The 72,089-nt window shown below is 45.4% G+C and overlaps 2 pseudogenes; one reads left to right on the top strand and one right to left on the bottom strand.

Moving 5' to 3' along the window:
• The first annotated feature begins 34,827 nt into the window (after positions 1-34,827).
• On the top strand, positions 34,828-56,810 carry LOC140222816 (uncharacterized; annotated as a pseudogene).
• Positions 56,811-61,024: 4,214 nt separating this feature from the next.
• On the bottom strand, positions 61,025-63,321 carry LOC140222815 (uncharacterized; annotated as a pseudogene).
• Between the last annotated feature and the right edge of the window lie 8,768 nt (positions 63,322-72,089).

The raw sequence follows: 72,089 nt of genomic DNA, 5'->3' as shown, positions 1-72,089 counted from the left end.
GGCGGGCAAAATCCCGGCGATGCGCCGGCGGCCTGGGGAAGCTGAGTGCCCGAGAGGGTTCACAGGCTCACCTTGGGCCGGTTTGAAGCGGTTGGGGGCGGCGGGAAAGTTGGGTCGGGGTGGAACGGTGGAAGGGCGGGAAGCTTCGGTGGCGGCGGAGTCCAGCGGTGTTCCGGCGGCGGTGGCGCTTCTCGCGGGCAACAAGTAAGCTCTAGAGCTGCGCGAGAGGGTGGTGAAGCGGCTGGTGGTGTCAGCGAGGTGCGGGGTTGGGCGGAAGGGGGAGCTCCACGGTGAGCTCAGGCGGTGGCGCGTGAGCGCGGGGTAGAGGATCTTGCAGCGTTGGAGCTTAGGCGAGCAGAGAGGTTCTGGACGGGTTAGCTAGAGCGGAGAGAGAGGTGAAGGGGAGCGCGGTAGTGCCGGCGGGGCTTTTATAGGCGTCGGGGGCTTGCGGCTGGCCGATGGGTCGGAGAAGGGTGGGCGCGTTTTGTCGTGGCCATTAATGGTGACGGTGCCATTGGCGGACAGAGGAGAGGGAAGGGGCGCAGCAGGCGAGGGCGCTGCAAGCAAGGTGCGCAGGCGCGGGCAGAGTGAGCGTGCGCGGGAGTGACAGCTTTGTTGGGGCGTCGGGTTGGCGAGGCTAGGCCCGAAGCGTCACGGCCGGGGTGGCAGTTGGCGGAGGCGGGGGTGCACTGGTAGGTGGGCGCGGGGGCGCGCGACTGTCGGTTTTGACGAGAGGGCCGGGAGGCGTTGGGCGCGCGGCTGGAGATCCAGGTGTGACAGATTGCATGCGGGAGGCGAGGCAGCACCGGCGCGGCAGAAGCCGGTTTTGGCCACGGAGTGGCCAGGACGGTGGTGGAGCTGCGGGCAGCGCGCCTAGCACGGCCGGCAATGCCTCGGGTAAGCGAGACGAGACAGAGCGGAGGGGCTGCAAGGCATTGTCGCATGCGACCGGGAAGCAAGGCGCGTCGACACATCCTATCGCGGCCGGAGACTGGGTGAGGCGGCTTCGCCAGTGAGGCTGCACCACGTGGCGGTGGCGCTCTGGAGTGCGACGCACACGCGCTCCGGCGCGCTCTGGCCGAGGGATCCGTGGATCATTTCGCTAGGCCAGTCTTCAAGCGCCTAGATCTCCCGATTTTCAAACCGCACCACATTGACTCCCTATACAAAAGTTGTAGTACACAAACTCAAGTCCAACTTTTGTCATTTGACCGAGTTCAAAATCATGCTGGATTTGGAGATTTAAAACTTCAAAGTTTGGAGGAACGCCAGTTTTGGGGATTTTGGCGGAAACGGCGGTTTTGAGCTATTTTCAAGGTTTTTGGCCGGCTTGAACTGCAGATTCTAAAAGCCTTGGGGATGAATTAGACCAAGGTCCAATTAACATAGTTGTTATCGAAACTTAGCTCTCAAACTCTTATAAAGAGATTTTCTGATGTTCTGTTCAACTTTTAAGAGATAAACCCACCCTAAAGTGCCACGTCGGGCTAATTTCCAGACTTAGCTGGGATTTCTGAGAGGCTGGGTTGACCAAACTAACTGATTTTGACCATGATTTTGAAAGCTTTTCGGACAGATTTCAAACTTACTCATTAAAGTAAAGTCGTTAAGGTCCCAAAGATCTAAAACTTTGGTATAGGGCTCAGCTCGAGTTGACATTAGAAATTTCGAAATAGAGAGGCCCAAAGTTTGAACTTTGCCTGTTTTTAAAATAATAACACAGATTTGTATTTCAGGTTTTTGAAGGGCTTCTGCTCAGATCCAAGCAAAACACCAAAACTAAAAGTTGTTAAGAAAGTTGAGTTCTACAACTCTTAGTTGGACAGATTTTTATGTTCTTAAGCAAAAAAATTAAGTTACTATTTGGGTAGCGTTTTAACCTTGTGAGGGGCAAAAGCGTACTTTCACTTGCCTTATTATTGAAAAGTTCTTCTTGAAGCACTAATGCCTCTGTTCAAGATTTAAACATGGCTTAAATAATCTGGGTTGTTACATCTATAATGTACAATGTACTCATATAATTGTATGTATTGGTAACTTGCAGGTCTATACGATGAATATAGGGATGATACAATAAAAAGCATACTCTAAATGGTTAAGGCACAAAGGCCTTCTAAGAGATATTTGTAAATCCTTTTGCCGCTGAACTAATTCTTATTTTTGATGAAAATTGTACAATCCATTAAGTGCACATGTTTTTCATTTGTTCAGTGGCTTATAATAGAGGTCAACCAAAGCCTACAGAAGTACGTGAGGAAAGCAATGGTAGTAGCAACACGCCGCCACAACAATGGCCAACTAATGCTAGGAAACCAAAGAAGACAAAAGGTTGTAAATGCTTCACACCTTCTGCAGTTTTTTATGCTCTTATTGTGCACGACTTAATGTATATATGTTTCTATTTTTGGATTGTAAGTAGGTGGCAAGAAAGTTGGTCGACGATGCTTGAAAGGGCTAGCTGCGGTGGCCAAGAGATTGAAGAGTGGCTTGGAGAATAAACTGAAAATCAAATTTTCCGAAAAATTGGGTGGTCCCTGTGGAGATAATAGACGTACCTTTGTGGATGATGTTGTTCTGTATACAAAGCAGAAGGCTCCAATAATTGGAGTTAGAAATTGGAAAGATGTGTGTTCGTCTGTCAAGGAGGATATTACAGAATCTGTAATGGTATGTCTGTTGGAGGTATGCCCTAGAGGCAATCATAGAGATGATGATATTCCATTTGTATCCATGATTTGTATGTTGTGTTCATTGAATATCCATTGAAGGCTACTTGAATTGATTTGCAATTATGTGAATTGTATGTGAAACTCTTTACCTGTATGGTTATTCTAAAGTTGTCCCTAGTCGGAGTTCATGTGAGGACACACATGAATATTAGACTAGCACATGTATTAGTTGATGACTATGTTTCACAAGTCATGGACATGGAGATGTTGAACTAATAATGTGGACACATGTGGAGACATGTGCTAGGACTGACCCAACACGAGAAGTAGTTCTCTCTTTAAACAACATATACGCTTTGTCCTTAGACCTGAGATTGTCGAATGTATTCTAGATGTGGATCGACCTACTTAGGGGCTATCAAACGCTACGCCGTAACAGGGTAGTTATAAAGGTAGCTTTCGGGTTTGTCAAGAAGCATGCTATGAGACATGGTCAATCAAGATGGGATTTGCCCCTCTCTGATTGAGAGTGATATCTCTGGGCCCCTCGAGTGATCGGATCCGAAAATGCATGGCCATGCTACGTACGGTTAAGAGTTAACCTACAAAGGGATTCCGAATCACAGGATCGAGAAAGAGCGGTCGGCTTGAAGCTAGACCAAATATCGTGAGGCAAAGGGAATAGCATGTATATTATGTTGTGATGGTTCGTCTGATATGATCTTCGTGTGCGTATAGGAGTTGGCACGTCTTGCTAGAGGCCGCTACCGACTATTGGGCCGAGTAGGAGTACTCAGGCCATGTCTATACATATCCGAACCCATAGGGTCACACACTTAAGGGGCTGGAAGCCCAATTCGGATCTGATCCGAGTTGGATTAGATTTAGAAGTACTAATGGGCCTCGGATCTAGAGGCCCGTCAGGAACCTCTATAAATAGAGGGGTGGGGGCGCCCTAAGGTTCACACCTTTTGGCGAAACACACCTGCCGCGCCTCCCACGCCCTCGCCTGTTGTAACTCGCGGATCTAGCAGTCCGGCTTGTGACGCTTCCTCTCTGCACGTGTGGATACCTTGGAGGTGTTGCACCTGCAACACTTGGACGAGCCGCCGACGAGCCAACGACGAGCCGCAGTACCGGAGGCGATCTTGCTGCACGTGGACGAGCTGCTGAGGAGCTGCTGGACGTGATCGACTACATATGACTACGTTGATCGACTACGTACGACTACGTGATCGTCTTCACTGCATCGACGCATATCTACATCTTCCGCACCAGTAGTGCGTCGAGTGGTAATCCCGTGATCCTTATACGGCAGTTCTTCCTGGTTATACGCGGTAGATTTTTTTGAATTGCACTAGTGTAGCCTACCTCGTATCCCAAAAGTGTTATCAGAGCCATAGCTGCTTAGTTTTGGATTCGGGATGTGTGCATATGGAGATATGCGAGTTTTCCGTTTGATCTATGTCCTGTTTTCGTGCCCTTGCTGCAATGGTAATGTAACGACATACTCCTACCGGTCGGTTTCCGCCATCGGAGTTAAGTGATACACGTAAATCCAGTTGCAGTGAGTGAAGATCAATATGATTGGTCGAATCGAAATCCAGGGTCATACGCCAGGCGCATTAGATGTGCAATAGTAGATGGGATCTACTGCTGGGGTCGGGATTTTTGCCGTATGCGTATGCTTCGGTAAATCAGCCGTAACTTTTCGGTACGATCTCGGATCAGGGCGAATTTTATATGAAAATTGATCTACAGAAAAAGTTACACATGAAATTCAATGGCTTTACCGTATTCGGCGAAATTAGATTTCCCAAATTTGGCTTGGAAGATGGAGTTTCGGGCATCCGAAGTTTGGAACGTTAGGACGCCTAACTCTGTTTTGCAGGATGAATGTATGTATCTTGTGATCAGTATGACCCCCTTGTGTATGTGATGCATGTGTGTAACTCATTCGTGACCTGCGTGTCGCGCGTACGGCAACACGGCAGGAGCCATATGTGTTATCACTTTATTGTATTTAATGGTTTGCGTACCAATCTGTGATGATCCAAGCAACTATGTAATCTTCATTACTAGATTCTTTACTAGCTATTAGGTGTAATAGCATGTTCTAGTTCTTGGAGGACTCATCACCAGGAGGATGGCGCACATGGAACATGGAGATGGAGATCACCATGGTGAACAAGTTCTATGGAGATGGAGATCACCATATGAAAACGGGCCATACTGTGTCACAGCTGTGTGAATGCTATTCTGTTTATGTTTTACTTTCTGCATGTTGTGATGTTAGAAGTAGAACGATCCCTCACAAAGTTTAAGTTAGTATGCCCTCCCAACTAAAACTTGCACCATCCCATGTTTTGTACAATTAGTGGTGGGTTTATGAAATTAGGGTGCCACTAGTTTTCCTTGACTAGACGGGTTTGTGTCGGACACTTACACGCATAAGGGTTGGTTTGCTTAACAAGGTTATCTTAACGGTTAAGGACCTTGGGGCATAAAGGTTGGGCGCCGAGACATAGAGATGTCACCCAACAATAGGAGTCATATGTGATATGATTAGCAAAAGTTGCTTACCGATCTACCTCGTTTGCTAGCGGTGATGCTAAAGCTCACTAGTGGACTTGTTAGTTGTGGATCTTGAATCACTAAGTTTCAATAGAAGGATATTGATTTTAGTGGGAGTAGATTCTGTTAAAATAGTTTAATATAATTTGCTCTATCATGGATACGTTTGTCTTAGTGTATTTTGCATTACTTTTGTTGTAGATTAAATGGCACCTAGCAACACCACCACATCGTTTGCTTTGCGTTCGGTCCTTGAGAAGGACAAGTTGAATGGAACAAACTACTCGGATTGGATCCGTAACCTGAGAATTGTTCTCAGGGCCGATAAAAAGGAAGATGTTCTAGACACCCCACTACCAGCAGTACCTGCTGATGATGCATCTGCTGCCGTTAAGGCTGCTTACAAGAAGGCATTTGATGCTAATCTTGAGGTAAGCTGCCTTATGCTTGCTTGCATGGAACCCGAGCTGCAGATGCAGTTCGAAACAAATCATGAGGCACACGATATGATCGTGGCACTCAAGGACATGTTCCAGACACAGGCTAGGACCGAAAGGTTCAATGTGTCCAAAGCCTTTCTGGAGTGCAAGTTAGCAGAAGGCGCAGCAGTATGACCACATGTAATCAAGATGGTTGGTTACACTCAGCGATTGGAGAAGCTGGGCTTCCCAATGGGCAAAGAGTTGGCCACTGACTTCATTCTTTCATCTCTTCCGCCTAGCTATGGGAACTTCATCTCGAACTACCATATGCATGGGACGGAGAAGGGTTTGAATGAACTGTGTGGTATGCTCAAGATAGCAGAGGTAGACATAAAGAAAAGCGCTAGTACCAGCCATGTGATGGCTATACAGAACAAGCCTAGCTTTAAGAAGAAGGGCAATTCTTGGAAGAAGAAGGGCAAGGCTGGAACGTCCAAGCCAAACCCAGCGCCCAAGGTTAAAGCTGGACCTGGACCTGCTCCAGACAAAGAGTGCTTTTACTGTCATGAACTTGGTCACTGGAAGAGAAACTGCAAGCAGTACCTAGCTTCCTTGAAGAATGGTGGAAGTAAGAGTACTTCTACCTCAGGTACGCTTGTTGTTAATATTATAGACAACATATTTCTCGCTGATACAATTATTAATTCTTGGGTATTTGATATCGGATCGGTTGCTCATATTTGCAATTCGATGCAGGGAATGATAAGAAGTAGAAGCATGGAAAGAGGAGAAGTTGATTTCCGCGTGGGCAATAATGCAAGAGTTGCTACGTTGACCGTCGGGATGATGCAACTCCACCTCCCGTCAGGATTTATTATGGAGTTGAATAATTGTTATTTTGTTCCTAGTTTAAGTCGAAACATTTTATCTCCTTCATGCTTGATTAAGGATGGTTATTCATTTGCAAGTGAAAACAATGGTTGTGTGATCTCTAAGAATAATATGTTTATGGCTTTTGCACCCATTGTGAATGGATTATTTGTTTTAAATCTTGATGGTTCACCTGTCTGTAATGTAAGTGCTAAAAGGCCTCGGCCTAATGATTTGAGTCCTACCTACTTGTGGCATTGTCGTTTGGGTCATATAAGTGAGAAACGCATGAAGAAGCTCCATTCTGATGGACTTCTAACTTCGTTTGATTTTGAATCATATGAGACATGTGAGGCTTGCTTGCTAGGCAAGATGACCAAGACGCCTTTCACAGGATTTCCTGAGAGAGCAGTAGACTTGTTGGAACTCGTACATAGTGATGTATGCGGACCAATGAGCATGACGGCTAGAGGAGGATTCCAATACTTCATAACTTTCACTGATGATTTTAGTAGATATGGCTATGTCTACTTGATGAGGCACAAGTCTGAAACCTTTGAAAAGTTCAAGGGATTTCAGAATGAAGTTGAAAATCAACGTGGCAAGAAAATTAAGGCCTTACGATCTGATCGTGGAGGCGAGTATTTGAGCCACGAGTTTAGCAATCATCTAAAGAGTTGTGGAATTGTTCCACAACTAACGCCGCCTGGAACACCTCAGAGAAACGGTGTGTCCGAGCGACGTAATCGAACTTTGTTAGACATGGTTCGATCAATGATGAGCCAGTCGGACCTTCCGTTGTCATTTTGGGGATACGCTCTAGAAATAGCAGCTTTCACACTTAATAGGGTACCATCTAAATCCGTAGTTAAGACACCATATGAGATATGGACTGGAAAGGTTCCTAGTTTGTCTTTTCTAAAGATTTGGGGATGTGAAGTGTTTGTCAAGCGACTTCAGTCGGACAAGATCACACCCAAGTCAGATAAGTGCATTTTCGTGGGATATCCAAAGGAAACTTTGGGATATTATTTCTACAACCGATCAGAAGGCAAAGTGTTTGTCGCTCGGAACGGGGTTTTCCTAGAGAAAGAGTTTCTCAAAGGAGAAAAGAGTGGAAAGACAGTGCATCTTGAAGAAGTTCAAGATGAGCCGATCGGGCAAGAATCAATGAGTGATGCTAACGTAGCAGAACAAGTTGAAATACCCATGGCAAGAGAAGCACCGCCACAACCACGAAGGTCGGCAAGGCTCCGCGAAATGCAGGAAATATTATTGTTGGACAATGATGAGCCTGCGACATATGCAGAAGAAATGATGGACCCAGACTCCGAAAAATGGCAGAATGCCATGCAATCCGAAATAGAGTCCATGGGAGACAATCAAGTTTGGAACTTGGTTGACCCGCCTGATGGTGTTAAAGCCATAGAGTGCAAGTGGATCTATAAGAAGAAAAAGGACATGGATGGAAATGTTCACATCTATAAAGCATGACTTGTCGCAAAAGGTTTTCGACAAGTTCAAGGAGTTGACTACGACGAGACCTTCTCGCCCGTAGTGATGCTTAAGTCCATTCGGATTATTCTAGCTATAGCTGCATATTTTAATTATGAGATATGGCAGATGGATGTCAAGACAGCTTTCTTGAATGGAAACCTAACTGAGGACGTGTATATGATACAGCCCGAGGGTTTTGTCGATCCGAAAAATGCTGGAAAGGTATGCAAGCTTCTGAGATCCATTTATGGATTGAAGCAAGCATCTAGGAGTTGGAACATTCGTTTTGATGAAGTGGTCAAAGGGTTTGACTTCACCAAGAACGAAGAAGAGTCTTGTGTTTACAAGAAGGTTAGTGGGAGCTCTGTAGTATTTCTAATCTTATATGTGGATGACATATTACTGATTGGAAATAACATTCCTATGCTTGAGTCCGTAAAGACTTCACTGAAAAATAGTTTTTCGATGAAGGACTTAGGGGAAGCGGCATATATTCTGGGCATTAAGATCTATAGAGATAGATCGAGAAGGCTTATAGGTTTAAGCCAAGATACTTACATTGACAAAGTGTTGAAGCGGTTCAGCATGGAAGAGGCAAAGAAAGGGTTCTTGCCTATGTCACATGGCATACATCTCAGCAAGACTTAGTGTCCTTCGACTGCTGATGAGCGGGATCGCATGAGTAGAGTGCCATATGCCTCGGCTATTGGATCTATCATGTATGCAATGATAAGTACTCGCCCAGATGTTTCATATGCGCTAAGTATGACAAGCAGACACCAATCTGATCCAGGTGAGAGTCACTGGACAGCGGTGAAAAACATTCTTAAGTACTTGAGAAGGACTAAAGATATGTTCCTCGTCTATGGAGGTGAGGAGGAGCTCGTTGTAATAGGTTACACCGATGCTAGTTTCCAAACCGACAGAGATGATTCAAAGTCACAATCAGGATTTGTGTTCACGCTAAATGGTGGTGCTGTTAGTTGGAAGAGTTCCAAGCAGGAGACGGTGGCCGATTCTACGACAGAAGCCGAGTACATCGCGGCTTCGGAAGCCGCGAAGGAAGGTGTTTGGATAAGGAATTTCCTCATTGAGCTTGGTGTGTTCCCGAATGTGTCCAGCCCATTGAATCTCTACTGTGATAACAATGGGGTAATTGCGCAAGCAAAGGAGCCAAGGAACCACCAGAAGAACAAACACGTAATGCGGCGATTTCATCTCATTCGAGACTTCGTTAACCGGGGTGAGATCAAGATATGCAAAATACACATGGATCTGAACATTTCTGATCCGTTGACAAAACCACTCCCGCAGGCTAAGCATGATGCGCATGTAAGAGCTATGGGTATTAGGTACCTTCTAGATTGACTCTAGTGCAAGTGGGAGACTGTTGGAGGTATGCCCTAGAGGCAATCATAGCGATGATGATATTCCATTTGTATCCATGATTTGTATGTTGTGTTCATTGAATATCCATTGAAGGCTACTTGAATTGATTTGCAATTATGTGAATTGCATGTGAAACTCTTTACCTGTATGGTTATTCTAAAGTTGTCCCTAGTCGGAGTTCATGTGAGGACACACATGAATATTAGACTAGCACATGTATTAGTTGATGACTATGTTTCACAAGTCATGGACATGGAGATGTTGAACTAATAATGTGGACACATGTGGAGACATGTGCTAGGACTGACCCAACACGAGAAGTAGTTCTCTCTTTAAACAACATATACGCTTTGTCCTTAGACCTGAGATTGTCGCATGTATTCTAGATGTGGATCGACCTACTTAGGGACTATCAAACGCTACGCCGTAACAGGGTAGTTATAAAGGTAGCTTTCGGGTTTGTCAAGAAGCATGCTATGAAACACGGTCAATCAAGATGGGATTTGCCCCTCCCTGATTGAGAGTGATATCTCTGGGCCCCTCGAGTGATCGGATCCGAAAATGCATGGCCATGCTACGTACGGTTAAGAGTTAACCTACAAAGGGATTCCGAATCACAGGATCGAGAAAGAGCGGTCGGCTTGAAGCTAGACCAAATATCGTGAGGCAAAGGGAATAGCATGTATATTATGTTGTGATGGTTCGTCTGATATGATCTTCGTGTGCGTATAGGAGTTGGCACATCTTGCTAGAGGCCGCTACCGACTATTGGGCCGAGTAGGAGTACTCGGGCCATGTCTATACGTATCCGAACCCATAGGGTCACACACTTAAGGGGCTGGAAGCCCAATTCGGATCTGATCCAAGTTGGATTAGGTTTAGAAGTACTAATGGGCCTCGGATCCAGAGGCCCGTTAGGAACCTCTATAAATAGAGGGGTGGGGGTGCCCTAGGGTTGACACCTTTTGGCGAAACACACCTGCCGCGCCTCCCACGCCCTCGCCTGTTGCAACTCGCGGATCTAGCAGTCCGGCTTGCGACGCTTCCTCCCTGCACGTGTGGATACCTTGGAGGTGTTGCGCCTGCAGCACTTGGACGAGCCGCCGACGAGCCACGACGAGCCAACGACGAGCCGCGGTACCGGAGGCGATCTTGCTGCACGTGGACGAGCTGCTGAGGAGCTGCTGGACGTGATCGACTACGTACGACTACGTTGATCGACTACGTATGACTACGTGATCGTCTTCACTGCATCGATGCATATCTACATCTTCCGCACCAGTAGTGCGTCGAGTGGTAATCCCGTGATCCTTATACGGCAGTTCTTCCTGGTTATACGCGGTAGATTTTTTTGAATTGCGCTAGTGTAGCCTACCTCGTATCCCAAAAATGTCAATGGCTACCTCATGCTACATTATAATGGTTTATATATATTAGTCTTGTTCCCTCTATTTTCTTGGAAACATATATTATGAATGTAGCATCCATAACAAATTTTCTTTTGAACTAGGATAATTGGGACCTTGAGACCACTGGGAATCCGAAAAAAAGATATGGAAGGTTGCCAATGCACGCTACAAAAGTTGGCGATCCGTTTTGCATTCTACATACAAGGCATACAACAATTATGATGAGAGAATGAAACATAAGCCTGAAGACATAGACATTGTGGAGTGGCACTATTTGAACATTTACTATGCAACTAAGGACTTCAAGGTACGCCTTCTTTTGTAAGTAAAACAACACAATCATGAGTTCAACTTCTCATCGCTAACCATTAGTTTACAGGATGATTGTGTAGAATAAGAGCAGCATGAACTCTTCAAATCGCGGCATGCTTACTTTACGGGATGATTGTGTAGAATAAGAGCAGCATGAACTCTTCGAATCGCAGCATGCTAAGAACATGAACATCAATTACAGGAAAAAATGCAGAAGCATGAAGCTGAAAAGGAAGCAGAGAGAGAACAACTTAAAGCCACGCTTAGACAAGAATTGATGGGGGAAGTTGAAACAATGATCGTGCCTTATCGTCCGGCTTTACTGGGAGAGGTAACCACAACATGATTTGTGCATGTTTATTTCTGTTGTGTTATAAATTTGCATAATGTTGCTTATATCTAGCCTCCCCTCTTTTAAAATCCGCAGCGTACCCCGGCAAACAACAATAATACAACTAAAGTTGATGCTAGTGTGGCGGAACCGCCCAAATTAACTTGACTAAAATGCATTGAAGTCGCTTGACACGCGATTATGCACTTTAAGCAAGTCAACTTGGTCGACCGTCGGATTTCATCCGATTAACCAAATAAACAGGATCGAGAAGCATCGCTCACGCGAAGGTGAGTAGCACAGAGGTTACAACATTCCATCACGACAGCCAGTTCAACATTTTATTACATCAGAGTTTTCGAAATTCAGATCGAAATTGCAAGGTTCGAAAGTCAAATAAAACTAGCGGAAGCTAAACGTCGATACATGACATCACGACGAAGCCGATCATGACATCAAAAATTCCTTCCTTCGCCGTCCGAGGAGGGATCCCACTCGACTGTCCAGCCTCAAGGAAGCTGGGTCGGCCAAGTGGTACCAGCAACCAAACTATTGACATTACCTGAAAAAGATTAGCCACAACAAGGCTGAGCAACTAGTACTCAGCAAGACTGACCCATCGGGGGAAGACACGACCAATACCTAGACATGCAAGGCCTTCTGGCTCTGGGGTTTTCTTTGCCAAAAGCATCTAAAGTCAGTCCTTACTTTCAACATTTTAGCTCATGTTCTACGTTCTTTATCCAGTCTAGATTAGCAACTTATACTAAACAAGCATGATGTCCAAGCAATTAAAGAACAAGCATCAAGATTAATATCATCATCATGTTCCATCTTTACTCAGTGCAGAATAGCGATCAAGTAGTCCCAAACTGTGAGAGGCAGACGAATCGATTCAAATTTATTAACCATGCATGGCGAACCTAATCTCACGATATCCGCGCACCACGAAGGGTCGCTTCATTCGTTAGCCGTCCCCATCGATCCCTTAGGCACGTGTCAGGGCCAACTGCCTTTGGCGTGCAATGCTCCACAGTCCCGGCCTATTACTGCACTATGACCGCACTTGCACCCACATGATGCACCATGGGAACGACGTTCCAAGGACAGCCGGAGGGTATGCCACGCCCCAGTTCAATCAGGTACTAGGCTTCCCCATCCCATACTAGGTATGAGATTAGTACTTTCAAACACTTGATCACGAACGGCAACACGTTTCGACCTTAATCCATTTTCATTTAGACAGACGGGGCAATCCACCAAGTATCAAACATAAGCCTGACCCCGTCCGTCATCCTTATAGTTGCGACACAACGGAAACATTCAACTCCTATAACTCACGAGTGACAGGAAATCACTCGACTTTTATCGGGACCTATTAAGCATTGCAACTACTCGACTTTAGCAACTAGTATTCAAATCAAGGTACTAAGTTCATGCATCTACGGTTCCAATCAACTCCTACCAACGTAAATGCACAATCATAAGCATCAATAAGTGGCATAAAAGTAAAACAGGGAATTCATGCATCGGGGCTTGCCTTCAGGAAAACTTAGTAGGTCCTCGGGGTCTTGCTCCGGTTCGGGCTCGCCTTCGAAGGGGTGAAGCTCCTCAGCAGGGTCTTCTTCCGGTGCCGGGTGGAGCTCGTAAGTTCCGTCGGCGAGATTCAACTCTACACGGAAATGCAATGCAGGGGTTAAACATTTTAGATGGTTATTTCAACACACTTGCACGTTTTAACTCAGACACTTGTAGCAAAGCTATAGGAAAGGTGGGGGAGTCCAACTTCAGTTGGTGGAGAACAGGATAAAAGGGTCGGATTTGGAGAAACTTATGGTCTGACCCTCAGATTTAAGGAAAAACTGTACCGAGGTCCTTAGACTCAACATAGAGAAATCCCCGAAAAATTTCACCGATACCCTCGGGTCAAAGGAAAAGATGCAGCCGAGCCCTTGGGCGAGGCGGAGAAAGGGTCAGCGAACTGACACGGTCGGGCGAGACGAAAGGATAAAGGGGTCGGGCGAGACGAACAGAAAGAGGTTGGGAGAACCGAACGAAAAGGGGTCAGGCGAACCGAACAGAGAGGGGTCGGGCGAACCGAACGAAAAGGGGTCGGTCGAACCGAACAGAGAGGGGTCGGGCGAACCGAACGAAAAGGGGTCGGTCGAACCAAACAGAGAGGGGTCGGGCGAACCAAAACAAAAGGGGTCAGGCGAGACGAAACAAAAGGGATCGGTCGAGACGAAACAAAAGGGGTCGGGCAAGATGAAACAAAAGGGGTGGGTCGAGACGAAACAAAAGGGGTCGGTGGCTTACCTCCAGGTCTACCGATGAAGCCTTGGGGTCGAGCAGAAATAGACTTGGGAGGAAGGTCGTACGCACTAAGGCTCCGACGGCGGCGAGACTTCGACGGTGCTCCGGCGGCGGCGGTGCTTCGACGGTGCTTAGGCGGCGGCAGTACTTCTTGTGGACACAAGCAAGCTGTAGTACCGCGCGAAGGTACAGGCGGCTGGTGGGTTGGGAGAAGCGGCTTGAGCGAAGAGGGGAACTTCCTCAAGTGTGTGGCGGCGAAGTCGCCGGAGGGTGGGGTGGCGCAAAGGGGTGAGCTCCACGGAAGCTCAGCGGCGGCGCAGAGGGGAAAACGGTGGCACGGGTGCGGGCGAGCGAGTGCGTGGGCAAGGCGGCCATTGGCCAGCGGCGCCATTGGGTAGAGGAGGTGGAGCTCCGGGTGGTCGGCGGCGGTGATTGGCCTTGGGCAGCGTGCGTCTGGGGCTTCCGGTCTGTCGGGCGGGTGAGGTGGAGGGCTACCGTGGGGGTTGGGCGAGCAGGCGGAGGCGCGGGACGTCGTGGGCGTGGCAGCTTTCCCGACGGACGGGCGGGATGGGGTTGGCGGAGCAGAGCCGTGGCAGGCGGAAGGCGACATACGTGCGGCCGGCGGTTGGCTAGCCCGGCGTTCGCTCCGTCCTGTCGCGGGCGCGGGTTGGGCGCCGTGGCTCTCGTCCTGTCGCTGTCGCGCTGGTGATAGGACGCCGGCGCGGTACCGGTGGCCGGTGGCGCACGGCGCGCGGCGCACGAGTGAACATGCTCTGGCGCGTGGGCGTCGAGGCTCCCTTCGGGCAGCCAGCCCGACCAGCTTTGGGGAGATCTTTCTCCGGATTTTCCAACACAACTTCCAAAACTCTTTTAAACAAACTTGCCCAACTCTGGATGTTCTTCAAACTTTGGTTGAGGTGTCGGTTTAGATTGTGAAAGGATTTGAAGATATTCCATGCCAAAGTTAGCCAAAAATCTGGAATTCCAGACTTAGGATTTTAAGGCATCAGGGGTGAGTTGACTGTTTTACCTCACTTTGACCGGGGTTTTGAACAGGTTCGGGCCCGATTTGGATCTGGGTAAGTGTAACAAAGTTGGAACACACTCGAGGTACTTCAACTTTCATTCAGGCCCTCACTTGAGTTTAGATAGGAATTGTGAGATAAAAGCTTGCAAAGATGAAGGAAAAACTCAAATTCCAGGACTTAAGAGATTTTTAGGGTCCTTTAGTAAACAGGTTTTGGATTGCTGTTTTTGACTTCTTTCCACTCCGAATTAGTCAAAGTGTCTTTAACAAAAGTTGTTTGAATTAAAAAGTTTTACAACTCTTATATGGGCAGAACCTCAAGTTTGCATATAAAATTTCAAGCTTTATTCAAAACTCCAAAAAGAGCTTCTTAGGGTTATAAAGGTCATTTCACTTTTTTAATTAGGGATTTGTCACTGGTTTATAGTTAAAAGCACTTAATTTAGGTAGAGTTGTTACAGCCTACCCCCCTTAAGGGTATCTCGCCCCGAGATTCAAGTGCAGAAGGAACTAGTGTGGTTGGTGCAACGTACCTCCCTGATCGAAAAGAAAACCGCGGAAGTTAGCGTTGAGATACTCTTCCGTCTCCCATGTCGCTTCGTCTTCCGTATGGTTACTCCACTGAATTTTGTACATCTTGACCATTTGCCGATGAGTATGTCTTTCCTTCCGATCGAGGATCTTAACTGGATACTCGTTATACGATAAATCGGGTTCGATCTCCAATTCTTCCGGGGCAATGATTTCAGTTGGAATCCCGATGCACTTCTTGAGTTGCGAGACATGGAAAACATCGTGTATCGCTGCAATCTTCTCTGGAAGTTTAACTCGGTACGCTACGGGTCCACACTCCTCCACGATCTCATAGGGACCAATATAGCACGGAGCTAACATTCCCTTTACTCCAAAATGTTGTACGCCTTTGGTCGGTGAAACCCGTAGGTATACAAAATCCCCAACCTTAAATTGGATGGGTCTTCTTCTTTGATCGGAATAGCTCTTCTGTCGAGATTGGGCGGCCTTGAGATTTTCGTGGATAACTCTCACTTTTTCTTCGGCCTCCATGACCAGGTCAGGTCCATACACCGTTTGCTCTCCGAGTTGCGACCAGCTCAGCGGGGTTCGGCATCTACGTCCATACAAGGCCTCGAAAGGTGCCATTTTCAGGCTAGCTTGGTAACTATTGTTGTAGGAGAATTCTGCTAATGGCAAACACTTGTCCCAGTTCTTGTCATAATGAATAGCACAGGCGCGTAACATATCTTCCAAAATCTGATTAACCCTTTCAGTTTGCCCATCGTTCTGAGAATGATATGTGGAACTACGGATCAATTTAGTGCCAAGTGAAAACTGCAACTACTCCTAAAAGCATGCTACAAACTGACTACCTCGATCAGAGATGATCGTTTTAGGTACACCATGCAAGGAAACAATGTAATCAAGGTACAGTTCTGCATATTTCTGTATGGTGTGAGTGGTGTGTACTGGAAGGAAATGTGCCATTTTGGTTAGTCGGTCTACTATAACCCATATGGAGTCATGCTTGCGGGAGGTATTGGGTAGTCCGACTATAAAGTCCATGCTTATGTCTTCCCATTTCCACGAGGGAATAGGCAGCGGTTGCAAGGGGCCAGCTACCCTCAAGTGGCTTGCCTTAACTCGCTGACAGGTATCACACTCTGAAACATATCGTGCAATGTCGGGTTTCATCCCACTCCACCAGAAATTTTGTCGGAGGTCGTGATACATCTTGGTACTACCGGGGTGAATCGAGAACTTGGAAAGGTGTGCTTCGTCCAGAATTTGTTTCTTAAGCTCGGGATCATTTGGAACTACAAGTCGAGCTTCATAATGTACCACTCCTTTCCAATCCTGTTGGAAACATTTATATCCCTTATCCTCCTGTGCAACTTTCCCTTTGATAAGGTTTATCTCTTTGTCCTCTAGCTGTGCTAGAATTATTTGATCAAGCAGGGTGGGCTCCAGAGAAATATGACTTAAGGTGCCGTGTGGAACAATTTCCAAGTTGAGCTTAGCCATTTCGTGACACAGGGTCTCGGCATAATTAACCGCTGATAAGCAGTTACAATGAATCTTGCGACTGAGGGCATCTGCAACTACGTTGGCTTTACCTGGGTGATAAAGCACTTCTAGGTCATAATCCTTGATTAATTCTAGCCATCTCCTTTGACGCATGTTGAGGTCTGCTTGAGTGAATATATACTTAAGACTCTTGTGATCTGTATAGATGTTGCATTGGGTTCCCATGAGATAATGCCTCCATATTTTCAGAGCATGAACGACTGCTGCCAACTCGAGATCATGAGTAGGGTAATTCAACTCATGTGGCCGTAACACTCGCGAGGCATAGGCAATGACTCGGTTGTCTTGCATAAGAACACAACCAAGTCCAGTGCTAGAGGCATCGCAATACACGTCAAATGGCCTAGTGGTGTCGAGCTGAGCTAAAACTGGTGCAGAAGTCAATAATTGTCTCAAGGTGTGGAAAGCTTCTTCGCATCACACAAACTTACTTCCTTTCTTCAGCAGTTCCGTCATTGGCTTAGCTATTTTTGAGAAGTCAGGGATGAAGCGACGGTAGTAACCGGCTAAACCAAGAAAACTTCGAATCTTATGGACTGACGTGGGCGGCTTCCAGTCCATTACTTCTTGCACTTTGCTTGGGTCTACTGCTATACCGTCTCTGGATATGGTGTGTCCCAAAAATTTAACACTGTCCAGCCAAAAGTCACACTTAGAGAATTTGGCATAGAGTTGGTGGTCTCTTAAGCGTTGGAGTACAGTATGTAGGTGCTCTGCATGTTCTTCCTCATTCTTCGAGTACACCAAGATATCGTCAATGAATACCACAACGAATTTGTCGAGTTCGGGCATAAACACCGAATTCATGAGATACATGAAATAAGCCGGTGCATTAGTAAGCCCAAATGACATGACTAAGTACTCGTAGAGTCCATATCGTGTAGAAAAGGCAGTCTTTGGAATGTCGCACGGGCGGATCTTGATTTGGTGGTAGCCAGAACGGAGGTCAATTTTGGAAAACACTCTAGCTCCAGCTAATTGATCGAACAGAACATCAATGCGGGGTAGTGGGTACTTGTTCTTTATCGTCACCGCATTGAGAGGTCGGTAGTCCACACACATACGCAGACTATCGTCCTTCTTTTTCACAAACAAGGCGGGGCAACCCCAAGGTGATGTACTTGGGCGAATAAAACCCTTTTCCAACAAATCATGCAACTGAGTTTTGATTTCTGCCAGTTCGGCTGGTGGCATCCGGTATAGTCTCTTTGAAATTGTGGCAGTCCCTGGTTGCAACTCAATGGCAAACTCGATATCTCTCTCAGGCGGCATACCCGGCAAATCATCTGGAAACATATCCGGATACTCGCACACTACTGGGATATCTTCCAACCGGGCTTTAGACACGGGATAGGCACAAGAAGTTTGGCACTCTCGGGGAGGTAAGTGTATAGTTGAGCTACCATACTTGGGTGAATTTATATGGATTGCCCTGGCAGGGACATCTAGGGTCACTTGGTGTCGGGTCATCCAATCCATACCCAAGATAACATCTATTCCTTCTATCCCAAGGGTAAGCAGGTCTTCCTTAAGAAGGGTTCTCCCTAACTGGATAGGTACTCTGCGGCTCATTTGGTGTGAAGCTACCTTTCCACCTGGGGTAGAGATTATGTAGGTACCTTTGGTGTGACAGAAATCTAACCCACACTTAGCACTGATTCTAGTCCCAATGAAACTATGAGATGCTCCTGAATCAAACAGAATAAGGATGGGTTGGTCACAGATAGAAAAGGTACCCGTCATCACTGGTGCGCCCTGTGGAAGTTCAGCAAGGGTGGTGAAGTTCAGCCGGCCTTGTCGGACCTAAACCTTCGGCTTCTTCCCCTTGTTGCTCAGTGCGTTGCCCTGACCGGGTCGTTGAGTCTTGTTGCGGGGGCAGTCCTTGGTGAAGTGTCCTGGGTTCCCGCAGGGGAAACAGTGGTTTCCAGTGACTAGGTGCAGCGGCATCGGGAGAGCAGGTCGAGGCCCTTGCGGCTGGAATCCGGGAAAACGAGGTGCTGCCTGCAGTGGAGGTCGAGCAACCCATCTCCCAGGCTGTGCGGGCCTGCGAGGCGCTTGTGGGGGAACCATTTTGTACTTCTGGACAGGCGGGCCGGGTGCCGGCATCGGGGCCTTCCTCTTCATGTTGGCCTTGGGGGCCCTCATGCAATCTTTGTGGGAAATTGCCAGGTTCACCAGTTCGTTGTAGAAATCCACCTTGATGGGATTCAGCCTTTCCTTGAGCTCCAAACTCAAGCCTCTACGGAAGCGGTTCCTCTTCTTCTCATCGGAGTCCGCATGATAGCCTGCATAGCTACACAGGTCATTGAAAGCCTACGCATAGTGCAGGACATCGCGGCCTCCCTGGGTGAGAGCTAGGAACTCGTTGAGCTTGCACTCCAGAAGACCCTCAGGGATGTGATGGCCCCTGAACGCTGTCTTGAATTCCTCCCAGCCGACGACGTGGTCGGCCAGCTGCATGGCGTGGTAGTGTTCCCACCACAGGAGAGCAGAACCACGCAACTGTTGCGCGGCGAACCGAACCTTGTTCTCATCCGGGCAATAGGCGGTGAGAAGGGAGAACTTGGACTCGATAGCGCGGATCCAAGCATCGGCATCAAGCGGGTCCTCCGTCTTGTGAAACAGAGGAGGCTGGGTCCCCAGAAAATCTTCGTAGCGAGCAACATGTGGCTGTTGATGGGCCCTTCCTCCCTGGGGCTGCTGCTGCTGCCCCTGAGCGATATGCCTCAGCAGCTCGGTCTGGGCTGCCAAGATCGACTCGAGGGTGGTCGGAGGCGGAGGTGGGGGAGGCACATCGCTGCCACTGGGAATGGAGCCAAAGCGTGTGTGATGCGCCATCTGCAAGATTCACCTTTCCATTAGTCACATAGCCCCAGAATCTTGCTTAACCATAAGAAAACATTATGTGCTGAAAGGATAAATGCTAGTCTTGCCGATGGTGCAAAAGCAACAATCAACTTGTATATCTCTTCCTTGAAGGGCACATGGTTCTCATCCTTAAGCGAGGGTTAGCATGTGTTGTTCACAACCACTTTCATGTTACGCTTGTTGACCGAAAAGGAAGGGAAAGAGGTCGTTTAGATGTTCTAGTAAGTTGCTGTCCAGCTGATTTTCAGCAAGCTGAGCCGTGGAATTTTGGCTCTAGCGGGCGTTTGACAGATCCGAAGGAGCTGAAAATTTACGAGTAGCTACGATGGAAGTTTTCGCACAACTTTGGTATACGAACTTTGGCTCAAAAACGAGTGGAGACAAGGGTAAAACTGAGGAGAAACAGTCACTGTAATTCTGCCATAATTTTCAGACATTACACCAGAGGTAGCAATGACAATCCTACATAGAATCAGTTTTTCTAATACTCAAATACTCAACTCAAGCTAACCTATTACATCACTGACCAAAATATAGGTCGCCAAGGAGTAAAAACAAAAGAGAACCGCTCAACCCAGGTCGACATAACTAGAAGTCGTCAAGGTTGCCCATGGAGGCAAAGCTAAGGACCGGAGAGTGAGCATCACCAACTGGAGGCTGCGGAGAGGCATCCTCATAGTCCATGCTCGAAAAGCCTTCAATCTCCTCGGGCTCCTCCTCCTGGGCCATCAGCTCATCCTGCTGCAGCTCTAAGGCGTGGATGGCATTAAGCTCATCGTGATGCTCCTGCAGGTGCTCATTGGCGTTCGCCAGCTCCATGTTCACATCATAGAACTGGTCAGCGAAGATCTCCATACCGTGCTCCATATCCACAATCTCCTCCTCCAAACGAGTAATCTTGTCCTGCATCTCAGCAATCTGGACATCCTTCTATACCAGCTCGAGCAACTGGTCCACCATGCCACTCTGCACGGTAGACAAGGCAACCTGGTTGGCCACTGCCATCCCGATCACCGTAGCCATCGCTCGGCTCTGCAGCTCAACCATCCTGTAGAACACGTTCAGGCAACGAGTTGAAACAAAAATCATGCGCTATGGATCCATAAGCTCGAGCAAGTCCATATGCTCCATACGATCCAACCAGTCCGGGTCCCTCGTATCCCGGGCAGGGAACAACCCAATCAGGTCTAGCACGATCTCAAGAGGATGTGCCCGGCAGAACTGTGTCAAGGTCTGCAAGGCTGCAAACTCCCAGGTGTCGTGGAGTGTGTGTCCCTCGGCCACCACCTCCAACAGCGGCCACTGTGGCTGATCCGGAGGCGGGGGTACCCGCACGTGCATGCGGCTCCACGGAATCCCGTGGTCCTGGTACGCACGTCCCGCATAGACTGGCGGCGACTAGTACCTGAAAGAGCGTAGGGTGTCCCACAACACAGCTGGAAAACCCTCGTAGTGAAGGCACCATGAGTAGGTGGTGCCATCCGTACCGACTGCAACGTGCACGGGCTGCGCCATCTGTAACCAAAGGTCAAGTGAGAAACGGAGTTAACACTTAGAAATCAAAAAGATTTCTGGCAGTTAGAGAAAAGCTCATAACTCAGCAAGTATTCCTCCAAAACTTCTCAAATTTTACCAGCATGTTCTTTAGATAGTGTGTAGAAAGTTTGGTATTCAAAGGTAAGGCTAGAACAGAACCTAACAAGGTGATAATCTCAGATTCCCATTAAGTGTACCTGCTGGAATTTTTCAGACCGAGTCAAGATAAACTGAACATAACTTCCAAACCAGAGATTTAACAAAGCTGAAACTCTACCAGTAAGTCCTTTAATAAGTTCTGAAAAACTTTGCTTAAAGGACTCCTTGCAGAAAAGGTCCTTAAGGTGGTCGAAACAGCAGAAACTCCGCTGGTGTGCACTTAGGGCTAACAGCCAACAGGGGGTCACAAAACTGATCACAACTCTCAACCCAAATGGTAGTACCTTGTGAAAAATTTTCAGCGGTTTACTTGGGAGATTTAACACAACTTTCTTATATAAAGTTTCTGGAGTTATCATGCGGATCCACCTAAAAGATTCATTTTACCGTGCATGGCGGAAAAAAGGACAGCTAGACAATCCTTAACGCGGTGCATTTCTTTTACGACGCACTCGAGTTTAGTTTTTATTTCCTTAGGTTGCGATTTTTATTTCTTAATGCATGCACGTCCTAGTCATCCTCTGAACCAAAAATAATTGCTAAAAATCTTTGGACTTACGTGGTTAGTGCCGGTGGCAAGGTAACAATACGGCTCTCACTATAAAACTAGTCGAGTTACTAGGCATCGCTTCGAACGCAACGTTGTTAGTGTACCTGCAGAAAAACACAACACAGCTTGAACCTTCTGTGCCAGCACTCATGAAAGCGTCCACAATCATTACCGTTCACTATAGAAACGGCACCCATGCGTTTAACGCTGCATGGACAGCGCAACAACCGTGGAAATAGGTTCCTTCGAATGGAGTCCTATAACCCTTCGCATTCTCGTGATGTGGAATCATGCACACGTATAATAAACGTGGGCGAACAACCGTGATGATAGGCTCGTTGGAATCGAACCATACCATCCTTCGCATGCATTAACATACGGAACCTGCGCACGTATAATAGACGTGGGCGAAACAACCGTGATGATAGGCTCGTTGGAATCGAATTCCCATCACCCTTCGCATACTCGCGATGCGGATTCAGCACAAGTATGATAGACGTGGCAACAAGTGCTGGAAGTTAGAAGATAATCAATAACTATTAACCACCTTAAAACAACCCCAAAATCCCCTAGGGCTCCTCGAACTAAACTCATCCTTAACGAACTTACGAATTTCTCGATTTACTTCTTGCAAATTTTAATCAGAAAAAGTGTTTTAAGGTTTGTTGTTCTCCGTACCGTGCTTCGAGCTCTGATGCCAGCTCTGGCAGAACCGCCTAAATTAACCTGACTAAAATACATTGAAGTCGCTTGACACGCGATTATGCACTTTAAGCAAGTCAACTTGGTCGACCGTCGGATTTCATCCGATTAACCACATAAACAGGATCGAGAAGCATAGCTCACGCGAAGGTGAGTAGCACAGAGGTTACAACATTCCATCACGACAACCAGTTCAACATTTTATTACATCAGAGTTTTCAAAATTCAGATCGAAATTGCAAGGTTCGAAAGTCAAATAAAACCAGCGGAAGCTAAACGTCGATACATGACATCACGACGGAGCCGATCATGACATCAAAAATTCCTTCCTTCGCCATCCGAGGAGGGATCCCACTCGACTGTCCAGCCTGGAGGAAGCTGGGTCGGCCAAGTGGTACCAGCAACCAAACTATTGACATTACCTGAAAAAGATTAGCCAAAACAAGGCTGAGGAACTAGTACTCAGCAAGACTGACCCGTCGGGGGAAGACACGACCAAAACCTAGACATGCAAGGCCTTCTGACTCTGGGGTTTTCTTTGCCAAAAGCATCTAAAGTCAGTCCTTACTTTCAACATTTTAGCTCATGTTCTACGTTCTTTATCAAGTCTAGATTAGCAACTTATACTAAACAAGCATGATGTCCAAGCAATTAAAGAACAGGCATCAAGATTAATATCATCATCATGTTCCATCTTTACTCAGTGCAGAATAGCGATCAAGTAGTCCCAAACTATGAGAGGCAGACGAATCGATTCGAATTTATTAACCATGCATGGCGAACCTAATCTCACGACATCCGCGCACCACGAAGGGTCGCTTCATTTGTCAGCCGTCCCCATCGATCCCTTAGGCACGTGTCAGGGCCAACTGCCTTTGGCGTGCAATGCTCCACAGTCTCGGCCTATTGCTGCATTGTGACCGCACTTGCACCCACATGATGCACCATGGGAACGACGTTCCAAGGACAGCCGGAGGGTATGCCACACCCCAGTTCAATCAGGTACTAGGCTTCCCCATCCCATACTAGGTATGAGATTAGTACTTTCAAACACTTGATCACGAACGCTGACAAGTTTCGACCTTAGTGCATTTTCATTTAAACAGACGGGGCAATCCACCAAGTATCGAACATAAGCCTGACCCTGTCCGTCATCCTTATAGTTGTGACACAACAGAAACATTCAACTCCTATAACTCGCGAGTGACAGGAAATCACTCGACTTTTAACGGGACCTATTAAGCATTGCAACTACTCGACTTTAGCAACTAGTATTCAAATCAAGGTACTAAGTTCATGCATCTACGGTTCCAATCAACTCCTACCAACGTAAATGCACAATCATAAGCATCAATAAGTGGCATAAAAGTAAAATAGGGAATTCATGCACCAGGGCTTGCCTTCAGGAAAAGTTAGTAGGTCCTCGGGGTCTTGCTACGGTTCAGGCTCGCCTTCAAAGGGGTGAAGCTCCTCAGCGGAGTCTTCCTCCGGTGCCGGGTGGAGCTCGTAAGTTCCGTCAGCGAGATTCAATTCTACACGGAAATGCAATGCAGGGGTTAAACATTTTAGATGGTTATTTCAACACACTCGCACGTTTTAACTCAGACACTTGTAGCAAAGCTACAGGAAAGGTGGGGGAGTCCAACTTCAGTTGATGGAGAACAGGATAAAAGGGTCAGATTTGGAGAAACTGATGGTCTGACCCTCAGATTTAAGGAAAAACTGTACCGAGGTCCTCAGACTCAACATAGAGAAATTCCCGAAAAATTTCACCGATACCCTCGGGTCAAAGAAAAAGATGCAGCCGAGCCCTCGGGCGAGGCGGAGAAAGGGTCGACGATCTGACAGGGTCGGGCGAGATGAAAGGAAAAAGGGGTCGGGCAAGACGAACAGAAAGAGGTCGAGCGAACCGAATGAAAAGGGGTCGGGCGAACCGAACAGAGAGGGGTCGGGCGAACCGAACAAAAAGGGGTCGGTTGAACCGAACAGAGAGGGGTCAGGCGAACCGAACGAAAAGGGGTCGGTCGAACCGAACAGAGAGGGGTCAGGCGAACCGAAACAAAAGGGGTCGGGCGAGACGAAACAAAACGGGTCGGTCGAGATGAAACAAAAGGGGTCGGGCGAGACGAAACAAAAGGGGTCGGTCGAGACGAAACAAAAGGGGTCGGCGGCTTACCTCCAGGTCTACCGGTGAAGCCTTGGGGTCGAGCAGAAGTAGATTTGGGTGGAAGGTCGTACGCACTAAAGCTTGGGCGGCGGCATGACTTTGACAGTGCTCCGGCGGCGGCGGTGCTTCGACGGTGCTCCGGCGGCGGCGGTACTTCTTGTGGACACAAGCAAGCTGTAGTACCGCGCGGAGGAACAGGCACTGGTGGGTTGGGAGAAGCGGCTTGAGCGGAGAGGAGAACTTCCTCAAGAGTGTGACGGCAAAGTCGCTGGAGGGTGGGGTGGCGCAAAGGGGTGAGCTCCACGGAAGCTTAGCGGCGGCGCAGAGGGGAAAGCGGTGGCACGGGTGCGGGAGGTGCCAAGGGGTGGCATTGCCGGTGAGGGGGTCCCTTTTATAGAGCCGGGGTGGCACGGAGGGTCGAGGCGGGGCTCCGGTGGGGAAAGGATAAGGCCGGGAGCAGCGAGTGCGTGGGCAAGGCGGCCATTGGCCAGCGACGCCATTGGGCAGAGGAGGCGGAGCTCTGGGTGGTCTTCGGCGGCGATTGGCCTTGGGTGGTGTGCGTCTGGGGCTTCCGGTCTGTCGGGTGGGCGAGGCGGATGGCTACCGTGGGGGTTGGGCGAGCACGCAGAGGCGCGGGACGCCGTGGGCGTGGCAGCTTTCCCGGCGGACGGGGTTGGCGGAGCAGAGCCGTGGCAAGTGGAAGGCGACATGCGCGCGGCCGGCGGTTGCCTAGCTCGGCGTTCGCTCCGTCCTTTCGCGGGCGCGGGTTGGGCGCCGTGGCTCTCGTCCTATTGCTGTCGCGCTGGTGATAGGGCGTCGGCGAGCTGCCGGTGGCCGGCGGCCACGCGGCGCGCGGCGTGTGAGCGAACATGCTCTGGTGCGCGGGCGTCGAGGCTCTCTTCGGGCAGCCAGCCCGACTAGCTTTGGGGAGATCTTTCTCCGGATTTTCCAACACAACTTCCAAAACTCTTTTAAACAAACTTGCCCAACTCTGGATGTTCTTAGAACTTTGGTTGAGGTGTCGGTTTAGATTGTGAAAGGATTTGAAGATATTCCATGCCAAAGTTAGCCAAAAATCTGAAATTCCAGACTTAGGATTTTAAGGCATCAGGGGTGAATTGACTGTTTTACCTCACTTTGACCGGAGTTTTTAACAGGTTCGGGCCCGATTTGGATTTGGGTCAGTGTAACAAAGTTGGAACACACTCGAGGTACTACAAGTTTCATTCAGGCCCTGGCTTGAGTTTAGATTGGAATTGTGAGATAAAAGCTTGCAAAGATGAAGGAAAAACTTGAATTCCAGGACTTAAGAGATTTTTAGGGTCCTTTAGTAAACCGGTTTTGGATTGCTGTTTTTGACTTCCTTCCACTCTGAATTAGTCAAAGTATCTTTAACAAAAGTTGTTTGAATTAAAAAGTTTTACAACTCTTATTTGGGCAGAAACTTAAGTTTGCATATAAAATTTCAATCTTTATTCAAAACTCCAAAAAGAGCTTCTTAGGGTTATAAAGGTCATTTCACTTCTTTAATTAGGGATTTATCACTGGTTTATAGTTAAAAGAACTTAATTTAGGTAGAGTTGTTACCGCTAGGACCAGCGAGGATAACATTGAAGCAAGACCAATACTGCATAGCCAAGAAACTAGGAACCATGTATTGATAATAATTGGATGTGATTGAAAATATATATACATATGTCGCTAATCTCTTGCCTGCTCGCTTTTAAATTGTGTAGCATACCCCTCAAACCAACAATAATACAATTCCTGATGAAGCTGGGAGGACTGAGGAAAACCTTGCTGCAACACAAGTAGTGCATAGTCAAGAAGCAGCAAACTAGGTAACAACATCGAACAAGCATTCCAATCTTGATTGTTTTTTGCATTATATTTCAGCTAACATTGTTCCAAGACCTTTATTAAGATCCAGAATGCTCCAACCACCATTGTCACAACCAAAAATAGCACTTTGACTCCAACCAGAAATGCTAAAACTGCCAACGTTGCAAAGAGTCTATTCAATGATAATCGCGGTAAAGGTGCAGGAGCTGTTGCAGGATCTAGATCATACATTAGTACACAATAGCTTATATCTGGTGCTAAAACACGAGCAGGGAAAAGGAAAGTGCAACTAGTACGAACTGGAATTGTTCTTTCAATATTGCTGCATATTGATTCCAAGACAAAGTAGCTTCACAAGTTTTAATTCACTTGTTTGTTTCTCTTCACTTCAGCAGGCCAGTAAAGCTACGGAGGTGCAATAAGACTCAAGGTTGGCTACAGGTTACAAGCAGACCTTGAAGCAAAGTTGATTATCATGAATGCTGGGATGGGAGTCATGTGGATGAATGGACAAGAGTATTTTCATGTGTAGAATATTCTATTTTATCATGAATGGTGTGCATGAATGATGGATTGATTTAATTAATGATATACATGTGGCATCAATTATTGTTTTGGATTTTCCGTTTTAGCCGACAACCAACAAGCATATGACGATGACATATTTTCCATTGCGATATCCATTGAGCGTATAACCACGACCCATATTGTGTGGCAATACCCTATACGCATATAACCACGACATACTCCGTTGCGATATGGTTAAAGCACGGCACATACATCATTGCGATACCTTGTACCCCCTATTGCAACAATTTCACGTTGTTGCTACAACCATTGAGCGTATAACCATGACACGTATTGTGTTGCAATACCCTGTACGCATATAACCATGGCATATGTCGTTGCGATATGGTTGAAGCATATAACGACAGCACGTACATCGTTGCGATACCTTGTACGCCTATTACGACACTTTCTCGCCGTTGCGATATACATTAAGCATATAGTGACAGCCCATATTTCATTGGGATACCGTTGATGCATAGAGCCATGACTTGTATTTCATTGAGATAGCCTGTTAGCATATTGCAACAACATTCTTGCGTTGCATTATTCCTTGTTTACAATAGCGCAATGTCGTTGCAATAGCCTCTATAGCAACGACCCCTACCGTTGCAATAGCCACTATTGCAACGACAACGGGCGTTGTAATATCCACTTATTGCGACTACACACGTCGTCGCAATAACGCAACCTTATTGCAACGGCTGCCTCTGTGATTGTAATAGCATATTGCAACGCCATTTTACACAACGACATGATTTTTAGCGCCACGACACGAACTCGTTGCAATAGACCCCTATTGCGACGAAATGACCCCTATTGCAACGATTTTGTGCTGTTGCGCTAGTGACAAAACCTTGTAGTGAACTGCATTTTCATCTATAATATAAATGCAGGTGCAGAAAATCCAAGGGAATTTACATAAAACAATATAATGTAGCCATGCAACTATCTATTTGTGGAGATATTTATTTGCTTATATCCTATAGATTATTCGTACCTTGGGAAATTTCTTGTTGAAATTCAGCTTTGCATGTCAAAAGCAGTTAAGAAGAAATTATTGTCCAAAAGTATGTCCTTGCTTGTACGAACCTAGCTGCGTCTGATTCTACGCATGTAGTTCCAGCCTTGTCAACATTCCTGTACCATCTACGGCTATGGAAATAAAACCCATCTTTCTACGGGATGGGAACTTTTTAATTTTAACCCCTTTTAATTTAAAATTTTATAAATAACCCATCCGATCTATATTTTCAAGAAGAAGCCCTTTTGATCGCACTGAGCTCCGTGGTGCTACTCGTAAGTGAGTCGTGTCACATGCAATAGTATGACTAAAATATCACGTTGGTGCAACACAAAATCGATTTCCACTTGGCGAGAACTTGGCCGAGCGAACCGAAGGTAGTCACACCAAGCCGCCAAGCGTGACTCGTGAAGGAGTCATGCCATGCATTCTGGCGTGAAAAGCGCAGGTTGTTAGCTTGTCTAAGTGCTCAAAATCTTTGGTCAATTAGCTTTATTCAGTCATCCCTTCTAATCAGTTAACGAGCTTCTAAATTCTTCAAACTTACTAGTTACATGTTCCATTTTAAGCGTTTCCATCCCAAAATATAATATAGAAAATAAAAAACTAATTTCAAAATAGGCTAAGAGGTATTGGAAGTTAATTACTCATACCCAAGTTAATTTATGTTAAACTCAAGATTATTTAGTGATAAACTACATGAGTGGAAATCGTAGCTTCAATGACAAAACAGTTTTCGTCACTATGAAGGCCAAATTCGTCACAAAGGAAGTTTTGCGATGAATTTGTGACAAAATTCAGTCCATCAAAAATGGAGCATCAAGTTTGTACTTCCGTGACAAACTGCCCAAAAATGTCGTAGAACTGGTTCTATCAAACTTTCATCACAGAACCATGTTTCGTTGTATGACAGGTCATAAAAACGTCACTGAACTTTCACATCCACGTGTCCCAATTCACGCTGCTAGGTGACGTGGCGCCGTCCACGCTGGCAAGTGACGTGTCCCGGACACGCTGCCACGCGGCGTGGCTTCGTCCATGCTGGCAGGTGACATGCCAGGCCGCACGTGTTGCAAAGAGGACATCCACATGGCTAGCTAGCATAAGGCCACTTGTTGAGACAGTGCAAGTCCACGTGTCATTATTCTATTCAACCACATCTTGCCTTCTCATGTTGACATGTGTCATCCTTTCGATTGGTCCATGTGTCACTTTCTTACGTGTCCACATGTCATTTTCCTATCTGTCGACGTGTCACTGTCCCATTTATCCACGTGTCCTTTCCCGGTTTGCCCATGTGTCATGTTCCCATTTGTCCACATGTCATGTTCCCATTTGTCCATGTGTCCTTTCCCTGTTTGCTCATATGTCTTATTTCTATTAGTCCACGTGTCCTTTCCTGGTTTGTCCATGTGTCATCTTCTTATTGGTCCACGTGTCTTTTTTTTGGTTCCACGTGTCATTCGTTAGTGTTACACGTGCCATTTTACTATTGGTCCACGTGTCATTTCTGATCAGTCCGCGTTTGCACTTCTGTTTATGACGTGTTCTTTTCTGTTTGGCCCACGTGCTATTTATCGATTAGTACACATGTTAGTTTCTTATTCGACCACCATGTTCCGTTTTTTGGATGTTACACGTGTCCATATCATACAGGTCCACGTTCATACAGAACCATTTCATCACAGACGCCAAATGATACAGCACAATTCACAGAAAGTTCACCACAAATGAAGTTATAACCAAATAAGTTCATGACACCACCACAATTAGTTCACTAACAATTTAGAAACACATAAGTTCATGACACCACCACAATTAGTTCACTAACAATTCAAAACCACATAGGTTCATAACACAAGCACCGGAGGTCACGACGGAGTGCGAAGTGCTGACAATAGTTCCACACACATAGGATCAAGGCTGAGAACAGATACCAGGGGCGTTCATGTTCAAGATCATAACAACGACGAACTATCCAGGGGCTGAGAAGCGATACTAGGGGCATTCAGCAACAGGTTTTGCCCATATAGTTTCCATTGATGTCTAGAACATCCAAAAATAAACTATTAGTTTACTGATTATAGTAAAAAAAAGAATTACATTCGACAATCTAGGAACAAAGGCAGATTGCATAACTGCTACTAAATAGTGTTAAAATAACACACCACTGAAAGACAGGGGCAGCCGTGAATGTTAAAACTATGTGATGCAGCATGTACAAAGAAGTATTGGAGAAATGACAAAAGTCTGGAAGAAGGATTTGCTAAATGGTTTAAGAATCATGTAAGTTTGGCTGCATAAAGAGAAACCTAATGAATATGGACATAATTGTAGAGATTCAATGCTGGTACAGACTTGTTGAGCATGGCAACCAAGATAAATTAAAATTCAAAACGTTGAGCAAATTAGCTAATTACTGGAAAAGCAAATAAGCATGTACAGGGACTTACAACTACTTGTTCTTGTTCAACTTGACCGTCAACCTGTTCCTGTAGTTCTTGTTCTTGTTCTGGACCTGATGTACCAAAATGGTGATCCTGAGTCATTCCGACTAGTCCCATCATTGCTATTGTTTTTTGCAACTAGTGGAAATTCTTCCTACACAACATTATCATCACCACTATTGTTTTCTGCGACTGGTGGCAATTCTTCATGCATAGGCTTTTCACGTGGTCCTGATGTTTGTAGCCTTTTCAATAACCTTGTTGAAGCTCTAGGAGTGACATCTGTTGGCGGGATTGACCTCACCCTATTGGAATGTCTACCTCCACGAGCCATGGCACCACTTGTTTTCCTCTTCTTCACACAGACCTTCCTACACCCAGTCCGCATAGGGCCCTTCAGATTTCAAACAGTAGAAGTTGTAAGCATGTGAACAAATTAAAAGCACTTCTAAGCATTGACAATGAATTAAAAGTTGATGATAAACCACTAATGCCAAGTTCTTCCATTCTTCTTAAATTCTTCCAACTGTGGATGTTTAGAAGTGTAAACAGACCTACTACAACCAATAATGCTTACAAAATTCAAAATTACTAATGCCAAGCACTTCATTTTGTGAAGGTGCTGACATGTGTAAATAGATTTGAAGTATTACTGACCTAGGTTGATTACATATTTGTGAATGGAATTAGAATACAAACCCACTACAACCTCCATCCCCGAACCGTGGATGAAAGTGTCACTACCTAGAATCACAGAAGGTAGATGGATTTTGCATACCTCATGTTGTGGGGCATTGGCATCTGACCATTGCAAATCATCGGGGTAGCTGCTCATCGAGGATGGTGAGGCTGCTACGATGTGGCGGTCATCGTAGATGCTGTAGCAGATCCGGTGCGACGGGCGTCATCGAAGGGGTAGCAGATCCAGTGTGACGGGTGTCATCAAAGGGGTAGCAGATCTGGTGTGGCGGTCGTTGTCGACGGGGTAGCAGATCTGGTGCAGCGGTTATCATCGACGGGGAAGCAGATCCGGTCTGGTAGTAGAGGCTGACAAGGAAGAAAATTTGGTGTGGCGGTAGTGGCCAACGGGGAAGCAGCTCCAGGGTGCTTAGCGTCGTCGGCGTGGTTGAAGCTCCAGCGTAGTGGCCTTCAGTGGAGGGGAGGGGTCAAGTGCCGGCGCAGAGCTAAAAGGCGAGAGGTGGAGGGGAAAGGTGAGAGGTGGAGGCGAATCTGAGCGAATAGATAAAAATATGGGGCACGGGGGGAGATTGTCACAAATACCCTTGATGGATGAGGTAGCGGTATCTCTTTTTCTTGAGGGTACAAGGGACATTTCGTAGGAAATGTTTTCGGCTTCAGCGGGAGAGTTGGCACCCGGTGTAAATTTTTTGATCGTGATGTCGAATTGACCCATGGACCCCACATGTCGGTGTTCTTAGAATTCCTTGAGAAAAAGTGAGCCACCGAGTGCAGTGAGGACTGAGGAGGTGGGTGTCACCTAGTGCTCCACGTGGTAGCGTGTGATTGGCTAACCCTCATAGGAACTCCGAATTTGATGATTCTTTTTCCTAATATTATCTAAAATCACACTCTTCCATTTAATGGTGTTTGTTTGCAAGTTAGGTACTATTTCTAAGATTATTTATGTATCACTTAGTTTCTTACACCTAAGTAAAAAAATAAACAAATGATTTGGCATAAAGATTGCAAATATAACTTCATATTTGCTAATACTAAGGTAAATATGAGGTTGTGTCCAAATTTGAGGTGTATATGAATTCAAAAGTATTTTGAGCTATGCAGACTTGAAAGATTGACTTAAGCTATTTGAAACTATGTGGGAGATGTATTCATTTGTGAATGATGTACAGCCCCACTTTATTAAAACCATTTGAATTTTTTATGACAAGCTTATGGTCCTAAAATATGTTGCTATGTTAGTTTGTAGAATTTCCTAAAAAATTTAGATATTATTATAATTATTTTTTAGTAGCTTAAACTTGGATGGTTGAATTATCCACATGTAATGATCGAATTTTGCAACTATCTCTAGCACTTGGGCTATGATGGTATATATGATCCTGAATATATTTTTATGTAAATTTTTGAATCTTATTGGAGGCAGTCATATTTCAATTTGAAATACTTTTGAAAATACTTGTAACGATAAATATGATGCATGTTTGTGTTAGATGGGCCAAAAATCTTACCATGTGTCGAGGATAGATCCCCAATACAGCAAGGAAGAAGATGGACTCCTACTAGGATTCCCCAGTAATCCTACTAGGTCCCATACCCTATAATTCTACTAGGACTTCTACCTTGTAACCCACTAGTAATCCCGCCCCCTGGAGTATATAAAGGAGGGTGGGGGTACCTAGATTGGCAGATAGGGAACCATCTTAGGATCAACCTGAACCAAAAGGACCAAATCCTCAATACCAAACAACACCCAAGCGCAGGGCGCAATATACAACACCTCAAAAAGGATGTAGTGTATTACGCTACTCTGGCGGCCCGAACCTGTATAAATCCATATCTTGTGTCCTCACTTTTACCATCAAGTTCCAAGACCGGCGATCCCCCACCAACCAATCTACTACCTCGGGATACCCCTTGGTAGGTTGCTGGGTATAAAACAACGACATCTGATGTGCCAGGTAGGGGTGATTGTCAAGATCATCAGGCGAGCTTGAAGGACCTCATCAAGGTCAATCTACTCTATGAGACAAGAACGTTGTTCTCCCATCCAATCGACAACTTGATGTGCAACTGCGTTGGAGTTTAAGGTGAAGTCGTCGGATAGGCTAATTCCAAGCTAGCATCTGTTCTCGCTAAATTGGAATTCGAAACGAAGTGCGGAGTGGAGCAATTCACCTACCGTTGATCGTCTCCAAGCATCAAAATTGAGATGGAATAGAATTGGACGGTGTCAAGATAGAATCATACTGGGAATTGATTTCCTTAGTTGAGTCCGTAGCGGAGACCAGCTTTGTTGATCGAAGACAGAAAAGCATGCCAAGCATAAAAATAAAGAAATAGTTGTTGTTGTTCCCTCTAGCGCTGGAAATCAATGGTGTATTCAGCTATGTGCATACTAAAAAAGCTACCAGAAGGACTTCAGCTTGCGTGGCAACACCAACATACCTCCGACGATGCAATCGACTACTTCTGCAAGAGCAAGATGTCTACGCCGGCTCGCTAACGACTACTTCAACTACTCATCTCGACTAGAAAACTAGTCGAGGGTAGGCCTGATACCATCGACAACTAGTTAGAATCAACTCCGGCTAGTCAACTTCATCAACAACCGTCACGACTTCATCGACAATCGTCCATGAATCAAGCTCAGTCACTTTTTTAATAATTATTTTTCTCTGGCTAGTTTTTAGCATGGTTGTTGAATGCACCGACTACTTATTTGTATACACCTCTCGATAGGAATTATCCTTCAGATCTACACTTCACTGACTACTCTTGGGGCATGTTGACTGACAACCATGGGCTTGGTACACTAAATTATGGAGGCTATCTCCACAGGTTTGGTGCACTGAGTTCCGAAAGCTACGCCATAGGCTTGGTACACCGAATTAGGAGGCTCTGCCACGAAGTTTGGTGCACTGAGTGCTGGAGGCTCACAGCGGCTACAACCTAGTGAGGCACAAATCCTATGCACGACAAACACGCGCTCTCCTCTTCAAAAGGCAGAGAAGTCTAAAAGACTACTTTACGCACTCTCCTCGACAATTCAGATCGACTATTCGATGCCACGGCCTCCGACGATTGCCGTCCCAGTTCCTATTCCTGCGCACGTTCTTTGAGGAGCCGGTTGCCATCCCCGAGAGGTGTCGGTTGCCTTCCTAGGGAAGCTAGTAAAACTTCCCATGAAGGCGAGGAACTCCTTATTTTGCCATTGCCCCCACCATCTGCGTTGTTGCCAGTTCCACTACCATCTCCTCCTCGATGCACGCACCTCACACCTACAGCCCCGCTGACACCATGAAGCGATCCGTCTCCCCCTCGGCCCCCGCCTCCTCTGGCTCCCTGTCATGCCATTGTCTCTCCCACACTGGCTCCTCCTCGCGTATCGAGCGTTCCTCTGGCACCTCATCGTCGTCGTCGCGCTCCCGTGGTGTTTTCTCATCATGCTCTCCAACTTCTCGGCGTCGCACTATGGCCAAGACGTCAACGCGGTGAGGTCGTCCCGCTACGATGGCAGCTCCGCGTCACGTTCACGCTTTCACGTCGGCAACCTCAGGTAGCTATCATGCTCATCGTCGGGATCGCGCTCCGACACCGCCGACCTCAACCCGCAGGCATCGCCCACGGATGGTCACCGCTGAGCCGCTGGGGGCTCCCCGTCGGGTTCCCAACCTCCTCCGATGGTGGGGGCGGCTTCCTCCAGCCCCGCACCCTCTTTGCCGCCCTGGAAGTTGACCTTAACGGTGGCCCTTCTAGTTGGTGTGATCGACTTTGACTCTGAGTCCCAAACTGAGACGGACTCATCTGATGACTGTCGCCGCAGCTACCGCACGCTCTTCCCCCATGGCGATGTTGTGTGTCGACCGCCACGTTGACAACAGCTATGAGTGCCTTTCTCTATGTGATGGAACCGCCCAAATTAACTTGGCTAAAGCACACTTAAGTTGCCTAACATGCGATCATGTACTTTAAGCAAGTCAACTCGGTCGTCCGTCGGATTTCATCCGATAAACCACTTAACTCAGGATCGAGAAAGCAAGACTCACATGATGGCGAGTGGTTACAGAGATTAGAACACTCCATCCAGATTAAACAAGTGCATCGATTTATTACAGCATCAAGTTCGAATTGCAAACATAGTTTGCAGAGTGTTCAACAACGGAAGATAAAATTTAAGCGGAAACTAAATGTCGATACAGTATATCATGGCGAAGCCAACCATGATATCAAACTCCACGATCCTCACCGACCGAGAACGGGTTCCAAACAAGACAACACCAGCAACCACACCTAAAAAAGAAGCCACAAGCAAGGCTGAGTATACTAATACTCAACAAGGCTTACCCGTCAGGTGGTAACTACTCCATCGACTCCTAGACATGCAAGGTTTTTTGGCTGAGGGGTTTGTTTTGCCAAAAGCATCTAAAGTAGGTCCTTACTTTCAAGTTTTAGCATCAAGTTCGAGTTGATTGATCATTCTAGGTAAACAACCTGATCTAATCAAGCAAAATTATTAATACAAATTAAGTACCAACATCAATATTATCATCATACTGTTCCACTTGTTACTCAGTGCAGCATAGCGATCAAGTAGTCCCAAACTGCCACTTCTTACTCAGTGCAGCATAGCGATCAAGTAGTTCCAACCTGTGAGAGACAGACAAATCAATTCGAATTTATTAACTATGCATGGCGACCTAATCCCACGACATCTATGTACCACGAGTGGTCGCTTCATTTGTCAGCCATCCCCATCAATCCCCAGATCCGTGTCGGGCCTACTTCCCTTGGTACAAGGCTCCATAGACTCGGACTACAGCGTACTATGACCGCACTTATCACCACATGATGCATCAGGGGAAAACTAAGTTTCCAGAGATAGTGGGGCGATCCACTCACGTCTTGGTTCAATCAGGTACTAGGCTTCCCCGTCCCATACTAGGTATGAGGTTAGTACTTTCAAACACTTGATCACGAACACTGTCACATCTCGACCTTAGTCCAATTTCATGTAGACAAATGGGGTAAACCACCGAGTACCGAACATAATCCCAGCCCCGTCCATCGTCTTTATAGTTGCAACATAAGTAAAGCAATCAAGTCCTACCACTCGCGAGTGATAGGCAATCACTCGACTTTTACCGAGTCTTATTAAGCATTGCAACTACTCAACTTAATATACTAGTGTTCATATCAAGGGTACTAAGTTCATGCATCTATGGTTTCAATCAACTCAATCAAAGCAATCAATTGTATTGCAAGTATTTAAAGATAGGAAATCATGCTCCGGGGCTTGCCTGAAATCCAACACTAGGTTAGTGTTTGTTAGACAACACTCGCTTGGCGAGCATCTCCCATCTTGGCACTTGCTTAGTCCTTCCATCTTCAGTTCCATCATCATGTCCTTCACGTGGTTTATCTAATGAGATGCAAGATGCAAATGCATGAATACGAAGAATGGTAACATGAGATGCATTACATAAAATCATTCAGGACAAGCGCAAAGTTACACCATAAGACATAAGCACTTGGAGAGCAAGTTATTTAACTAACTATCACTCAAGTCTTCATAGAGATAGCAAGCATAACAAGCATGGCACACTAGTTAACTCAAGTCAAGCAATTGCAAGCATTTAACAGTCAAGAGCTAATTAAGCATAGCATCATACAAGAACTAGGGTGATGATGCTTATCAACATGGAATACATAAGTGCATCACATCACCAGTAAGTTGAAGGTGATCAAAGTATATTGCATTTGTTTTTAAACCACTCATACATAAGCAATTCACACACCAACATCACTAAGGTTATAGTAAGCTAAGCAGCAAGGTTATTTTGTAGCAACATGTATACATGATCATTTATTACTTAAGTGCTTAACCAACATTATATAACATATTTATAAGATCCTCAGGTAGATCAATTTAACTCTAATAATGATATGAGCTAACTAACAAACACACAAGGCAACGTCAAGTTCAAGCTAATAACTTAAGCACATACACCGAATCTGGACAGCAACACAATACTCACTTGTTTAAAAAATAACTAGAGATATAAGAATCCAACAAGGGTGACCCTAGACTTTCTGTAAATTTAAATAAATTATCTAAAACTTTATTATTCACACCAAAAGATGATTTAACAAATAACAAGGTGAAAGCACACCAATAAGCAGACCGGTACAAACAAGGATAGAAAACTGACATGAACTTCAGAGAGCAACAAGTTAAGTTCTAGACATCCACCAACCATGATTGTTAACTTGGTAGAAATATTATTAAGTTATCTATAACTTTATTATTATCATATTAAGATGATTCAACAGTTAACAAAACTATACAACACAAAGAAGCAAATATGTCCAAACTTGGACAGATTCTGATATTAAACTTTAAACAGCCATAAGTTGAGTTCTTAATTTCACAAAAAGGTGGTTGTAGACTTTTTAGAAATATTAAAAAACCTTTCATAACTTTTTTATAAACACCACAAGCTAATTCCAAAGTTAACCAGGTCAAACATCACAAAGAAGACATCTCTGTCCAAATTAGGATCGATTCTGTCATTCCACTTCACAAGCTCATAACTGAAGATTTAGACCATCAGAAGGAGTGATCTTTAACAATTCTAAAATTTCCTGAAAATCACTACACTTCTTCTATTATATCCAAGATATGATTCAAAACTTAGCTAAGTCAAACAACACAATCATTCAAACCTGTACAGAGAGCATGCAAAACCTGATAATGAACTTGTAAAATCTATAGCTCCTAAACCATCAGGCTTATGGTCATGAAAATTTAACATAAGCTAGATTATGAAGTTACCTACAATGTTTGTATTTACCACATTTATAGAAAACATCATTTGCATCATGAAAACATTTGCACCACAAAAGTACACATGCAGCCAAATTTCAGAAGATAGCATATTGTTGGTTTTCACGTGTTTCTCCCAACAGAGATTTCATACATATCATTCAAAGGTTCAAACAAACATCCATATAGCTCAACTACATTTCACAAGGTTGCTGTAATTAAAGTAGCATCTCATGGCTTAGGAATATGCCTATTTGTTATTAACTTTCATTAACTTCCATAGAATGACATGTATATATATTATTTTTAGTGCCATATGAGAACAACTAGTTTAGGACTGATATTTTTATGAGTCGTAGATGCTATCAAAACATGGCTATTGTACAAATTTCACGTGCTCAGGTTGTATAATTTAATTGCTATGAAAAAGACAAATTGCTCTTGCAAGAAAGCATGTAAAAGCAAGATAATTTTAAAGATCATTATTTTCTAGAAACACATAGCCATATTATCTATTATTATGGTAGAAAAACATCATACAAAGGTAGTGGAACTACATTTTCTATTTGTAAACACTTCTAATATTCATAAATCATATAACAAGCATCAAACAAGTTAAAGCAATAACTCAGTCATAAATGCACCGATAAACATGAATTTTTTACCACAGTACAAGAGAATCATTTATAGCCTACCATAAAAATTTCATAGTCATTGGAGGACCACAACTTTAGATATGAAAAACACAAGCAAACATGCTAAAATTGCCTATTTATCAAGATTAAATCAAAACATGATAAAAACAGTACACAAGTAGCATGTTCAATATTTTTATTAGCTATAGAGTGTCATCACAAGACTAACACAACTAGAATCATAATCTTTGGACTTCTATAACTCAAAATATGCATCCAACCAACTTTAAAGGATTTCTAAAAACACTTTGCAAGGATAAATAAAAACATCAGAAACTTTCTACTAACACATATCATATTATGACTCTACTGCATAGTTATACTCACAAGGATTCCAAAACATCTTCATTTGCTATTTTATGATTTTTCTATAATTTACTAGGAATTTCCAAATTTTCAGCCTTTTTAGATCTAGGAAATAAAGAAAACCGAGGCAAACTTGCAATGTAGCCACCAGGTCTAAGGTTTAATCGCACAAAAGTCCCTGAAACTTTCCCATAACCCCCTATCTTTTCTCTTTCTTCTCTACTAAACTGCCTCATGCACAGATAGACATCCACGGTATAGAACCGAACCAAAGCTGGCCATGGCCTTGGGCCAAAGGTGGGGAAAGACAAGGGGTGTCTTGGAGAGGGAGGGGCCAAGGAGGTGCTCACCAGCAGCGTGGCGATGAGGAAGAAGGGGCGGTGCAGGGAGGTTCACGGCCATCAGGAACGATGCCCAGGGGGCGCCCATGGAGGGGATGGCCTAGCTTGGGAGGGAGCCTGGGAAGGGGCAAAACAGAGGCGCGACAGCGTGGGGATGCTATTGCCGCAAGGAATCGAGCTGGGAGCTCACCACGGTGATGAATTTGGGCAGCAAAACTTGGGGAAACAATGGAGCTTTGCGGTCTGTACGTGGAGGATTGGAGGAGAGGGGAACCGGTCCTTAAATAAGTGGGGAACGGCGAGGATAAGGATGGGCGGAGTGACTCACCATGGGACACGCGGATTGGTGGGGAGGGGAGTTCCAGTGACCACTAGCCAGCTGGTGCCGGAGCTCTGCACGGCCAACCGATGTGCGTCCTGGTGACGAGGAAAGAGAAGGTGACCTGACGAGTGGGCCTGGCCAAGAAATAAAACGGTTCAAATTTGCTCCCTTGAACGACGTAGGTACAGGTGTCCAAAACTTGCCCAAAAATACTCGTTGGAAAGCTAAAATCACCAAGAATCCAATGCAACAAGAATCAACTCCAAGGATGTTATGGTTTTCACACAATTGACAAAACAAAATAGCTAAAATTGAACTTTAAGTGAATTTTTAACCCAAGCAAGCATCTCTAAAAATTTGGTAAAAATATTTTAAAATTACTAAATGGTGTATAATATTTAAATAAAATATTTGGGGGCACAATTGTATAGAAGAAATTGGGGTTCCTTCACAAATTTGATTTTTCACCAATAAAAGATGAATTTCTGGGCACTTAACAATGCATGGCTAAAACATTCATTTATGCACAAATGATGCTTATAATGGCTAACTATGCACAAAAGGATGTTCATGATGCTTAAAATGCATGATGATGCTCGTGATGCGTGTCGTGGCGAAGGTGTCGTGTATAACATGTGTTTTCTCAGAAATTTGAATTAGGCGGTTGAATCTCTAAAAGTGAAAGTTTGAGAACAAGGTATGCGCTATAAGTTTCATAAAGGCCACATATGAGAAACTTGATGGGCTTCGAAGTTGGATGGTGGGATCTTTGGTAGAGCATCGGCCAAAGCTGTTTTGGAGTTGGATTTGAAATTTGACCGATTGTCTGCTCGTTTTCAAGAAAAGTGCAATTTAGAAAGGTTGCTCAAGTTGGAAAGTTCTACCACTTTTTTATTAGCCAATGTTTAAGTCCTTATTTAAAATTTGTTTTTATTTGCTTGACAAGTTATTCTCAACAGGAGGGAGTTTTTAACACTTGGTTCAAAATCTTAGGTATTTTTGGATCTTACTCTTAGCAATTTGGAGTTAGCTCTAATTTATTTCTTAATCCCTTTGTTGAATCTTTTGATTTAATTTCTTAATCACTTAGATGATTCTCCAATTAGTTGCTTAATTACTAGGGCTGTCACACTCTACCCCGCCTAGAGGCACTGGTGGAGGATCCTGAATGAGGTCAAGGAACAAGTCACGGGAATGGCAACGTCCGGGCCGTTGAGGAAGGATAACAACAAGAAGTGGAGCCACCACCGTGTCATGGCCCAGAACGAGGCGTGGATGTGAGAGCTGTGCTGCACCCAATTGTGCCTCGCCGCCGCATCGTGTCGTTGTCGTTGTCGATTGCTGTCGTGTAGCAACCTATAGCACTCCACGTGTGCTAATTAAGTTCACACAGGAGCTAATTTCAATTGAAGTAGTATCGTGAATGTAGTTGCAGTGGGATGGCATTGCTACCTGTGTTTATGTACTCAATCCAGATGTGGAACTCGTGCTCTACTCATTTAATTCCTTGTTTTTAGTGTTTAATTTGTTCTATGTTTCTGTGTGTCTGCACTGTGGCGTGCATCGTTGTTTGATTACTCTAGTGATGGTGTCGTCGTCATTTGAGACCAAAGAACAACGCGACGGTGCGCGCTGTTGGTGGGCCTCCACCTTGGCAGCTAGAGTGGTCCGAATCACCGGAGTACCCTACAAATTAGATGGCTAGGGCTTTGTTATGATGAAGGGGATCGGAGGAAGGCAAGGGTTTTCATGTGAGGATGGTGAGGGTTTTCTCGCGAGGAAGGTGAGGAATTTCTTGCACGCCCCCCATAGGGTTCTTGGCCCTTGGATCCAAACCCAATAGCCACGATCCCCAGTCAACAATTGATGGTTTGGTTGACCCACGTCCCAGTCAACCAAAGGCCAGCATGTCGCCAGTCAACCAACCACGTGGTAGCGCGTGATTGGCTGAGAGGCATAAGAATGCGTAAATAGTCCATCTTTTTCTTTTTAATCTAGAATTAAACCTTGTAACTGGTATTTCTCCCTCATAAGAACTTCGAATTTGATGATTCTTTTTCCTAATTTTATCTAAAATCACACTCTTCCATTTAATAGTGTTTGTTTGCAAGTTAGGTACTATTTCTAAGATCTTTTACATATCACTTAGTTTCTTACACCTAAGTAGAAAAATAAACAAAAGACTTTGAATAACAATTGCAAATATCAGTTCATATTTTCTAATACTAAGGTAAATATGAGGTTGTGTCCAAATTTGAGGTGTATATGAGTTCAAAAGTATTTTGAGCTATGCAAACTTGAAAGATTGACTTAAGTTATAGGAAACTATGTGGGAGATGTATTGATTTGTTAACAATGTATAGCCCCACTTTATTAAAACCATTTGAATTTTTTATGACACCTAAAATATGTTTTTGTGTTAGTTTGTAGAATTTCCTGACAAAATTTAGATATTATTATAATTATTTTGTAGTAGCTTGGACTTAGATGGTTGAATTATCCAGATCAAATAATTGAATTTTGCATCTATGTCTAGGACTTGGGCTATGATGGTATATATGAGCCTGAATATATTTTTTATGTAAATTTTTGAATCTTATTGGAGGCACTCGTAGTTAAATTTGAAATACTTTTGAAAATACTTCTAACGATAAATACGATGAGAATTAGTGTTAGATCGGCCAAAAATCTTACCGTGGGCCTTTTTCTACTGAAGCCCAATTCCTCCTAGCCGTTCATATGCACATCGACGATTCAGATCGACTATTCGATGCCACGGCCTCCAGCTGGTTGCCGTCCCACTACAAATGAAGGTGTAGTTTGTAGGGTTCCAAATCCCCATTTGTACTCGATGGCGGTGGCGGTGGCAGTAGGCGGATCCCAGATGATGATGCTGTTGGAGGTATGCCCTAGAGGCAATCATAGAGATGATGATATTCCATTTGTATCCATGATTTGTATGTTGTGTTCATTGAATATCCATTGAAGGCTACTTGAATTGATTTGCAATTATGTGAATTGTATGTGAGACTCTTTACTTGTATGGTTATTCTAAAGTTGTCCCTAGTCGGAGTTCATGTGACGACACACATGAATATTAGACTAGCACATGTATTAGTTGATGACTATGTTTCACAAGTCATGGACATGGAGATGTTGAACTAATAATGTGGACACATGTGGAGACATGTGTTAGGACTGACCCAACACGAGAAGTAGTTCTCTCTTTAAACAACATATACGCTTTGTCCTTAGACCTGTGATTGTCGCATGTATTCTAGATGTGGATTGACCTACTTAGGGGCTATCAAACGCTATGCCGTAACAGGGTAGTTATAAAGGTAGCTTTCGGGTTTGTCAAGAAGCATGCTATGAGACATGGTCAATCAAGATGGGATTTGCCCCTCTCTGATTGAGAGTGATATCTCTGGGCCCCTCGAGTGATCGGATCCGAAAATGCATGGCCATGCTACGTACGGTTAAGAGTTAACCTATAAAGGGATTCCGAATCACAGGATCGAGAAAGAGCGGTCGGCTTGAAGCTAGACCAAATATCGTGAGGCAAAGGGAATAGCATGTATATTATGTTGTGATGGTTCGTCTGATATGATCTTCGTGTGCGTATAGGAGTTGGCACGTCTTGCTAGAGGCCGCTACCGACTATTGGGCCGAGTAGGAGTACTCGGGCCATGTCTATACGTATCCGAACCCATAGGGTCACACACTTAAGGCGCTGGAAGCCCAATTCGGATCTGATCTGAGTTGGATTAGGTTTAGGAGTTCTAATGGGCCTCGGATCCAGAGGCCCATTAGGAACCTCTATAAATAGAGGGGTGGGGGCGCCCTAGGGTTGGCACCTTTTGGCGAAACACACCTGCCGCGCCTCCCACGCCCTCGCCTGTTGCAACTTGCGGATCTAGCAGTCCGGCTTGCGACGCTTCCTCCCTGCACGTGTGGATACCTTGGAGGTGTTGCGCCTGCAGCACTTGGACGAGCCGCCGACGAGCCACGACGAGCCGACGACGAGCCGCGGTACCGGAGGCGATCTTGCTGCACGTGGACGAGCTGCTGAGGAGCTGCTGGACGTGATCGACTACGTACGACTACGTGATCGTCTTCACTGCACCAACGCATATCTACATCTTCCGCACCAGTAGTGCGTCGAGTGGTAATCCCGTGATCCTTATACGGCAGTTCTTCCTGGTTATACGCGGTAGAATTTTTGAATTGCGCTAGTGTAGCCTACCTCGTAACCCAACAGTGGTATCAGAGCCGTAGCTGCTTAGTTTTGGATTCGGGATGTGTGCATATGGAGATATGCGAGTTCTCTGTTTGATCTATGTCCTGATTTCGTGTCCTTGCTGCAATGGTAGTGTAACAACATACTCCTACCGGTCTGTTTCCGCCATCGGAGTTAAGTGATACACGTAAATCCAGTTGCAGTGAGCGAAGATCAATATGATTGGTCGAATCGAGATTCAGGGTCATACGCCAGGCGCATTAGATGTGCAATAGTAGATGGGATCTACTGCCGGGGTCGGGATTTTTGCCGTATGCGTATGCTTCGGTAAATCAGCCGTAACTTTTCGGTACGATCTCGGATCGGGGCGATTTTTATACAAAAATTGATCTACAGAAAAAGTTACACATGAATTTCAACGGCTTTGCCGTTGTCGGCGAGATTAGATTTCCCAAATTCGGCCTGGAAGATGGAGTCTCGGGCCTCCGAAGTTTGGAACGTTAGGACGCCTAACTCTGTATTGCAGGATGTATGCATGTATCTTGTGATCAGTATGGCCCCCTTGTGTATGTGATGCATGTGTGTAACTCATTCGTGACCTGCGTGTCGCGCGTACGGCAACACGGCAGGAGCCATATGTGTTGTCACTTTATTGTATTTAATGGTCTGCGTACCAATCTGTGATGATCCAAGCAACTATGTAATCTTCATTACTAGATTCTTTACTAGCTATTAGGCGTAATAGCATGCTCTAGTTCTTGGAGGACTCATCACCAGGAGGATGGCGCACATGGAACATGGAGATGGAGATCACCATGGTGAACAGGTTCTATGGAGATGGAGATCACCATATGAAAACGGGCCATACTGTGTCACAACTGTGTGAATGCTATTCTGTTTAAGTTACTATGCCCTCCCAACTAAAACTTGCACCGTCCCATGTCTTGTACAATTAGTGGTGGGTCTATGAAATTAGGGTACCACTAGTTTTCCTTGACTAGACGGGTTTGTGTCGGACACTTACACGCATAAGGGTTGGTTAGCTTAACGAGGTCATCTTAACGGTTAAGGACCTTGGGGCATAACAGTTGGGCGCCGAGACATGGGGATGTCACCCAACAACAGGAGTCATATGTGATATGATTAGCAAAAGTTGCTTACCGATCTACCTTGTTTGCTAGCGGTGATGCTAAAGCTCACTAGTGGACTTTTTAGTTGTGGATCCTGAATCACTAAGTTTCAATAGAGGGATATTGATTTTAGTGGGAGTAGATTCTGTTAAAATAGTTTAATATGATTTGCTCTATCATGGATACGTTTGTCTTAGTGTATTTTGCATTACTTTGTTGTAGATTAAATGGCACCTAGCAGCACTACACCGTTTGCTTTGCGTTCGGTCCTTGAGAAGGACAAGTTGAATGGAACAAATTACTCGGATTGGATCCGCAACCTGAGAATTGTTCTCAGGGCTGAGAAAAAGGAAGATGTTCTAGACAACCCACTACCAGAAGAACCTGCTGATGATGCACCCGCTACTGCTAAGAATGCTTACAAGAAAGCATGTGATGCTAACCTCGAAGTGAGCTGCCTTATGCTTGCTTGCATGGAACCCGAGCTGCAGATGCAGTTCGAAACAAACCATGAGGTGCACGATATGATCGTGGTGCTTAGAGATATGTTCCAAACACAGGCCAGGACTAAAAGGTTCAATGTGTCTAAGGCCTTTGTTGAGAGCAAGCTAGCAGAAGGCGCAGCAGTAGGACCACACGTAATCAAGATGGTTGGTTACACTCAACGGTTGGAGAAGCTAGGCTTCCCACTGGGCCAAGAGTTGGCCACTGATTTCATTCTTTCGTCTCTTCCGCCTAGCTATGGGAACTTCATCTCGAACTACCATATGCATGGGACGGAGAAGGGTCTGAATGAACTGTGTGGCATGCTTAAAACAGTAGAGGCTGACATCAAGAAAAGCGCTAGTACCAGCCATGTGATGGCGATACAGAACAAGCCTAGCTTTAAGAAGAAGGGCAATTCTTGGAAGAAGAAGGGCAAGGCTGGAACGTCCAAGCCAAACCCACCGCCCAAGGTTAAAGCTGGACCTGGACCTGCTCCAGACAAAGAGTGCTTTTACTGTCATGAACTTGGTCACTGGAAGAGAAACTGCAAGCAGTACCTAGCTTCCTTGAAGAATGGCGGAAGTAAGAGTACTTCTACCTCAGGTACGCTTGTTGTTAATGTTATAGACAACATATTTCTCGCTGATACAATTATTAATTCTTGGGTATTTGATACCGGATCGGTTGCTCATATTTGCAATTCGATGCAGGGAATGATAAGAAGTAGAAGCGTGGAAAGAGGAGAAGTTGATTTCCGCGTGGGCAATAATGCAAGAGTTGCTGCGTTGACCGTCGGGACGATGCAACTCCACCTCCCGTCAGGATTTATTATGGAGTTGAATAATTGTTATTTTGTTCCTAGTTTAAGTTGAAACATTTTGTCTCCTTCATGCTTGATGAAGGATGGTTATTCATTTGCGAGTGAAAACAATGGTTGTGTGATCTCTAAGAATAATATGTTTATGGCTTTTGCACCCATTGTGAATGGATTATTTGTTTTAAATCTTGATGGTTCACCTGTCTGTAATGTAAGTGCTAAAAGGCCTCGGCCTAATGATTTGAGTCCTACCTACTTGTGGCATTGTCGTTTGGGTCATATAAGTAATAAGCGCATGAAGAAGCTCCATTCTGATGGACTTCTAACTTCGTTTGATTTTGAATCATACGAGACATGTGAGGCTTGCTTGCTAGGCAAGATGACCAAGACGCCTTTCACAGGATTTCCTGAGAGAGCAGTAGACTTGTTGGAACTCGTACATAGTGATGTATGCGGACCATGAGCACGATGGCTAGAGGAGGATTCCAATACTTCATAACTTTCACTGATGATTTTAGTAGATATGGCTATGTCTACTTGATGAGGAACAAGTCTGAAACCTTTGAAAAGTTCAAGGAATTTCAGAATGAAGTTGAAAATCAGCGTGGCAAGAAAATTAAGGCCTTACGATCTGATCGTGGAGGCGAGTATTTGAGCCACGAGTTTAGCAATCATCTAAAGAGTTGCGGAATTGTTCCACAACTTACGCCGCCTGGAACACCTCAGAGAAACGGTGTGTCCGAGCGACGTAATCGAACTTTGTTAGACATGGTTCGATCAATGATGAGCCAGTCGGACCTACCGTTGTCATTTTGGGGATACGCTCTAGAAACAGCAGCTTTCACACTTAATAGGGTACCATCTAAATCCGTAGTTAAGACACCATATGAGATGTGGACTGGAAAGGTTCCTAGTTTGTCTTTTCTAAAGATTTGGGGATGTGAAGTGTTTGTCAAGCGACTTCAGTCGGACAAGATCACACCCAAGTCGGATAAGTGCATTTTCGTGGGATATCCAAAGGAAACTTTGGAATATTATTTCTACAACTGATCAGAAGGCAAAGTGTTTGTCGCTCGGAACGGGGTTTTCCTAGAGAAAGAGTTTCTCAAAGGAGAAAAGAGTGGAAAGACAGTGCATATTGAAGAAGTTCAAGATGAGCCAATCGGGCAAGAATCAATGAGTGATGCTAACGTAGCAGAACAAGTTGAGATACCCATGGCAAGAGAAGCACCGCCACAACCACGAAGGTCCGCAAGGCTCCGCGAAATGCGAGAAATATTATTGTTGGACAATGATGAGCCTGCGACATATGCAGAAGCAATGATGGACCCAGACTCCGAAAAATGGCAGAGTGCCATGCAATCCGAAATAGAGTCCATGGGAGACAATCAAGTTTGGAACTTGGTTGACCCGCCTGATGGTGTTAAAGCCATAGAGTGCAAGTGGATCTATAAGAAGAAAAAAGGACATGGATGGAAATGTTCACATCTATAAAGCACGACTTGTCGCAAAAGGTTTTCGACAAGTTCAAGGAGTTGACTACGACGAGACCTTCTCACCCGTAGTGATGCTTAAGTCCATTCGGATTATTCTAGCTATAGCTGCATATTTCGATTATGAGATATGGCAGATGGATGTCAAGACAGCTTTCCTGAATGGAAACCTAGCTGAGGACGTGTATATGATACAGCCCGAGGGTTTTGTCGATCCGAAAAATGCTGGAAAGGTATGCAAGCTTCAGAGATCCATTTATGGATTGAAGCAAGCATCTAGGAGTTGGAACATTCGTTTTGATGAAGTGGTCAAAGGGTTTGACTTCACCAAGAACGAAGAAGAGTCTTGTGTTTACAAGAAGGTTAGTGGGAGCTCTGTAGTATTTCTAATCTTATATGTGGATGACATATTACTGATTGGAAATAACATTCCTATGCTTGAGTCCGTAAAGACTTCACTGAAAAATAGTTTTTCGATGAAGGACTTAGGGGAAGCGGCATATATTCTGGGTATTAAGATCTATAGAGATAGATCGAGAAGGCTTATAGGTTTAAGCCAAGATACTTACATTGACAAAGTGTTGAAGCGGTTCAGCATGGAAGAGGCAAAGAAAGGGTTCTTGCCTATGTCACATGGCATACATCTCAGCAAGACTCAGTGTCCTTCGACTGCTGATGAGCGGGATCGCATGAGTAGAGTGCCATATGCCTCGGCTATTGGATCTATCATGTATGCAATGATAAGTACTCGCCCAGATGTTTCATATGCGCTAAGTATGACAAGCAGACACCAATCTGATCCACGTGAGAGTCACTGGACAGCGGTGAAAAACATTCTTAAGTACTTGAGAAGGACTAAAGATATGTTCCTCGTCTATGGAGGTGAGGAGGAGCTCGTTGTAACAGGTTACACCGATGCTAGTTTCCAAACCGACAGAGATGACTCAAAATCACAATCAGGATTTGTGTTCACACTAAATGGTGGTGCTGTTAGTTGGAAGAGTTCCAAGCAGGAGACGGTGGCCGATTCTACGACAGAAGCCGAGTACATCGCGGCTTCGGAAGCCGCGAAGGAAGGTGTTTGGATAAGGAATTTCCTCATTGAGCTTGGTGTGTTCCCAAATGCGTCCAGCCCATTGAATCTCTATTGTGATAACAATGGGGCAATTGCGCAAGCAAAGGAGCCAAGGAACCACCAAAAGAACAAACACGTAATGCGGCGATTTCATCTCATTCGAGACTTCGTTAACCGGGGTGAGATCAAGATATGCAAAATACACACGGATCTGAACATTTCTGATCCATTAACAAAACCACTCCCGCAGGCTAAGCATGATGCGCATGTAAGAGCTATGGGTATTAGGTACCTTCTAGATTGACTCTAGTGCAAGTGGGAGACTGTTGGAGGTATGCCCTAGAGGCAATCATAGAGATGATGATATTCCATTTGTATCCATGATTTGTATGTTGTGTTCATTGAATATCCATTGAAGGCTACTTGAATTGATTTGCAATTATGTGAATTGTATGTGAGACTCTTTACTTGTATGGTTATTCTAAAGTTGTCCCTAGTCGGAGTTCATGTGAGGACACACATGAATATTAGACTAGCACATGTATTAGTTGATGACTATGTTTCACAAGTCATGGACATGGAGATGTTGAACTAATAATGTGGACACATGTGGAGACATGTGTTAGGACTGACCCAACACGAGAAGTAGTTCTCTCTTTAAACAACATATACGCTTTGTCCTTAGACCTGAGATTGTCGCGTGTATTCTAGATGTGGATTGACCTACTTAGGGGCTATCAAACGCTACGCCGTAACAGGGTAGTTATAAAGGTAGCTTTCGGGTTTGTCAAGAAGCATGCTATGAGACATGGTCAATCAAGATGGGATTTGCCCCTCTCTGATTGAGAGTGATATCTCTGGGCCCCTCGAGTGATCGGATCCGAAAATGCATGGCCATGCTACGTACGGTTAAGAGTTAGCCTATAAAGGGATTCCGAATCACAGGATCGAGAAAGAGCGGTCGGCTTGAAGCTAGACCAAATATCGTGAGGCAAAGGGAATAGCATGTATATTATGTTGTGATGGTTCATCTGATATGATCTTCGTGTGCGTATAGGAGTTGGCACGTCTTGCTAGAGGCCGCTACCGACTATTGGGCCGAGTAGGAGTACTCGGGCCATGTCTATACGTATCCGAACCAATAGGGTCACACACTTAAGGGGCTGGAAGCCCAATTCGGATCTGATCCAAGTTGGATTAGGTTTAGGAGTTCTAATGGGCCTCGGATCCAGAGGCCCATCAGGAACCTCTATAAATAGAGGGGTGGGGGCGCCCTAGGGTTGGCACCTTTTGGCGAAACACACCTGCCGCGCCTCCCACGCCCTTGCCTGTTGCAACTCGCGGATCTAGCAGTCCGGCTTGCGACGCTTCCTCCCTGCACGTGTGGATACCTTGGAGGTGTTGCGCCTGCAGCACTTGGACGAGCCGCCGACGAGCCACGACGAGCCGACGACGAGCCGCGGTACCGGAGGCGATCTTGCTGCACGTGGACGAGCTGCTGAGGAGCTGCTGGACGTGATCGACTACGTACGACTACGTGATCGTCTTCACTGCACCAACGCATATCTACATCTTCCGCACCAGTAGTGCGTCGAGTGGTAATCCCGTGATCCTTATACGGCAGTTCTTCCTGGTTATACGCGGTAGAATTTTTGAATTGCGCTAGTGTAGCCTACCTCGTAACCCAACAGATGCTGGGGAGGTGTCCTGGTGTCCCCGGTGCCTTAGGTGGAGACATCTTCGTGCTCCCTCTTTCCTTGCCACCGCTAGTTCGTCGCTGCGCAAGCATGTGGCGCGAAGGCCTCCTCTGGCGGTTCCAATCCAGCCACTTCCTCATCCTCCCTCCAGGAAGTAAGTACCCCTTCCCCAACCATAAGCAGAGCAACAGCCGGGCGCGAGGAAGATGATGGGGAGGCGGCACTACGGTGGAGGAAGCTCGACAAAGAATTGTGGGTTGGGTGCAGGGTGTTTAGGCGGAGGTTTTGGCGGAGGGAAGCAGTCGGCGGAGGAAGGACGATGGTGGAGCTTGTCGGCGATCGAGGTGTGGTGAAAAATGAGCAACAGCGGTAAAACGGGCGACGGTAACAGCGGGAGCAGTACTTATACAAACTTTCACTGCCTTCACGCGCGCCACCTCCAGCTTGCCTGCTTGCTTGCGTGGGCGCTACCTCTGCTTGCGCGTGGCACGGGGACGCTGCACTGTCCCGACGTGCTGGCGTCGAGCTATGCACGTCTCCTCCTCTGTTCTATTCCCCCCCCCCCTTCCTTCTTTCAAATCCGAAACTTCAGTTCCAAATTGTATCCAAAATTCAATTGAAACTTTCAAACTTCCTTCAAACAAACTTTTAGAGGATCATATACCCTTCATTTGATAGATTTACACCAAGTCAAAAAGAACATTCTAAGATCGTGAATTTTGAGCTCCAATGTCGGCTAAAATTGAGCTGTTTACTGAATCGCGCGATTCAGTTTCGTCAGGTGTCAAAAATAGCCATTTGCTCCTCTTTGGGTTCAATTTTAACTGCCCAAACTCACTTTATCTTGCCCAACTTCCACTGATCTTGGTTCAACATATAACAAAGGTTCAATTTTGCACATAAGAACCCATCTCTTACACACTAGATTTTTCAAAAACTTGCACCAAAGATTGCTAAGCAACACTGTTCTTGGGGACAGCATGAAGTTCTAACTTTGAGTCTACAAAGAAATTTGAATTCTTTGCTTTCTTTAGACAACAACACATCCAAAACTCCCTTTATCAAAGTTGGAGGAAATCCAAAGTTCTACCTTTCATAGATTTGCACTTTTGGCTGAATCTCGCTCCTTCCTCGTGAAAAACATCTCTGAACTTTTCTGGACATTGAACTTCAGCTTAACTAAAGTTTCTCCTTTTGAACCTTGCTGTCAGAAACTTCAATGGACAATTATGACAAAAATCCAAACTACTCTTTCAAAAGTCCCTTTATGAAAGTTGTAGGAAATTTGCCGAATTTCAATTCACTTTACTACACCTCCTTTAGATTCCCAACAAATCGAGGGGAATTTTCTCCTGAACCTGACTGTTACTTTCCCCCTTTCAACAGCTAAGCCTTTGATAAATTATCTTCAGGTCGATTTTTGTGGCTAAAATTCAACAGAGGCTTGCTTAGAGCCCTTACAGAAAGTTGTAGGAAATGTTTGTGAATATCTTTCATACATTTGGAGTCTCTGCTGATTTTGAATCTAAGGGTTCGAAATTTGCTTCCAAAACCAACTGTTATTGTTCATCCTCTAGTATTGACAGAATTGTCAATTTTTCTGAGCTGAAGGTTCAGATTGTGTTTACTCCATTTGATTCACTTAAACTCTCAAAACTTCCACGTTCTCTGCCGTGGCCTTTGCGCTAAGATAAAGCGCTTGTACAAGGCCACGGGGCATGATGTTCTCTATGATGCAGCTCAGTAGATGTGCCCCTTGCATGCTTTCCCTTTGGGCACTTTTAGAATACGTTTATTTATTTCCCTTTATTTTATTTTCCAATTCAGAATTGTAAGCGCCTCCAATTTGATTTCAATAAATTTGACTCACCGGTCATCCAACCCGGTAGAGTCCTTGCATCATTTACTTGTCTTTTGGAAGAAGCACCTAGGTAGAAAATAAACAGAGCCACGGACTCTCCAGAACTGAAATGATGAACAAACACCCACAAACAGAGCACACCACGCTGCACCAGCACGTACACGTAAGGGGAACCAGAGTTGGACCCACAAGGGTTCGGCCAACCCAAGGGGTGGCCCACTCAAGCCCATCTTCGTCCACCGCATCGGTTTGTGTATCTTTATCCCTAATCTCCCTAATTCAGGAGCTTGAATGAATTTTAAATCTGATCAACTAAATCAAACTCAAATAAAATGAATCAACATGCTCCACCTGCTCTACATGCTTCCTAAGGTTGGCTTGCATATGTTTTATTCCATACTTATCATCTGATGCTTGTGAACAAATATCTTTAGGACAGCATGCTCATCTAAGTAGTTGATGTTTGAGATATAGTTTGATGTTATGATCTTCACTCTTAATGTTTAAGTGCTTGGGAAATTTAGTTGAAAATCTAAAAAAACCATTTTGCAAGCTCCTCTTTGATATGCCAAAGTCCTACCAAAGCCATATGAAGAGTTATCTTGAAAACCTTATACACATATGCTCCTTGTCTTTGCATTAAGCATTGTCAAATTGTTGTGACCCTTGGAAGAATTCTTTTCATGCTTTCATGATCAAGACTCATGGGCACACCATATTCCCCTTGCTATTCTCGTATGAGAGTTGGCATTATACCATCCATTCATTCCACAAAATAAATGTTCAACAATGTGTGTTGGTCTCTCTCTCCAGCTATTGTTACAAAAGAGACATGGGCTATCGAAAAAAACATATATATGGACACATAAAGGTCCAAGTATTCAAAAAAAAGTTGGAGACATGAAGGTCCAAGAAAAAAAGGGAAAGATAGCCATGTTCTCAGAAAAATTTAAGAAGAGGGAGAGATCATACAACAATCTCATTCCCATATACCATCCACCATATCCATACAAGTGCACATATTGATCTAATTGTATGACTCGCTTTTCTCCTTGGATCTGGTTTTTGACTTTGCAATATATGTGATACAAGTATGCCTTATCCTTCATACCCTACCTTGAGCTCCACATACAACCATCATTAGAAGTAGGATGAAGAAAGGCAATTCAAATGCCTTGGTGAGGATATATACACATTGAGTGGTCTGAGAGAATCAAATGAGGAGCTAAGCAAAGCTTGATTTTGAAAACTTATCAAAAAAATCCCAACTTACTTGACATGAGGAGCAGAAGTGACTTGATTCAAGACCATTCCATTCCTCAACTACCCAAGATGGCATGATAGACATCAAAGTTCACAAGTGCAAGGTAAGACTTGGAATATCTCTTATGCTCACTTCATACCTTTGGAAGTTATGTTTCACCTTAGTCCTTCCTCCTTCACTCGAGGACGAGCAAAGGCTAAGTGTAGGGGTGTTGTTGATGGCTCTTAAGTACCAAATATAGGCCATCAAATCCTGCATAAACACATAAAGAATGAGCATCAGCAATAGTAGTAGGAGTTATTACTAATGAATTCCACAAGTGTTGGTGAATATTTGTATGCAGGTACATTAAAAGAGAGAACACACCTCAAGAGCAAGGAAACATATTGTCAACCAATCAAGAGCAAGCACAAGAATTCATGGGCCCACAACCAGAAAAGGAAACCAATTACATTCACCACCAAACACCCTGTACCCATATAAGGACCCATAGGGCAGCGAACTAGAGCAAAGGCGGTGCAAGAGACGATTGTGGGAGGTCAGCCAAACCCCTAGTTCGGCCGAACCCCTCCTGTCTCCTCTCATATCCAGATGATGCATGGCAGTAGTTGACGGTGTCCCTAAGGCGGTTGTGAAAGATTCCCTAAATATTCCTGCCTGGAACTGACCCCAAGTTCCTATAAATATGAGGGGAGTGGTCTCATATGAGGACAACAACCACACCACCTCCACTTGTAGAAGTCCCTCACTCCTATCAAGAGAAGAGCTCCACTCCATGGCGAAGCCCTGTTTAGGCTAGTGCTTAGTATAGGGGGGAGAGAGGGAGAGTAGATTGGAGTGCTGAGTTCTTCAGCACTCCACTCTAGTCATGTACCTCTACGGTTGGTGGCTTCCTTCTGAGTAAAGTAAGTGAGTATTCGTGTTTCCTTATCTACTTTAGTACTTATATCTAAGTGAGATAAGATCTCTTTGCTTGCAGGTTCGTCGTTCTGTATTTATACAGAGTGTCGTAGTTTGCTACGGGTCAACAGATCTAGTTAGACTGCGGTAGTAATCAATAGCATAGATGTGGTGTCTAAGCTATGGGTTATCCTTTGTTTGCCTTATATCCCATGGATTGCTAGAGGTAGGCCGTAGGTGGTGATAGTCCTATTGGTCCTTTGTAATCCTCCACGTTCGGATATAGCATAGAGCTGCAAGCCGGAGTCGCCTGGCAGACCAGGAGTAAGCCGGTGCCTGAAGCAAGTATCATTAATCGAGAGATCGATCTTTAACTTTCCTCAAGTACTAATGTTAGGAATCCTCTCCACCCTTCACCTACCGTGTCATGGTTATCCTTGGATACTAGAGTCGTAGGTATACACACACATTCCCTTGGATTCGATACCCTTGGAATAGTCTGAGGTGAAAGCTACAACGGTATCCGTGCACTTGCGGATTCATTAATGCATCGCTATAATACCCAACACACTTTGCAGTCCATCTACCTGATGAGGCACTACTTAGAGGCATGTACAGTATGGCTGGATGAATCCAATTGAACGGTGGCTTGGCACATTAAAGAATCTTGTAAGGAACAAGGCTAGGCCTCAAGGATTAGTTGTTGAAGCATACATAGAAAGTGAAGTCTTGGCATTTTGTTCTATGTACAAGTCCTGAATTTGATGGGCCATTAGATGGTGACACCTCTATTTTCATGCATGGTGTTAAACTTATTGGCATGGATCGGGTACAATTCATCGTTAAAAAAATATTTCAAAAGCTAGTTTTGTATGTACTAAATAATTGTGATCAAGTTGAGCCGTATTTGGAGTACGTATCATTTACTTTGTGCATATTTATATTTATATCTACACATATATATATTTACCTCTGTTTATTCCTAATGTTTAAACTTTCTCATACCTCATGCATAGAGAATTGTTGGAGGAAGAAGGGGGACGTGATGTTGAGAAAAGGCAGGAGAAAGAATTTGCTTCATGGTTTAAGAGTCATGTAAGTTAATGGCATAGTTATCATTTATGGAAATCACTGACATTACACTAGACTCAACTTTATATATTTGGCTGTAGATTGTGAAGTTGCATAAAGATAAACCTAATGAGGTCAGTGAAGGATTGTCTGCACTCTCATGTGGTCTTGATCTCCGAGTCAAGATCTGTGCAGCTTGTAGTGTCAATGGAGTCCACTATAGAACTATTCACCATGAGAAAAACCTAAAGGCACATAATAGTGGAGTCATGATCGAGGGGACACATAGAAGCCAAAAAAATGAATTTTATGGTGTCCTAAAAGAGGTAATTGAGTTGCAATATAACTCTGATCTGGAATTCCGTCGGTTAGTGGTTCTATTTCGATGCGACTGGTACAATCAAGAGGGTAGGACTATAGGCATTAGAGTTGACGGACATTTCAAGTCCATCAACATCCAGTCATTTTGGTACAAGTCTGACCCTTTCATTTTGGTGACACAATCAAGGAAGATATTTTACTTGCAGGACAATCATTTAGGTAGAGATTAGCAAGTTGTGCAGAAATTTGAACATAGGACCATGTATAACATGCCTGAAAAGGATGCTGACGTACACCAAGATCATTATTGTTCCGATACAGAGCGTGCAGTGCATGGAGGTGATGGTGATGGTGATGCTAATACGCACCAGAAAGAGCAGGATGGAGAAGACACAATCATTGAAGCTAATTTAGCAGACCTTGTAAGAAACAAGAAGCAAGTTAATATTTCTGCAGATAGTGGGGATGAAGATGACACTGTCTTGTAGCATTGTAGTGACAGTGACAACAATGGCAATGGTGTAGATGATGTGTCCGAAGATTATGATCTATAGCAGTTTGCATTGCTACCCGTGTATTTTCTGCTGATGCCTGTGATTGGACATATGATGGTTATGCTGTTGTACTGGAATTCATGTAATGTTTGTTGAATTGTTGATGATGATGACTGGTTTATTATATTTTATGCATGATGTGTTGAAATTACTACTTTTTTTTATTGTAACAAGAGATCGATCTTCATTAATCATATATATATATATTTACATTGCCAATATTGGCTACAAGATCCACCAACCAGTCCTGGACCACATCAAGGAAAAGCAACAGAAAAGCAAAAGCTACACTAATTCACAGTTGCATGTAAAGAGTGAATTAGTTTCCTATTCAAATTTCCCTTTCGAGAAAACCATTTTGCGGCAAATCCTACAGTCCTCGCTGCAAAACAGAGTCCTTCGTTCCCATCCTTTTGCAACACCGCAGTAGCCTCCTGCGCACGAAAAATCACCGCACACCGGTGCAGGCAGCAGCAATTTCCCCCACTTGCACCATGTCGTTTGGTGGATCACATTCGTAGCCTGCTCGCGGCACATCTGACACCCCTTGTTGCTCAACATCCTCATCCTTGTTGGTCCGCCGCACCCGCCGCCGCCACAGCCGCTCGCAATTCTACCTCGCCCTCGACCTGTCTCATGTACCACCTCACAGTGTCGTCATCGCTGGTGCTGCCATTGTCTCTGTAGAGGAAAAGGGCAACTAGAGAGGCCGGCACATTGTGCCCACCCGTTGCAGCGCGGGCGAGATTGTTGAGGCATGGCCGGGGGTTGCAGTTTTCCCCGAATACGACTTGTATCCCGGTGAGGAAGTAGGCCTCCGAGTTGCTTGACTTGGGTCAGGCTAGCAAGGAAGGCGCCGTACCCCTTGAGCTCATTCCATGATATTGCGTGTCTGAACTGGTCTAGTGCCACACGCTAGCCGACGACGCGGTCACTGCACATGCAGTGCATGAATGAGCAGGTCACCCGTAGGCTACGAAGGTCATCCATGGGCCGCTCCGAGGTCACAGCGAGGTGGCCGGCAATCTTAATGGCTACCTCGGTAGGGAGCGCCGCTAGCGACGGGGGGTGCCGCCTCACCGCCATGATAACCGGCATCAATGTACGATGAGGCCCACCCGAGGGCTTGTGCGGTGGCATGGATGGAGGGCTAGAGAGGCCAAGCGGCGCGACATACGTTGATTGAGGAGGAGGTGGGGAAGGGGGCTGATCAGAGGCTACAGTAGGAGTTCTTGAAAACACCTCTTTGGGAAATGGTGAGGACGATGAGAGGAGGAGTTCTTGAAATCCCCTCTTCGAACTGGCGTGGGAATTGGCGACAACGATGAGCAGGAGTTCTTGTAAACCCCTCTTGGAACTGCCGCCGACCGCCGGGAAGTTAAGATGGCACCATGTCTCGGGGATGGCAACCATCTTCTCGGTGGGCGTGCGCGTGAACAAGAACCGTCGTGCCCGTGTGTGAGTATTCAATTGTTCAAAAAGAATACAAGTGTAGAGTTAGTCGAAAATACTTGAGTAGCATAGTGGTGGATAGCAACTACTGCACTGCCTTTGGCCCGTGTTCGAACCCATGCGGTAGCAAAATTTTTTCTCGCTCTTTAGTGCTCATTCGACAAACCTGTTATTCAATGTAGGCCTATTTCTCTTCCTAAGCCAGATCGAGTGAATCCTGGTGGCTCACTCAAACTTGGTGGACCGACTCCATTGCAATTTCATCTTGGGCCTAACTTTGAAACAGGCCGAGGGCTTATTATCTATGGGCTCCATCATCACATGTGGCCACAATCTAGACATGCTGGACCGGGCAAGAGGGTCCCATATCTACATGTGGCTGCCACGACTACCTTCTGCACCCACTGCGTGTACACATGGACCATCAGGATCCACTCAACGGGACCAGCATTTACACATGGTAGCCACGTCGGCTTGCTAGCCCACACTCGTATATGTGGACTGCCAGGTCCCACCTCTCTAGTGGACCCCACGTTGACATATTTGACCCATACCCCTGACACGTGGACTGTTGGGTCCGAGTCACCACACGTGGCTACCAGGTAGACATGTTGCACCAGTCAACCGAGACCGATAGTTACACGTGTTAGCCACATGGGCCTGTTGGGCCCGCACTCATACACGTGGATGACAGAGTCCCACCTCTCTAGCGGATCCCGCATTGACATATTTGACCCATGGCCCTAACATATGGACTAGCGGGTTCTCGTCGCTACACATCGCAGCCACGTAGACACGCTGGACCCTCTACCATCACAAGTGCACCTATGGGTCCCAACGCTACATGTGGCCAACCGGTTTTATGACGAGTCACTGGCGTCACAGATCCAAGATGTTGGTGGCGCATCATTTTGTGATGATATGAGATGTTGTTCTATGACGCATGTTTTTTCATCATAATTCCATAGAGGTCGAGGGCTCCCGCCGATGATCTATGACGAACCTGAGATCTTCGTCGTAGATGTGGCATGTTTAATGACGAAGTTTTAGAACGTCACGCACAAAACGTCATGGAAGCTACTATTTCTAGTAGTGTTAGGTTGTTGTTTGATGATTATTTTTTATATAAACAAGCATGGAAAATATTATATGTGATATTTATATGATATTTTTTGAAATTCATTGTAGCATGTCATGGCATGTGAGTCCCATTGTCGGCGTTTTATACTCGGCAACCTACTGTGGGATACTCTAAGATAGTAGATTGTTCGGATGTGATCGTGGGACGTGGAGCCTGATGGTAAACACGGGGGACTCAAGATACAAATTTATATACTCCCTTCGTCTCAGAATATAGCTACGTTAAGCATTCAAAATTTGTCCCAAATATAACTACATTTAGAGTTTCCACCCCAACATTTACATACGCGCGGACCAAAATACCCCTCACCCTTCCACGATACAAATCAGTACCAGCAGCCTTCTTATGTCCGCATCCTACTAATCTCCCCCACGCGACCTCGCTCCCCTCCGTACCTCATGCGTCGCCATCCTCTCCCCTGAATTCGTCAACACCCATGCTCGTCTACTCCCTACAAATCGAATCGGAGCTCGATTCGCGGCCATCCTTATGTCCCTGCAATGAATCGACGCAAGATTCGCCCCCAATAGTAGCCGCATCCACCATATAGCTGCAGCCATGGAGGAATCCCTAGCAATCCCGCAATGGATGGTGGGCGTCGAGGAGAAAGGAGGCTGCTGGGGGGAGCCGGCCGAGGAGGCGAGAAATGATGTACTGTATGGCGTGGTTTTTCGGTGAGTCTCCGCGGCCGGAATCAAGGAGCTGTGGTTGAAGAAGGAGTCGATTTTGCTCAAGATTCGGAGGTGGGTAGGGGTGATGACTTCCTCTTTGTATCCGATTCGGAGGAAGAAGTAAGCAATGACTTCAATGATCGCTCTTTCGCCCCCCACTCCAAGGTCCCAGGTGCCAATGAGGTCCATGCATCTCCATCTCTGGCCAAGGCTGATGACTATAATCCCTTGTCTACTCCGCAGCATTCGGGTGCCGTTTGCGCTCCCTTCACGGCGCCGCCGTACTCGGATGGTCTGGAAGCTATTGCATGGCATGACATTGCCGGCCACTCTCAGCCGCTGGAAGAAGAAGCATACGTGGAGCACCCTAATCTGCAGGAACGAGATGCAGGTGCTGACGACGAATTTCACAAGGTTAGAGATAGTATGTTGATGAGTTTAGTGCCATTATATTTCCAGAATGGTGGCAAGTAGTACTAGCATCAGTTTAAGCTTCCTTTCATTTCTGAATAATTTCTGTATTTTGTTTGTCAACATTTACTGAAACTTTTCGAATGCACTTAGGTATTCCGAAATAGACTTGTCTGATTCATTTCCAATTTGGTATACTTCAGCTTTGGTTAGAGAGGAATGTTTACGATTTTTGAGTAAGATGGTATAAGGGTACAACTGCATGATATGAGGAAAAGTCTAAAGAGAACAATACTTTTGAGGGAAAAACACATAGTCCTAGGTACATAAAGGAACAAATACATAGAGCAACTGAAAGCCAGGAACTAATTGTAGTATGCTGAGAGATGCAACAAAAGAAACATTATGTGAGAGACTAATTCTATTATGTTGATAGATGCAACAAATTAAACATGATGGGAAAGTGACTTTCATCACTCAGCTAAGTACCGCATAACGCTTTCAAATAGACTAAGCTCGCAACTAAGGCTAATTGGAAGTGTGCCAGCCGCTCCAGTCTTTCTTTGTTCATGTGTGGAATTTTGTACCCATTCCCTCCTCTAGCCATCATCACCTCAATGCAGCATGCCTGAAGTGTGAAAAACACACGGTTCACTGAATCCGCATCATAATCAGCAAACTCCTTGTCAACATTCTGGATTAGTTCTTCCATGTTTTTACTATTCCTACACAATGTCAATGATTGTAGAGAGGCAAAAAAACCTAGGTCAAGAACATTCATATCAGGTGAGTTAGGAGGCTGGTGCATTATGCGAATGTCAAGCCCTGTTTTTGCCACAGCATTAAGAAATGCTTCATCATCAGCTGGCACATGTGTGCGAGCATTATCTTGTTGAATCAAAATGGTCTTCCCTGCATCTTCTTGAGACCATGATGCTACAATAGCTGGTATCACTTTCTCAATCAGAAACTGTCTACTTGTCTCCCTCTTAACATTGATTGGTTTTGTTATTGGTGTACCCCTCAGCCTGTAAGAACTTTCGCGTTTTGCTAGTTCCTATTTCATCAGAGAAATAAAATTGGTTCTAGAACCAAAGCATGAATGCAATGAAATTATAACATGCTAAGTAGAGGCTCACCATCTTAATGAAAGGCCATACTCCAATCTTGCCATCAAATGTACAATTTCCATCTGCATCATACCTTGGCCTAGCAAGTGCACACAAGAACATGATCTTTCCAATTGAATTCTTATTCTGCACTATCCTCAATGGGTTCTATTCTTCAAGTAGCGTGTAGAACCTCCTGATCTTCGTGGTGGTATAGAACCATTTTTCATCAATATGCACTATGTAACGCATATCAATGAAGGTTGGATGGTCTTGCACACTAGCAGAATCTAGCATGGAGACACAATATCGGAGACGGGATTTCTTGTTTTCGTCCCTCAAGTAGGGCTTCAGTGTGTTAGAGTGGTGCCGAATCTTGCCTTGTTTGAATGCCCTGTGCAGCGTGCTTCTACTTACATTCAACTCCCTGGCAAGTGATCTAATAGTGGTCCTTTTTCTTAAAGGAATTGTTGCAACTTGAGATAAGTCCACTTGGACTCTCTAGCGCCCGCAAAGCATCTTTTTAGATCTAAGGTCAATGGGGATTCCTTGTTGACGACATTTCATCGCTTTCCTCTAGATACTTCGGACTAATGACCTAGGAATGCTAAAAAAGTTGGCTACTGTAGTTGTTGCTTTTATTTTAAGTTTGAGATTGCTGCTTCTTTGAAGTAAAAGCTTCATAAATCTGAACTCGCTGCTCATCGGTCAAAGATGTCCTCTTTTTAACTCCTTGTTCATCAACACCATGCCCCTCCTGTGATTGATTCTCATCTGCCTGTTCTTCCATATTTTGTTCCTCAGTAACAAATCAATCATCAATATGCATTTCTATTGTTACAGATAAACTAATATAACACGACTCAGTCTATTTATTATTCCCTTTCATGAACCTGTGTTTTCGAACTCCTCTCCTCCAAATACAATCTCCGCATGGTCAGCATACACATCAAGGTCGTCATCTACATTGCACGTTAAATAAGCATAAATAACCTACTGGGACAAACTATCTTGCACAACAGCAATGAAGAACATGCAGTATCACAGTATCAGCAATGTTCGTGGATATTTGTCATTTTCTACAGTTGTTTCAGTGAAATGTTTGACTGCCAATGTAAATATCTGCTTCATCATTGTAATCCTCATCTTCTGCTTCCTCGTTCAGATCGAAGTGATGGGTAGCATGGCCTTGTTCATCCTGGACAGCATGCTCTTCTAGCTGTCCGTCTTGCACATGCAAGTAGTATCACGGTATCAAATATGTTCAAAATTTGTCAGTTTCTATAGTACCGCAAAGAAAAAATAGTGATCTCATCCTCTAGTGAATTCTGATAACTTTTGATTACTAATTGCAGGAAAATGTTTGATTGCCAATGTAAATACCTGATTCATCATGGTAATCCTTATCTTTGGCTTGCTCGTTCATATCAAAATAATGGGTAGCGTGGCCTTGTTCATCCTGGACAGCATGTTCTAAAGGATGGGCAGCATGTATCTGTTCTTCATGGACGAATCCATCTTCCTGGACCTGGTCACTTCTTCAACTTCCTGACCTTGCTCTCCCGCTGCATCAAGTGGTACATTTAGATCTAGGTGAGTTTTCATGGAGGTGTTGAAGAAATGGCTGTATAGGAGATGGTAGGGGAGCTCTATGCGCTGAATGTCTGGATGAGCTTTGTAACCTCTTGAGTGTTCATTTTTCTGCGCTGGATGTTTTGGCGGTAAAAAAAAAGGCGCTAATGATCCTGGCATAATCATTTGATTTTTTTAGTGTTGTGGGCTGTCAGCGAGTGCATGTGCGGCACGCCAAGTAGTAAAAGCCTATGCGGCGCGCTAGTAAAAGTTTGCCTGTGCGGCGCGCCAAAATCCGGCAGCAATGACAATGGTTAGCGGCAGACGTGGAAAGTACAAGGCGTGGAAATTACATGCGCGTGGTCAGCGGGACGCGGGACGACAGGTGCTATTGACGCGGTGTTGAGGTCTAGGGGCAAATTAGATCTTTTATATGATTCCTTAATCTGTCCTAAATTCTCTAAACATAGCTATATTCTAGGACGGAGGGAGTAGATTTGAGGTGTTAGAGTAGCGTAATACCCTACCTCCTATTTGGGTGGAGTATTGTTGGCGCTCGTTAATGACACACTTTTACCCCTGTTTATCTTCAATAATGGTATGAATTTAACATTATAACTATTGATCATACTCAATAATCGGGCTATTTTTGCATATGCATTGTATTTTGGAGTACATTCTGTTTTCACAGGAATATAGACTATAATGGACCATAATTGGTTGAGGCTCAGAACCAACGACAACCTAGAGAAAGATGAAGGGTAGAGGACCTAATTAAAAAAGGCTAGAGGACCTAATTAAAAAGGGTCTAGACCGATTGGACTATGGAGCCCGAGCTGATCGGCCTAGGGTCCCAAGGCGCCCATTCACACTCATATTTAGCGAGCATTCCTCCAAGAAGACTCAAGAGCTAAGTTTTTGAAGATATAGCATGTTCATCTCGAGATCAAGGTGAAGCAAGTAAAACTTTTGGAAGGTTATTATAGGTTATCATCGAGCCAGGTCCACATGTATGCGAAAAGAAGATTTCAGAACATCATATAAGACTTGGGAACGAGAAGGGAGGTACAAGAGGCTAAAAGGAAGGTCAGGACGATCTGTCAAAAGAAGTTGTTCTTTATAGTATTAGATATGTTCAGACGAACGGTGAGCTCCACATCAGTGGTTCTATTATCTTGTTTTCTAGATGTTTGCAAGACAGTACAGTAAACAACATCATCGTGCAAACAGAGAATGAGTTATTCACTAAAATGGCAGTTCTTATATATTCTAGTAAAATTAATGCACTTGTACATGTAAAATAACATTTTAGAGCACTTAAAACTCCAAGTTATTATGAGATCGTAATTTTGTATGGTCTCATATGTTCTAGTACCAACCAAGCTATTAGTATGAGTTCAATACCACTTAGCCTATTTTGAAATTAAATATTTCATTTTGTACACCATATTTTAGAGTGCAAACACTTAAGTAGAATATGTACACTATATATATTATACTTGCCAAGTTTAAATAATTTAGAAGCTCATTGACCGAATAAGGCTAAATGAACCGAAATTTTGTGCGCTAAACAAGCTAGCAACGTGGTTGTTCCTGGTCACGCCTGAATGCATGGCGTGACTCCTTTGTTGACTAGCGTCGCTTGCACACGCCCGCACCACGTAGAAATAAATTTTGTGTTCATGTGGAAATCAATTGGAAATCAATTTTGTGTTCACATGGAAATCAATTTTATGTTACATCAACGTGGTATTTTAGTCACACCATTACATGTGGCGCGACTTAGTTATGAGTCGTGCCATGAAGTTTGGCGCGATCGAAAGAGCTACTTTTTGAAATATAGATCAGGAGAGGTCATTTATAAAATTTTAGATTAAATGGGTTAAAATTAAAAAAAATCATAGGATGAGTAGGTCTCACCGTCTCAACAGTGGAAAATAAAAGACGGTTGAGGACTTATTGTTTGGGAACCCTCTATCTTATTACTACGTACCGATTGAGATAGAAAATAAACTAATTTATCTGTCAATCCCTCGTAATATATATGAATTGGAAGGATTTATCAAGTACCCTCTCCATCCCAAATTACCATATCCAAACATACAAAAGCTATGTATTTAGAAACTAAAACGAATACTCGCTCCATTTCTATTTATAAGGCATGATATGACGTGATATGATCTCCCAAATTACATATTAATCATTCATTTATTTTATATTATATTATTTATGGCTATAAACTTATAATCATTTGAGAGCACGTATTATTACAAATCCAATTATTTCAAGTTTACATTAAAAAATGAAAAGTTGTTGGCTAAATTATTGGTTAAATTGTATAATTTGTGAAAGTACCTCTAGCCTAGTGATTGGAGCACATGAGTAGCATTCGGCATTATCCCCATGGGAACAAATTAAACGGGTTTGGAATAAAAATAGATTGGGATTTTCCCTACTAACTTCAGTTAAAAAAGATAGTAAAAATTGAATCTATTATAATCAGGAACGAAGAGAGTAGTAATTTGGGACGGAAACTAATAAGTACAGCAGAAATTGTGTTCGCTCTTGTATGTTGGCCGGGCTTGCAAAACAGACGTCTGTGATGGGCAGAAGAGTCAAATGTAGCGACTCATTAACAAATTCCTCCCGTATTTTTAATTTTGTTATGTACTATAAACAGTGGCGGAGGCAGGATCCTCACACAGGGTTTTGCTTCTTTTTTCTCCCTTCTCCTCATCTTCCTCCTGTGATTATGGAGCTTGGGCCTCATCTTCCTCCTGTGATTATGGAGCTTGGGCAGTAGGGAGCTAGAGCCCCCTAGCTCCCTTAGATCCGCCCCTCACTGTAAACCAATCTTCTCCCAAATCTATTTAATTTTCATGTATACACTACGGGAAACCTCAAATTTACCGAGTGTTTTTTCTTTGCCGAGTGTTTTTTCTTCGAACACTCGGCAAACAAGCTCTTTGCCGAGTGCCGAGTTAAAAACACTCGGCAATAAGTACAGCAGAAATTGTGTTCGCTCTTGTATGTTGGCCGGGCTTGCAAAACAGACGTCTGTGATGGGCAGAAGAGTCAAATGTAGCGACTCATTAACAAATTCCTCCCGTATTTTTAATTTTGTTATGTACTATAAACAGTGGCGGAGGCAGGATCCTCACACAGGGTTTTGCTTCTTTTTTCTCCCTTCTCCTCATCTTCCTCCTGTGATTATGGAGCTTGGGCCTCATCTTCCTCCTGTGATTATGGAGCTTGGGCAGTAGGGAGCTAGAGCCCCCTAGCTCCCTTAGATCCGCCCCTCACTGTAAACCAATCTTCTCCCAAATCTATTTAATTTTCATGTATACACTACGGGAAACCTCAAATTTACCGAGTGTTTTTTCTTTGCCGAGTATTTTTTCTTCGAACACTCGGCAAACAAGCTCTTTGCCGAGTGCCGAGTTAAAAACACTCGGCAAAAAAAAACATTCGGCAAACAAGGGCTTTGCCGAGTGTCAAAAAAACACTCGGCAAAGAGGTCTTTTTAACACTCGGCAAACTACTAAGTTTTTTCTCTTTTCACCTTGAAAATTTTTCTACTCCCCACATACAATATGTGGTACTCCATGTTAAAATTTGGTACATTTTTGGATTTGTTTGCTATATTTAATTAATTAATTGTATTTCAAGGAATTTTTTTGTATATATCAAATTTGAACTGCAAGTGATTCAAACTATAGAATAAAATGAGTAGAAAAATGATATTCATGTTATTTAGCCAAGTTTGAGGCCTTACCCGTGAAATGAAAAGAAATTTTGAACATTTTGTTCAGAAAACACGACCATGAATGTGTGGCCAAATGATTTTTTAATTGTAAAAAAAGCATGCGAAGTCTGAAAATCATGAGATTTGTCATGATGTGATGATATCATACGTGGAGGCTGCGGTAAAAAATTGAGAAGATTTCGCAGATGTCGTCACGTACGATGTTTACAAACTGAAACATCTCAGAAGAAGAATAGTAGCGTTGAGAAGGATTCGTTAAGAATTAGAGTTAGAGTGACGATCGAGTTTTGTTTTGACTACAAACTTTTTGTATAGGCAATAGAGAACATATATGTTTCATGTGAAATTTTTGTAATTTTCTGGAACCGTTAGATAATTTTAATGTATTAAGAGCAATTATAGAATTTTAATTGATATAAATTTAATTTGAATTATAACAGCATAAAATAATGGAATAATATGAGTAGAATAATTAAATATATATTATTGAGTGAATTTGACCTATCTCGCATAATATAATCAAATAATATCAGTAGAAACTGTTATGAAAAAGAAGGAAAAATGAAAAAAAAATGAAAAAAATCTTTGCCGAGTGCCCAAATCTAGAACACTCGGCAAAAAAGTAGTTTGCCGAGTGTTTTCCTTTTTACACTCGGCAAACTCCACACCATAACTCACGCACGTGGCCCGCCCAGCCATAACACCCTCGGCGCCCCCCCACCCCACCAGCACCCACGTGCCACACCCCGCCCGCACCCACGCGGCGCCCCTTCCCCTCCCTCTCCAGTGGGCAGCGCCCCCTCCCCTCCCTCTCCGGCGAGCGGCGTCTCTCTCCTCCGGCCCTCCCTCTCCCGGTCGGGCGGCGCCCCTTCCCCTCCCTCTCCGGCGGGCGGCGCCCCCTCCCAGCCCCGCTCCCCACCGGTGAGATCTGGCGGTCGGGGTGGCTCGAGGGGAGGGGGCTCCAGAGGCGGCCAGATCCGGGCGGCGGCCGCGGATCGAGGGGAGGGGGCCTGTTGGCGGTGCACCCCTGCCTCTCCCCCCCTCCGGCGGATCCGGCGGCGCTGGCCCTCCCCTCACCAAATCCGGCGGCGTCGGCCCTCCCCTCGCCGGATCCAGCGGCGCCAGGGCCCTCTCCAGATCCGCGGCGGCTTGGGGCTGTGGGGGTGTGCTGGTGGTGGTCAGTGGTGGTGGCGACATGGGAGGTGGTGCTGTGGTGGTGGTGCTGGCAAACCTGGCGGTGGTGGGGGCCGGTGGTGGTGGTGCTGGCGGAGGTGGCGGTGGTGGTGGCGATGGCGGAGCAGGATGTTTTTTTTTATTTTTTTCAAAAATTGGATGCCGAGTGTTTTCTGGGCACTCGGCAAAGACTTTGCCGAGTGCCCGATAGAAAACACTTGGCAAATCAATGTTTGCCGAGTGAATTTTTGCTATGTGCCAAACGGTTTGCCGAGTATTTTTTGCTCTTCGCCGAGTGCCCCTAGCACTCGGCAATTTTCCTGTGTCCCGTAGTGATAGTTTTGATGAATTTCCATCTTGTATGATATTCTACCAGAGAATCTATGGTATTCAATATTAACAGAGGCTTTTGTGCAAATGCCGTACTTACGTACAAGGGCGGACCCAACAAGTGAGGGCCTGGGCACAGACCGCCTCTCAAATTCAAGACATGCAGTGTATTTAAGTGTTGTTTTACTGTAGGTAGGCCACCACTCAATTTTTGTGCTAGGTCCGCCCCCGCCTACAGCAGTACATCTACAAGATGCCCCAGATGATTAGGATCCTCCGTGTTGTTAGCATGACAAAGTGACCACTGACCAAAGCACATGTCTACAGTCTTCACGCAGCTAGCACATGCCTTCCCTCCCCTGTCAGCTGCAGCCATTTTTGCTTTTTTATCCCTTGAAATATCCTTTTTGTTTGTTTATCGAGCAACGCCATCACGTAACAGTCAGGCACGTGTGTGTTCTCCACTCACATAATATATGAGATCTGTCCCTGAAAGCTTCTAGAAGACGGGCCATTCCGTGCGTGCTTCTGTCACCTTGCCTTGGTCCCGTCCATGATGTTAAACCAAGCTGAACTGGTGACAAAGCCGTCTGAGTCATCATGTCCATGTTCCTTAAAGCAATAAAGGAAAGGGAAACTGAAAAGGCGACTGCTTCTCCCTCTCGACATACTAGCAAAAGGCACGCGTGGCAGTGATTCCCGCTGGTTAGTAACTGAGTCAAAAGTAATTAACCAATATACCGTGTAAAGTGTAGACGACAACGCGTGTCCATTACAGAACAATCTTGCTTGGTTAATCTAGAATACGATGTGTCGTTGTCAAGATTAGCGGATCAAGACTTAGATTAGTAAATTTCTTTTATGCGCGTAAAGCTTCGGATGGTGGCGTGGGAGACACAGGATTAGACTGGTTCGAGCAAAGGAGCGCCCTACGTCCAGTATCAGGAGCTGCTCGTGTTGCCCACACGGGGTTCTGTAGTAGGGGTTACAGGAGTGCGAGAGAGGGAGCTGATCCCAGGTCTCTTAGGAGTAAATTGATGCTCTAAGTGGGTGTGAGTGTGTTCTATTTGCTTCCGAGAGTCCCCCCGTCTCAGGCCCCCGGTTCTCCTTTTATAGCGCAAGGGAGCCACAAGGGTTACAGGTGAGACCGGGTGTCAGGGGGAGTAAGAGAGACAAGCAAAGCTAACTAAAATACAACATAAGAGAGGGAGCAAGTTCCAGGGTCGCCGCCCCTCGCTCCGGCCTCCGGATCCTGTCAGCACGCCCGTCGAGAGAGAGCACTTTCCCCCAGATCCTGTCGATGATCTCTTTGGTCGCCGTTTGCTATCGAGCATCATGATGATGTTCAGCCTTGGCATCCGTGGCCGTCGGGGAGGATGGCCGATTCTGTTATCTTGCTGATCACCCGTGAGATGCGGACATCGCGTCCCTGTCATCGGGAGCGCGGGGCGCGAAAACGAGCGGAATGCCCTCCTGTGCCGGACGGCGCGGGCCATGAGTACCCTGTGGTGAATCAGAGGGAGCCGCGGCCACTGCAGCTCGCGCCGCTTGGTCGCGCATGGGTACTAGTGACAGGTTGCGTTGGGGGCGCCACCTCCCTTCTGCATGCTAGGGCCGCGACGCATTTATGGTGAGGTTGATAGGGGGACCCACGAGATCAGCACCATGATCCTCCAATCTGCGCCCGAGGCGGATATTTGTCTTGTCGACCCGAACGAGTCCGACCCCCGCGCCCAGGGTCGGGCGAAGCGGAGTTTTGCGGCGGGGGTCGGGCGAGGCAGAGTTTAGTCTTCAAGGGGTCGGGGATGTCCGACCCCGGGACGCCGGGTCGGGCGAGGCGGAGTTTAGTCTTCAAGGGGTCGGGGATGTCCGACCCCGGGACACTGGGTCGCGCGAGGCGGAACGTGGCCTCTCCCTCCCATATTGGGCCGACGGCAATCTTGCCACCTTAGGTGGGCCTGGGCCTTTACGTTTTGTTGTTTCCATGGGCTTGGGGAGATCGTTAATATTTCCCCCCAACAGTAGCCCCCGAGCCTGCGGTGGAGCGGGAACTCTCCTCCAGAGGCTGCTGTGATCGCCAGTATGGGATCCTCGCGGTTGATCTGGGACAGGGGGTGTTGTTCGGATGGTTTGACCAAGGGGATTAATTGGGCGACTCATCCTGTGCGCTACTCGGCGCGGGGGGACTTCTCGTCATTCCCTTCCATGTGCGAGCCTTAAGTTGAGATCACCCGCGTGGCCTTAGGTTGCGAGGCCAGCCCCTGAGCCCCCGCGCGTTGCAGGGGACCGGTCGGAGGTTGGGTCGACTTTTGTTCGTTCCCCCTCAAGCGTCCGTTCACTGGGACGGAGGGGGCGAGCCGTGCCACGCTATTCTCGTCGGATGAACCATGGTGCTCGTTGAGCTACTAACAGGTGGATTCGAGTGGGATCCCGGTCCCCGTTCGGGGGGGTCCAGCTTGGGCCAAGCTGGTGGCGTACCCCAGGCTCCGGTCGGCCAGTTCATATAGTTCCCGAGTCCGTTCGGTCGGATCCGGGGGCTCGTTGCCTTTCTTCGGGGAAAAACCATGAACTTTGATGCCAGTCCGGACTCGAATGTGAGATTGAGACGCGCTGGGCTGTCGCGTGCCCGGGTGATGGTCGCTAGCGGACCCGTCTCTTCTCACCCCTTGCTCGGGGTTATCCTGAGGCGGTTGTCGAACCCACGGCGGGCCAGCCTTCGAACCTCTGGATTGTAATGGGCCGCAGGTGCGTTTTCAGCCCCGTATCCCTTTTTACCTTTTGATGGGCCTTGGGCTGAATCGTAGTGGATGTCGCGTCTTGGGCCGAACGTGGAGGACGTCGTGTGCGTGTCTTCCGGGAGACGAAGTTGTGGAGGGTGCCGACCCGCAAATCGAGGGAGGAGAGGATATTTCTGCTGCAGGTCGTACGCACGGTTTTCGAAAAGAGAGCGGGTGTGGCGGGGGCGTACCTGGCGCCGCATTTATTGCGATAAGGGCGTCTGTTCTGTTTCCCTCGCGCCTTCCCTATAAAATGAGGACTTCGCCTCGCTGGTTCCGCCCGCCATCTGCCTCCAAGCCTTTTCGTTTCCTCACACGCCCTCAGCTCCTCTGCGCCCGCTTCATCTTCCTCCGCCCAGCGCCGCACCCTTTCTCCCTATCCCCTGTCGAGTTCTTCTCCCTCCGGCGATGGGATCCTGGGGGCTTTCCAACTTCAGCTCTTCGCGCGCCGACAGCCTCGTGAAGAAGGGCCTCCTCTGCGGGAGGACGGAGAGGGATGAGTGGAGGTTCCCTGAGATGGAGGAGGTGCCGAATCTGCCTGCCGGCCACGTCGTATCTTTCTCCCACTTCCACGAGAGGGGGTTCGCGACTCCGCCGAGCCTCTTCTTCCACGGGCTCTTGCACTACTACGGGCTTGAGCTGCAGCACCTCAACCCCAACGGGATCCAGCACATCGCGGCGTTCATTGCGTTGTGCGAGGGGTTCCTGGGCATTGAGCCCAACCTCTTACTGTGGAAGTACTTCTTCACGGTCAGCCTGTATCAGAAGGCCGAGAAGAGGGGAAGCCAGCAGCGGTCGACCCCGGTGCCGA

The sequence above is a fragment of the Setaria viridis genome, chromosome 5, assembly GCF_005286985.2.
Source record: "Setaria viridis chromosome 5, Setaria_viridis_v4.0, whole genome shotgun sequence".
Classification (NCBI taxonomy): Eukaryota; Viridiplantae; Streptophyta; class Magnoliopsida; order Poales; family Poaceae; genus Setaria; species Setaria viridis.
This window is presented reverse-complemented; position numbering and strand designations above follow the sequence as displayed.